Raw genomic sequence first — 72,089 nt, 5'->3', positions numbered from 1 at the left:
TTTTAATTTTTAAAAATTTATTTTACGTACCTTTTATTTAAGAAAACAAGCAATATACTTAGAACCGCCAACAATTGATAAGAACTTTGCTATCCAAGTACGTAGATTTTTTCCCTTGTTGCCTTAATTTTAAATTGGTTTATGAAACTTACTGTGCAAACACGGGCTTTACAATGATTATGTGGATACTTTACTTAAACATGCCTATGGTTAAGCGAACTAAAACATGAGTCTTTTTAACAACTGAAGACACATTACAGCACCTGAAAAGGTAACTGACTGGGTGATGGTCAAAGAGGGGAAGGATGAGAAATGTTCAAAGTTTGAAAGGGAAGAGGAAAGCAGCACACTCACAGAAATCAAATGCCAGGAGAGGGTCCTGAGTAGCTGCAGACACAGCCCACCATGCCCCCAAAGGCTGCAGGCATGCCCTGCTCACCTGGTCAGGTGAGAGAGATCATGGGGGCGTCACCTGGGGCATGCAGGGAGGTAGAGGGATCGTTCATTTTGTTATTTAATCCTTTCAACCCAAATTGAAATTGACTTCTGCTGGCTGTGCGCACGCACGTTCACACCTGGTGTGAGATTTATCTGCCATGCTTTAGTGCACAGCAAGTTTATGGCCGAGTGGTGAGCCCAGGAAACACAGGATTATGAGGCAAATCCCCCTAGACCTGGAACTTCACTGTAAGTGTTATGGCAAATAGTGTCCTTGTAAGAATATATATTTTCCTTTGAGAGTTTGGGGTTTTACCTTGCATTGATTTTCATTTAAGTTTGCAGTGATTTTTACATGATTGTTCTTGGTGTGGTAGTTTTCCCCAAAAAGCCTAGGATATGCTTTATGCATTTGCTGATGGTTATTCTGAGAAAAGTATGGTCTGAAGATCAAAGATTTGAGAGCTGATCTCAGCCCACTCCATCCTCTCCCCATGGAGACACACCAAGGTCTCTAACTTTCCAGGCCCTTCCCGTGCCCTGGATGCACTTCCTAAATTCTTTGTTTTATTAGGGATACCTGTGAGTACTTTAACTGACCCGATTCCCCCTGGTTCCTTTCTAACTTTGCAAATTGAGAAGCCAGTTAATACCTTCTGTAGGATTGTCTATCTAAAAAGTCAATACAACATTTTTATAAAATTGATATATTCCAAACCTTTGAATATGGGATTCTGAAAGAGAATATGCATGTACCTTTCCAAATCTATGCATATTTTCAGAGCTGGGTCCACTATTTTAATTAATTTGATAGAACAGATTATCTTTTAAAAAATAAGTCTCTCCTATGTTCCTGATATTTTCCATGGCATTGGCTAATCATTAATTTTATCAAAACAATCAAAGATTCAAGAATCTTCTCATTAAACTCAATGGGCAATGTTGTCCATATTCTCTGCATATTCAAATATTGCCAAACTTTTCTTTTTATTTTTCTTTCCTGAAGAAAATTTCTGGCAATATTATAGTATGGTATTCTAATAAGAACTTTTCCATAAGCAGATAGGTCATAACGTTTTTGCATTTAAAGGAATCAACAGACCTCATATTCTTCCTTAGATGGTGCTCATGTAAATATGTACATTTAAGAACAGATAAGATATTCTTTGCAGGTGTGTGCTGACACCTGCTATTGGTAGTATCCTCGGAAACCTTAGAGACCCACTCCTAAATACACATCTCAGGGGAACGAGGGGTTGCATTTGGGGTGGGTCTCTAGAGACAACCCCCTCAAACTCTCCTAGAGCACGGTGCAGCCATCACTTTCAGCAGAAAGGAAGATGGAGGTCTGAGCCCTGTCATGTGCAGAGGGAGCACAAATAAACGGAGTGCAGTAGTTGCAAACTTGGGGTGCTGGCAACAAATCTGAAGTAGCCCATTATCAAGAAAACACACAAAAGGAGCTGGAATGATCAAAACCCTTAAGTCCTGGCAACAAAAAGTCAATGCCCATCCACGTCTGCCCAGAGCAGTTGGCAGCTGAGTGGCAATAACAGGGGAATTGGGAAGGAGTCAGGAGTGCTGGTGACCCACACACCCCCGTGCCCCAAGAGAGGCCATCATGCCTTGAAGCGTTGTAGCGGGGCCAGAAGAGGTGAGCCTGGTCCGGGAAAGCTTTCTGTCGGGAAAATCGCAGACTGTTCCACATCTTGTGCCCACTGCAGATGCAGGAGAAAAAAAATGGAAAGGCAACAGCTTGAGTTTACTAAGACCATTTACACATTTGATATCATTGAGGATCAAAGAAGACTGTTTAATTCCCCCATAGATCTGTCCTTCTTTGTCATCAGTGTCAGGGGGGCTGCCTTAATTAACTAATGCCTCAGAGTTTATCCAGATTCCCCATGAATATGAAACTTTTTCTCCAAAACAAGAAACCTAGATGTCACTGGAATCATCTAGACTCTTGGTATTTATATATAGTATTGTTTCAAACTCCCTGTAGTAGGCAGAATAGCTCCTGAGAAATACCTGCACCCAAATCCCTGGAGCCAGTGGGCCTTTGCAGATGCAATTACATAGCAAAAGAGACTTTGAAGATTTAATAAAATTATGACCCTTAAAATAGGGAGATTATCAGGAGTAATCTAATCTCATGAACTCTTAAAAGCTGAGCACTTTCTCTGGCTGGAGGCAGAGGACATGGAGGAGGAGGGGCATCAGAGCAGAGCGGTTGGAGGTGTAAGAAAGCGCCCACCCACTGTGTGGGCTGGAAGAGGGACAGGGTCTTGCGGGAAGGGATGCAGGCAGCTCTAGCTCAGTGCGCAGCCCCAGCTGCCAGCCAGTGAGGAAGCAGGATCTCAGCTCCACTGACCCATCAATGACTTGAGCTTAGAAGCAGATTCTCCCCCAGAGCCTCCAGATAAGAGCCCAGGCTGGCTAGAACCTTCATTTCAGTGCCTGGACTTCTGATCTGGAGAGCTCTGGAATAACAAAATGGGTGTCATTTTAAGCAGCTAAGTTTGTGGTAATTTGTTACAGCAGCCAACAGAAGACTAATACAAGCATTTTTGACAGTGATTTGGAATTTCCATGTAAATGAACCCACCCTACGTGTGGTGGTATGCAAGTCAACCCTATCTGACTCTGCAAAAATCCCAAGCCCAGGTTTTAGGGACAGCATCTGCTGAGTTTTCGCCTGCCTCTCTGTGCCTCCTGCAGCTGGCCACAGGATGCTGGGGGGTTCCGGTATATAAATACTAAGAATTAGCCATATCTAATTACACTTTTTTTCAGTCACATGGGGTGGCAGACTGGAAGATGGTCCCTCATACCAGCCACCCCCTTAGTAGTATTCCAGGTTTGGTGAGAAGGCATTCCCTCACCCCCAAACCACATCCTCATCACTTCCTCTGCCATTCCATCACGTGCACTGGTCAGAGATTTTCCTGTTTTCTTAAGGTAAGTTTCCTGGTAGGCAAGTGATATTTCACATTTCTATTTCAGCATATGTTTAACTAATTTCTTTCCACCAAACATCTAGAATAATCAATTTCAAGGAAATAATGAGGGTTCTTTTGGAGTCTGGAAAAAGACTTAGAGGAAAAGTCGCATTGAAACATGAGATGCTGTGGGATAGGCAGTCTGTTTGTGAAATCGCAGGCCTCAGAGAGCACACAGCAACGCAAAAGCACCAAACCCCAACATGGGAAGAAATTGAAACAATGAAAAGAGAAAGGCACAGAAAGAAGAAAGAGCTGGCAAATGTCAGTCTGCACTAACTGAGAAATTTCATTTAGGGATTCTCCTTCCTCAGGATTTCCTTATCTCTGCAGTTCACCGATGCCTCTGGACTCCTTCTCGAAATAACGCTTATATATCAATGAACTAGAGTGCAGCAGTCTTAAAGAAAACCACTCATACTGAAACCCAATTATCAAAATATTTTTAAAGTACCTGTGATGTAATATGCATTTCTGCATTAGTGTTTTACATAAGCAGAACTAGTTGCAATTCTTTTAACATACCATAATTTCAAAGTAGCAATGAACCTAAATGATATTTCAGTTTATCTGGCAGGTGATATGAAAATACCTGTGATTGCTGTGGTTGGCAAAGTCCCAGGTACTGCTGTACTACCATGGTTTGTGGCCTCCACTCAGCACTGAAAGATATGTTCTTTTCCACTTAGCGACTGGTGAGGAATTAAGATTTATTTTTTCCCACTCAAGGTCACACACTCCTCTGCATTGTCTCTGCGGACCAACCCCTCCAAGGGCAACCCAGCATTTACAGGTTCACAGCCCAGGTCTGCTCGTGGTGATCCAAATGGCCCTAAATGTGGTGGTTTAGAGCTCTATATCCCCCATAAAATCATGCTCTTAAACTTCACCCATTCTTGTGGGTGTGACGCCGTTGCAAATAGGGTCTTTTGAGGAGGCTCCTTCAGTTCAGGCGTGACCCACCTCACTGAGGATAGGAATTAGTGCTCTTACTGGTGAACTTTATCAATGAATGAATACAGAAAGAGAGAGAGAAAACCACGGAAGCAAGAAGCTGAAACCAACAAGAGAAGGACCGACAACGACACCGCCGTGTGCCCTGCCCCATGGCAGAGGAGCCCAGGGTCTCTGATGCCCATCTTCAGGAAGAGAGTGGTGCCCTCATGACGGCTTGTTTGTATATTTTGGTGATCTTAGACTACAAGCTAATAGATTCTCATTGTTTAAGCCAATGAATTTTGTGGTATCTGCTTTTAGCAGCCTAGGAAACTAAAACAGGTGGTTTAGTTTTCAAAGCTTTTAAAACTTCTAGTGTAATGCAAAGTCTTCAAATAAAACTTTACTGAAAAATTTAAAAAAAACAAAAATGAAAACAAATTTAATAAAGGATTTAAAAATCTGAGGAATTCTGAATTTTTCTACGTTACTGAAGTAGATGATTCTGAAGGATATTTTCTGAAGATTGTCACTTTTATTTTCACCTAATGAGTATTTCATGTTGAGAAGGTGAGTCATATCTAATGACACTTTTTTTTTTTCCTATCTTACTCTCAAGGGAGTGCCAGGGATATTGTGCAGAGTCTAAGTAGAAATGTGCCTGTCCAGATAGAAAATGTGTGTACAAGAAAAGCTTCCTTATAAAATCACAAATTCCCATGATTGGGCAATTACTGTTTTTATGGTTCTGAACACACACTAAAAACTGGAATGAGGTTTCCTATCTTCCGATGTCCACGTGAGGATTGGCACCCCTCCACCAGCCTGCTTCCTGGGAATCTCACCAGGGTGGATCATCCGTAATCCTCACAACGAATTAAAATTAAATTGGGCATTCATAAGGATAGCACATTTTCCTGTCCAATCATCCAAACTGCGTAACTATTTAAGACTCTTAAACTTGGTTAAAGCATAATTATATGCACCGAGAATAGTGGCTGATTATAGCACAACCGGGAACTAATCAAGAATTTTTGAATAATGAGTAACGTGTTCTAGTCAAAAACCCAGAGCAGTTCACAGACTTTTCCCTTCAAACTTGTGCAACAAGAAAGCTCTGTGTAGACAGCCACTGAGTCATAACTGGCATATTTTCAGGATTAGAGAGCATTCATTTCCAAATTTTATTCAGATCTGGAGATCATACAGTAGCAAGTGGAAACAGAAATGATTACAATTAAGACTGTAGCGGATGTTAACAAGTACAGTTGTAAACTCTGAGCAGTTTCAGAGAGGAAGAATCTTTGTGTATCCCGAGGTGACCCCCGTGAGATCACCGGGCTGCCCGGAGGCAGGTGGGGTGAGACGGCGGCCGTCGGACAGGACCGGGGGTGGCGCCTCCAGCGTCCTGGTTGAGAGTTGATGCCCGTCTACACCGGCCACCGCGGAGCCCCTGTGCTGTTTTAGATTCTTTTCTATGAATCCCCACCTAGGGCTGCGTAGCCTTTTCACTGTCTGTAAAACTCCAATCATAATAGATTCTTTGGTACCGCCGTGGCCGCCCGCTGGGTGGCTGTGCCCGCGCAGATTTTCGGTGGGGGCCGCGCCCCTCCCCGTCTTCACGAGGCTCCAGGAGGCCCGGCGTGGCGGGGGAGGGAGAGCGGCGCTGCCGTCAGGTCGCAGGGCCCCACCTCCACAGGTGTGACGAGCGTCCCGGCAGTGGGCATGACACCCACACGAGCCCATCAGACTCCTCCTTGGGGGAAAAGGAGAGCGGAGCCCTTGGTTTCCTCTGCGACTGCCAAACTCCACCCCCACCCGCGTTCTGTCCACTGAGCAAGCCCCTTAGCCGCTGGAGGGAATTCTGCCCGCGGGCACCAGAAAGAGACAAATGATGGAGGGAGTGAGGAAGTGAGTGCTTGTGTGTGAGAGGGAGAGATGGGAGAGAGAGAGAGGTGGAGAGTGAGATGAGATAGGGCCGCCCAGAGCTGTCAGCCTGTGTCCACCAGTCCCTTGAATGTGGGCTTATTTCAAAATAGGGTCTTTATAACGTGTGATTAGATCAAATGAAGCCAAGGTGAATTAGGATGGGCCCTCGCCCAATATAACTAGAGTCCTTATAAGAAGGGAGGGAGAAGAGACACATGCAAGGGAAATGACAGCCGTGTAAAGATAAACAGATTGGGCTTGCTGCCACAAGCCAAGTGATGACCAGGGTTGCCGGCCACTACCAGAAACCAGGAAAGAGGCATGGAACAGAACCTTCCTAGAGCTCCCAGAGGGAGCATGGCCTTGGCAACACCTTGATTCTGCACTTCTGGCCTCCAGAATCGTAAGACAATAAATTTCTGTTGTTTTAAGTCACGTAATTTGTGGCACTTTGTTATAGCAACCCTAGGAAACTAAAACAGTAGGTGAACAGCAATCAGAGAAGCCAATACATTTTATGTCTTTGGCTCTACTAGGTCACCATATTTCACCCATCCATATGTGATACTATGTCTTCTCTCTTCAGGTCACCCAGCTGTACAGCTGATGCTGTTAGAACTGACTTACAGGTTACTTTACAGGTTGTCAAGGTAACCTGATAGATGTTCTCAGATATTACAAGCCCAAGGTCTAGAGTTCATGTAATTTCCAAAATCTTTGGCCAAGATAAACAGGAAATTGAGTCTTTTCATGAAAGGCTTTCAAAAGAACTCCAAGCGCCATGCAATGGCCCACGAGTCGCTGGCCCGTGAACCAGGACACAGGAACTGAGATGCCCAAAGCAGAGACCAAGGAGAGCCATGCCTGTGGTTGGAGCTCCCTTCATCCCTGCATCCTTTTCCCCACTAACCACCATAACATGGGCTTGGTGCTCCCAAAGGGTCCTGGGAGCTCAGGGAAGAAACATCTTCCTGGGCCTCGGCAGTATCAAAGTTTTTATCATTCCATAGTTTTGAAAGACTGAGAAGAGGGACCAAGAAAGCGGACCCTGGGCATTTATCCACTGGCAATCCAAGGACCTGATCCACTTGCTCAGCCATGGGTAGTCAGAAGGAGGTGGTGGATCTGTCTACTGGCTGGATGCAGACAGCAAGGGAAGTCTGCACTGGCCATCACTAAAAACACACCGACCGTAACAGGAGGGCATGGACAGCTGAGAGTTAAAACTCAAGTACCTGTAGAATTACAGAAGAGGTCTTAGCAGAGCGTCCTTTGGTAGATCTCTGCTCTGTCTCCTCTACTGAGATATATCCCCCAAAATATCTTGTACACAGATTTGGGCTATTTCACTGACTAAAAATCACACTCTTACAACCCTGTGTTTGCACGCATGCTACATATTTTAAACAGATCCAAAGCAGCCTTATTGGATAACATATAATATCTTTCTTTTGACTCATTGAAATCTTCCTTTTTCTTCCTGCAGTTGTTACAGCACCACTTATTGAAAAGATAAACTTCTTTCTAACAATTTTTATTTCTAACAATTCTATTTTGTTTCTCTAGCACGAAGTACTCTACTTCCAGGCTAATGAGAGAGAATTAAAGTCACATCATAAGACTATTCCTACAAGTTGTAGACTTCTTCTAGAATATACCTTTAAACTGGTGTATCTAGTGCTAATGTGGTACAAAGAAAAGAATTAGCCTGTTTTCAGTGCTGATTATGCATTCTTGATGGTCTTCTTGACAGTTTTGTAAGATAGGAGGTGTCTTTTCCTCATGGAAAAGGCAACTGTGATTTGAGGGTCAGACAGTTTATCTGGGGTCACACAGCTAAATAAGGAGCAAATCAGAATTTGACTTTATCCCAATTCAAACCCCATGCCCTTCTACTGGGACAGAATACCCTCTTCAGTGTGTTCTCCTGGGGAGATTGTCTGCCTCGGAAATTGGGATACTTTTTCATGTAATTGGGAACAAATCTTTTCTCATTTTTTTTAAAGAGGGGAGGAGGTAGAGGAATAGAGAAAAGGCCCATGGAAGAAAGCTTTTCACAGCGTTTTACCCCTTATGTTTTCTTTTTGTCTGAGCAGTTCCATTGACCCTAATACTAACCAAATCGACAATGAACACCCATTATTTAGGAGAAAAGCCCTTGCCTGGACACCCTCTGACTGACAAGGACAGACAGGGGGACGCCTCTGAAGACTTCCATGGCAGTAGACAGCTGCCAAAGCCACTTCCGCTTTTGCAAACGTGAGCTGCAGAGTCAGCACTTCTGGAATAGCAGGGCGCAGGTACAGCTGGGAGGCCGTGCAGTCGCCCAACCTGACCGCCCTCCCTGACCACCCTCCCTGACCGCCCTCCCTGACTGCCCTCCCTGACTGCCAGCTCCTCCACCCGGGCTCAGACACAGCAGGATGACCACGCAGACAGCACCGCCTGTGCCAACCTCAACCAAGACAGACCGCTGGCCGGGCGATCTAAATATGCTAACTCATTCATCAGTTCCTATATTTCCTCCTGCCACTCCCGCTCTGCCCGCGACACCTGGTATGTGGGTGCAGCTGTATCCCCCCAAAAGATCTGCTCAAGCCCTAACCCCTGGCCAGTACTTGTGAATGTGACGTTTTTGGAAATGGGTCTTTGCAGATGGGCTTCACTGAGATGGGATCACACTGGCTGAGGAGAAGGCCTGGAGACACCGAGAGAGCACGGCCATGTGCAGGCAGAGCGGAAATTGCAGTGATGAGACTGCAGGCCAAGCAGCACGGAGGCTCACCAGCTAGGAGAAGCCAGGGAAGGGCCTTCAGAGAGGGCATGGACCTACCGGCCCCTCGGAAAGGACTTCCAGCCTCCAGCACCAGGAGAGCACACGTCGCTGTGGTTCTGAACCAGCCAGCGTGGGCTACTGTGTTACAGCTACCCTGGGAAAGAAATGCACCTGGAGTCACTGAAAATTGTATGGGAGGAAAAAACCAGATCCTGTAGGCATAACTTAAATTTCACATTTCCATCTCAGTCACACCTCGGCTAAAGCCCCAACCACCATTCGGTTTTCACCACTAAACGTTGCAAAGCACGTTTAGGGGAGAGATAGATAAGCAGCTGCACTGAGCTCTGCTGCAGCCAGCCGAGGAGAACTTAATCTATTGTTAAGATGATAACCCGTTTTCTCTTCTAGAATGTTCTAGCAGATTAAGATTCATTGAGGAACACCCATCATAAGCTTTCTCTCAGCTTTAAACACATTCCTTGAAAGGGCCTGGGAATATTAACTATTTGTCATGTGTCCTTTATTTCTCTTTTTGTTTTGCCTGGTCCCTTCTCCTGCATTTAGAATGTGTCTGCATTTTGGAGCGAGTCTCCGTCGCTGGCCTGGCCAAAATCACCTTTGGGGCATGGCATGGACGTTTCATGGCCTTTTACATGGACCAGCCTGAATTGAACCAATACACAAGATGCAAAGCTCAAAATGACAGACTGCAGAGCTGCCATTCTTACCCGGCTTTGAGCTCCTTGCTGGACAAATGCGCCACATGCACCAGCTCTGCCAGGGGAAGAAATGCAGTGATGTTTATGTTAGACAATATGTGAAATATTTATTCCTTGGCTCCAACACAAACCTACCGTCATTTAACCCAAGAGGTCCTGTTCGCCAGAAGCACAAGTGACGTTATCTGAGCCACACTGCAGAGGCAGGAGGGAGCCCAGTACAATAAATGATCAATTTATGTACAGAATATGGTTCTCCCACGTCACTACTTTAAAGAATAACAGTTATGGGAAAGGTTTTTAATGTGCTTGCTTCTTTTAGAACTGTTAAATTACCAAGAAGGGGTAAAATTTATGCTTTTCTGACTATTGCCCTTATCTTTAGAATGGAAAAGTCTTTTCTTTTGACGAACCATTCTTTCATGAATAACCCCTTCAAGAGCATTTAGTTATCATTATTAATAAATTGTTATAGTAATAAATTTTATTTTAAACATTTTATTAAATGCAGTTCTCATGTACTTAAAATAAATTGCAAAGCCGGCTTTTTTCATGGTATTTAATATATATGGTATGACACAATGTGCTTTTAATATATTTAATGTTATATACTTTAAAATGTAAGTGTGTTGTACTTTTATGGAACTTACTTTATATTCCTTTCTATATGAAAAATGTATTACTTTTTAATACGGGTTCATTGTGGAGTGCCATTAGGAAACAGAACACTGTTCTTAAAAGTGGGAACTTTCAGAATTTAAGTACATTAAGTGTGGGGGAGGGGAGACTCTGCATTATGGTAACATCAAGCATCTAATTGAAACTGACAAAAGCAAGGGGAGAAATCTCATACTGACATTGTAATGGCACTCCCATTTGCATTGACATCATAACAGTCCTAATGCAAGCAGATGAGACACTTCCACTGACAAAAAAAGACTCCCCCTGACATTCTGTCGGTTTCCCACTTTCTTTGGACATGCTATCACTGTCATTCAAGATAAAGATAAAAATATTATGAAAAACATCTTCAGTCCATGCTTATTAGATACTTTCCACAGTTGGAATATGGTGGTTGTTTTCAAGAGCTTCTTATTTTGAAGCCTCAGAAAGGCACTGTTTGGCTCTCGGAAGGAATGCATTGCTAAATCCACAATCACTTAAAGCTGGTTTTTAAAAAAGGAAATTTCAAATTGATTTTAGAGGCTTTTTTTTTTTGCACAGATCCCTAAGGTGCGAAAGAATGAGGGTTACTCTCCGGAAGCAGGGATATACCTTTCCTGTCTGTGGGGTGCTGTGGGATGAAATCTCAGACAAAGGGGAAGCATGTGCCCAGATGATACAAAGTCACTGACAAACGTAAAGGAAGCCACTGGATCCCCTGGGTACAATCACCAAGCCAATCAGTTTGGAAACCACATTTCTAGGTTGAAATTCTGGACCCAGCCTTTGCTGGACAGCTCGTCTGCCTTGGACAGCAGACTCAGACCTGGCAGCAGGGCTTCGGAACCCAAACTCCAGCCTTTGAATTCCCCTCGTGACCTCGCCTGCCCAGAGCTGAGGCCTTGTCCCCACGTGCAGGTGCCCGCCCCCGGCAGAGCTCCCTTGCCTCTGAACTCCTGGCTGGGGCCCTGCCAGCTAGTGACTAGCTCCTCTGTGTCCAGGTGTGGCTGCAGGACCAGACTTTTCTGCCAAACTAAGATGGGCCTGACCTCCTAAAGTCTGTCCTTTCCAGAAGGCGCTTCAATCCAGGCTGCTGACCTCTCGCCATCTCACCACTGTGACACAGGCTCCCACGCTCGGCTGGGCCACGTGCTCACAAATGATGTGAGCCTCAGTCACTTTCATGCTAAAAGACTAGATACTTGAAGGAAAAAGGTGACTTTTTCCTCCATTTATTTCCTCAGCATCCATTCAGCAGACATTTGTCCGGCACTGTTTCTGTGTCTAGTTCTGCTGAGGCCTCTGCATCAGAACAGAGTGAGCTGGGCATGCCTTCTGAGGTCCAGGGCTCCGTCCATGCCCAGCTAAACCATCCAACACGTGGCCCCGAGTCGTGCCCCCACGGAAGCCATGGGAATGTGACCTTCTTCGGATATGGAGTGTTTGCAACTGTAGCAGGTTGAGATGAAGTAATTCTGAATTGGGATGGGCCTAACTCAAGTATGACCAGTGTCCTTATAAGAAGAGGAGGGACGAGGAGAGAAGGCCATGTGAAGGTGGAGGCAGACACTGGAGGGTGCATCGACAAGCCGAGGAATGCCAGGGATTTCCGGAAAGTACCAAAAGCTGGAAGAGGCAAGGCAGGGTCCTGCCCTAGGTTTCAAAGGCAGCACGGCCCTGCTGACCCTCCGCGTTGGACTCCTGGCCTGCAGAACCGAGAGAGAGTGCTGTCCTGCTGCTTTAAACTGCCCGGTGCATGGTACTTAGTTAGAGCAGCAGCAGGAAAAGAAGACAAATGGTGATGCTATTTAAGAAATGGGATAAAGAAGTGGAATTATGGTGGAGGGAGGGGGTGGAATTTCTTCACAGAGTCAAGAAAGGTTTATCTCATTTCAGAGACTGAGAGAAAGGTCAGGAGTCACGCAGGGAGTGCAAGACAGGCCTGGGGTGGGAGTGTGGGAGGGCCTAAGAGGAAAGCATGAGGGTGGATGAGGGTGGATGTTGGGGAGAGACCAGATCCCCCAGTCATGTTACAGAGTTTGGAGGTCATGAAGGATTTAAGAGCAAAGTACCATGTTCGAATCTGTGTTTTAAAAGATGCCTGATTGTTGTCCAGAGAGTAGATTGGAAGGAGCCAAGAAAAGGATTTGTAAAAACAATAATGATGTTGAACTAGATCTTTGGATAAAGTGACTTTGATTGTGCTGGGGGAAATTAGATGGATTAAAGAAAAGGATTAGACAAAAATGTCACAACACCACAAATTGGATGTAGATGGTAAACAAGAAGGAGGAATCAGAGACACTCGTCAGGCTCTCTCTCAGCCAGTTAGCAGGCCATTCACTGCGATGAGAGGACCCGAGACAGGTGCGGGCCGAGGAGGCACCATGTGCAAACACCTGCGTTTCTGTGTATTTACATGTGCTAGAGGTGACAGGCGTCAGGCACTCTGTTTTGTAAATGCTAAGCTCCTGCAGCACCCAAGTAGAGATGTCAAGTGGACAGTTGGATAAATAAGTTTGAGATAGAAAAAAATGTGAATAATCATCATAAAGATATTATTTAAAGCCTTAGTAATAAGAACAATTACTCAGGAGAGAGAGAGAGAAAGAGAGAGGGGGGAAGGGATGGAGGGAAGGAGAGGGAGAGAGAAGAGAATGAAATAACAGGAGATCCAGGGACTGAAATCTCAGGAATTCCAAAATTTAGATATAAGGTCACAGGAGAAGAGTTCATTAAAGAAGCAGCCAGAAAAGAGAGAATCAGACAATCTCAAGAAGTGTCTTTCAAAGAGAGAGGTGGAGAACAGAGAATACTAAAGAAATGGCACTTAGAGGAGGCCAGAGATGTGTCTCTTCCACCTGGAACCTGGAATTCTTCAGTGGTCTTGGCGGGAACAGCTTGGGTGGGCTGCACTGAGGGGCTGGGGGGGCAATCCACATTGGAGTGGGTGGAGGGTGGGCAGGAAGTGGAGAGAGCACATGCAGAAAGCTCTTGAGAAATTCAGTCGAGGAGGGGGTGGAGAAAAGGGACTGCGGCTGAAGGGACACATGGGACCTAGAACGTTGGGTCTCGCTTTAAGGACTTGCTTTTCCTTAATGTGAATAGCATCTGAGGTTGCAGTCCTCTCACGTGGTCATCCGAACCCAGTACCATCAACACCTTCTGGGGTACAGAGGGCATTTGTTACTTACATTTTGGAGGAAAGTAAGTGAAGATGGGGAGGTTGAGCCCCTTGTCAGAGGTGTAGAGCTGGCTCATGGGTGCGTACGGGTCAGCTCGTAGTGCCCATCATGCTGTGTCCATGTCCTAGCTCCCGCACCTGTAGCCGTGGCCTTACTTGGAGAAATGGTCTTGCTGAGGTCACTTAGGACAGGCTGTCAGGATGAGGTCATCCTGAGCCATGCGGGTAGGACTGGGAAGCGGCAGGCGGTGGGGACGTCCCCTCCCCTCGAGCCTGCAGAGGCTGTGGGTGCTGCCGGCACCTAGCTGCAGACACCGGGCCCCGGAACTGGGAGGGAAGAAAGCTCGGGGACTCTAAGCCACCCGGTTTGTGGCGCTGCGTTGGGGTCGCTGAAGGTGCCACCCAGGACCCTGCTCGGAGAAGGGCCCTGAGGTTGGGTGAGTGCTGTCCTAGCATCGCCTTGGAAAGCTTAGTACATTTGGAGTAAGGGTCCCACATTTCCACATGGCACTGAGCCCTGAAATTATGTCTCTGGTCTTGCTCGGTCACAGCAAACGGGGCTCAAGCCATGACCAGAAACCCCTGACCCCTAGACCTGCGCTCTTTCCAGTAGCATTTGCACAAGCCTCTGCTGGGCTGGATACAGTGGGCGCAGCTCCAGCAAGGACATGTGTGAACAAGGGGGAGGTGGCGGGACAGCAGGCAGCACATTCCACATGCAGCCACAGCTCAGAATCCAGCCCGGTGGCACCGAAATGAACTGTCCCGTTCAAACGGAAAAAGCCATCCAAGTATAAAGAGATGTTTCATCATCTACCTTAAAACTTAAAAAGAATAGTAATTTTACATATGGTCAATTTTGATGTGTTTCATTCAGTTCTTTTGCATCCACAGTTTATAAATTCGTGGTCTAAGTACCAAGGAAAAGAAACGGGGGCAAGTTAATCCATTTATTTATTCTCTCATTCTCTCACTCAGTAACCACCTATTTAGTACCAAGTACATTAGAGATTTTCTCTTAGACACTAGGAAAGAAGTAAAGAAAAATAAATGGCAATTTCCCTTCTCCAGAAATCTGCATTGAAAAAGAAAGATGCCGAAAGTGGAAGCTTCACTGATACTTTTGAGGTGCATATGTTTTCAGCTTCATGGACAATGGTAACAGTCTTACCAGACAACATTTTATATATTTATGTGTTGCTTTTAGCCAAAGTACAGACTTGTGAGCATGAGGATTCATGGAAAAAGGGCTGGCCATTTGTGTGCATTCGTCATGCTAGTTTAGCTTTCCAGGAATGCTGAGCCGATGTAATTCTAGGGGAGAAAGAAAAAAACTCTCAGTGACAGGGACACGGCCCGAGGAGGGACAGGAATCAAGCTATCATGGGAGAAAGCTTAGGTAGAGGCCAGACCTCCAGCAGAGAGTAAAGGGAGATGCTCATTTCCAGGCTGCTCCGAGGTTTGCCTCCAGTCCCGGGCTCTGCTTTGGCCTGCCTGCTCGAGGGTCGCTCCAGAGAGCCTGGGAGGGCCAAGCCGCCCGGGGTGCAGTCCTCCCGGGTGAGCTGCAATCGAAACCACGTGTTTTCATCATCATCGTCATCATCGTCATCCTTGCCGCCATTCTTTCATATTTCCCCGGCACACATCCTTTCCTAGGCACCGAGAGGCTAAACAAAATCGAGTCTCGCTCGAGCTTTCCCGTGAGCATCTATATTCCGGGAAGCTAAAACCCTCCATGGTGCACATTTCTCTCCAAAGCATGTTTGGCTTCTTGTGACACAAGCCCGTGAGCCTGTTGACTACACACTCACTCCGATGCCTTCTAAGTCCTCACAGCATCCGGTATTATTTCGAGCAAAAACATGTTCCAACATAGTGAACGGAACTCACGATGAGGCAACTCTTGCAAATAGGAAAACTTCATGTGAGTTTAGGGATGTGCAGATGTGCACATGTGCAGATCTTTGATTAGCACATGAAAGGGAGGAGAGGACATCTTCTTCCCAACGATTGGGAAAGGAATTTGCTTTGCAAAAGGAAGATGCAGGCGCATTTCTAAGTTTCAGCAGATGTTCAGTAAGACCTTGAGAAGTCAGCTCACCAGACAATCATCAGGAAGTAATCTTAAATATTCCCGAGATTTGCTATGAAACTTTGCAAAAATTATTGGGAAAAAATAACATTAATTTTGGACTAGAAATTGACATCTAATTTTTCCATCACCCGAATAAATTCTTTGAACTTGTATGGATTATTCAGCCTTTTAACATCAAAACTAAACTTTGTACTATGAAACATATTATCTATCCAATCAATACACTTAAATATTACTTTGCCCCTCTGTAGCTATTCAGTCGTTTGTCCATTGATTCACTCATCAATCATGCATTTGCGCTGATTCAATACACACTTCGTAGTCTATATGTTAAGCTCTGCAGCAGATTACATGACTATGAGATTAATTAAACCAAACTCTCTGAGGTATTCAGGTCCAATAGAGAAAAAATATATAAACAATTAGTGAAAATGGGAGAAATTATGCCATAGTGGTACTTTAAAGGGTCTGAGACTTCCTAAGATAATGTGTGGAAAAGTCTTCATAAAGGCTCAGGGAAATGTTTGGAATTTTTCAGGGGTGGAATGTAGGTAGGGTCTTGTAAAAGGAGAAAGTAGGATGTATGTTAGTGTGGTGGACTAAAAGGCATGACAGAAGTGTCTGCCAGAGCTCAACCGGAGAAGCAGGACCACACGGAGATTGGGTGGATGGATGGACGGATAGAGATGGCAGATGACTGATGAATGATAGAAAGCTGTTTAGATGGATAGATGAAGATAGGGCGATGATAGGAGTAGGGATAGAGACACAAACAGTTCACACATATGTGCATACATACTGTAGTATAATTTTCATAGGAGTTTTATAAGGATTCCGCCTAGCATAATTTCAGAAACTGATAACGCAGTGTCTGTAGACTGTTGTCACACTGACACTGGAGCTTGACATCCACAGGGCAAGCGTTCAGAAGGGAAGATGGGGGTCAACTGGGGAGAACAACAGCAGCCTGGAAACTTCGAGCCGGAACTGGACCCGTGAGCACAGAGTGAAGTCGCTCAGTCCCTGTCGCCTCTGACACCAGTGTGAGTGCTGCAGAGCCAGGGATCTTCAAAGCAGCACTAAACACATGCACATCAGTCACACTAACACACATTCACACACAGACACACACACCATCACACTGACACACATACGCACACACATACAACTCACAGTCACACTAAACACCCCTGCACTCTTTCACACATACCCACATGCACACAATTGCACTAAGGCACACACTCTCTCTCTCTCTCTCTCTCACACACACACACACACCTGGCCCAGGAGCTGGGGAAGCTGAAGGAGGGCCTAGGGAAGTTCAGGACCCAGCTGCTACCTCCCAGGCAGGAGGCGAGTCTCCAGATCTGTGGTAAACCGTGTGAGCGACTCATGAAGTGTGTCCCTCCTGCTTTGTGCTCCCCTCCTCCCCAAGACCGCCCCTTGCGGCAGAGCCCATCCAGAAACACACAGGCCACCAGGAAGAGGAGGCTGGGCAGCGTCGCTCAGCCTGGCACCTTCAGAGCTGCTGCTGTGGGTAAGCAGAGGGTGGGCACCAAGGGAGTGAACGTGGGGCTGCAACACAGCAGAAGGAGGCTAAGGTTGCAAAGAGCTTTGTACCCTGGGCACAGCCTCTGCAGTTTATCTGGGAGCTGCTCGGTGCTCTTCGAAGGGCTTTAGAAAGCCATTGGCCTGATCGTTTCTAAGTTTTAGAAAAACCTAGCTTGGCAGTGCAGAGAAAGGAACAGAGGGGCTGAGGCCGGCATCGGGGGAGACATGGATGTTTAATGGGATGGTCAAGGTGAGCCCCCAAAGGCGAAGTGAGGCCTTGACAAGGCACACAGGCTGGTGCGTTGAGGACCAGCAGTGGGGGGGCAGCGGCAGCAGTGGCTACAGGTCCAGAATTGGGAGCAGCCTCTGGCACCTTTTTGATGACGCTGGGAGAAAAGCAGCACCCACACCTGCAGGGAGCTGCGAGCCCCATCAGGTGTTTCAGCCAGTAGCGGGCAGAGGGCATCTTCTGCAACAAGTCTGCAACAGACGTCTTGCCCTCAAGCCTTTGCCCAGATGCCCCGTCCTGGTCCTGTGTCTTCATCCCCCCAACCCCCAAAGCTTGAGCTTTCAAGACTTACTTGCAAGAAGCAGGACCAGTCTGACCAATGCAAGGGGGGGGGGGGGGATGGGGAAGAGCCAAATGAGAACGTATTTGGGGAGGGGATCTGGCTGAGCTCCACATATTAGCCTGTGGCCCCATGATCTCTGAGATATTGCAGGATGCTAAAATGACTGCTGCATGGTCAAATAAATTGGTTTAACTTATTTTATTTATTTTAATTGGTTCACTTCCAATACCTATTGATGATCCGTATGGCAACCCTATGGTAAGCAACATATTTCATGAATCCTAACTCCCTAAGTATGTCATATGATGATGATTCACCAGGGATGCTGGAAAGCAAAACATTAAAATTTAGAAGCATAAATTACTAAAAGTATTATTAGAACCCATTTATGTGAAATATGCCATAGTACATCTTTTCCTTAGTGAGTGAGATTTTTGGATATTCTGATAGCTGCACTATTTTCAGTTCACTAATTCATTTCAGATAGGTGAATGCAAATCTAAACAATTTGGGGTGTGTCTGTACCAAACACTGTAATTTGGTATAAGTGCGTTTTCTCTTAGGTGATGCGGTGCCAAGGGTACTGGGGTGGTCATCAGGTGAACTGGGCTCCTGCTCGGCCAGGAGGTGACATGGGGCCAGTCACGTGGTCCAGGGCCCTGAACTGAGACGACGCGGTCCGACGCCCCGGGCTTACAGGGACCAGGTTCTGGACAGCTGCAAGTCACTGGGGGAACCCGATTCGATCCCAATCGGCAGTTGGGTTTCCATGTCAGATCTCCACTATTTAGTTAGTTGATCCTCCAAGGTATTTGGTAAAACCCAAACAGGATCTGATGGTAAATTTTGTCCTGTGCTTCCTTAAATGAACCCATTTAGCTCTTTATTCCCTTTTCTCTCCTCTCCTTAACTGAGCCCATTCTTGTCCATTGCTCAAGCGTAGAGTGTGTTTGGAAAGCCTTCCAAGAGGGGAAAAGAAATGCCTTTATGTTTGGGAGGTCCCAGCATCGTTTCAAAGGGCCTCTGGAGGCCTCAGACCACAAAAGGTATGAGGTATCCCTGCTGCAGGGGTGCAGGGAACTCTGCCTCCCGCTGTCACCGCACCCACTCCCGTGCCTGCCTGCTCCCCTGCGCCACCACCCCAGGAGGCCCTCACGCTCGCCCTGGGTTCCGGCACTGTGGGAGCCTCAGAGCGCAGAGCCCCTCAGAACAGATCACAGGTGGGAGGGTGTTACAGTTTCTCTCCAGGCCCCCAAACCTGGGGTGCCATGGAAGTGAGGAGTTTAAGCAAGTAAAGGAGCGCTGGTTTATGAGGAGGAAGGTGATTTTGCCAAACAAAGCTTGAGATGAGTAAAGAAAGAGGAGAAAAGGCACAAAAGAGCAGAAAGAAGCGCATCAAACTCGAATTGTGTTCTCCATTTACCAAAACCAGTGTTGCCAATTTCCAAAAATGATGGCTTTTCACAGGGTCAGCATTAATTATACCCATTTCCAAACACTTCTAAATTATGGGATATATTTTTACTTTATTGAGGAGATATATTAGGATAATAATGTGCTACATTTTTCATTTGCATTGTATGTTGGAAGAAAATATTATTTAGCTGATGAAGAAGTAGATTAAAAAGACCAAATGCTCTAATAAATCATCCCATTCTTAGAAAATATCATCACTCTTTACTTTTTTCCATTTTCAAGCCTCCTCCTGTGGCCACACTATCTCCAGAGCAATTGTGATGGGCACGTAAGGAAAGAGAAAAAGTTATTCCTATTCTTCTGTCCTCTTGATGATTCATGTTTCTTTGTAAACTGAAATGATGAGAATCAAATAGATTGTATCCGAAAGAACAAACTGGTTAAAGAAATAGAGAGATGGAAAGATCTCGAAAAGGCAGCTCTGACAGACTGTTTGTAATGGATGCTATAAAGAGAACACTTCTCTTTAGAAACGTTTCTTTGCTAACACAAAAGAAATAAGAAAAACAGTTTGCAGTGGCCTGCATGACAAGATATAATGTCCCATCACGCCTATTAAGTTCTCAGGGTAATATGGAGGCATTGGCATTTAATAGAAACAGATTCTGGGTCAGGTGGTTTTTTTAAAAATAGTTCTTTCCTTGCTTGGAAAGGAATGTAAGTTACAGAGTAATCCATCAATCTTTTAGAATGGTTTAAAACTTCAACCAGCCTGGAAAACTCCCCCCACACTTACCAGAAGCAAGACAGTGACGTATCTATCTGGTAGCAGCGAGCTTCAGAGTCGTGGGTTTTATTTGGAAATGCTTTCCAAAGTGTGACTTGCCCTGTCTCAATTCTTTAAAACCGTCCTCACTTCATTACGTCTCTCATTCCCAGGCTTGTATCAATTTGCATGTTTTGAATATGTGCAACTGAACTACAATAACACAGATCATTTTTCTCACTTATTTATAGTGTAAAAACACCATGGAATAGCGTGTTCCTTCTTCCAGTTTTTTAGGCCCAAGGATGGTGGAAATACAATGACCAAAGTTGGCATAAAAAATGTCTAACTGATGTTCAGATTAGCTGCTGTGTTGTCATCCATGAAAATCATGAAATCAATGAAGTTGCGACAAATTCGGATACTTTGTTCTACCTTTATTTCAACTTTTTCTACTACATCTGTAACCAGAATGTCAAAGAAGAAACCAAATTAAGAATAACAGTGGTTGCTAAAATATATTGTATTATTCCATAAGAATCAGGAATTGTGTTAAGAATTTGCCCTGCCCTCCCTGACATGTGCTGGGGGCAGGGGACTGGCACAGCAGTAGGAAGTGGGGGGGATGGGTGCTCTGGTTAAAATAGTTAACAATGTTTCTTCTTCAAACCGAGCACCTTCAAGTGCACCTCCATGTGCCCCAAGACCCCCACTCTATCTGTGGCCTTCCTGAAATTCTTCCTACCTCCCCAGTATGGAAGGAACTTGATAGTAATCTGTCCAGCACAGGTGAGGCCAAGAGGGAGGTTACTGTGTCCTAAGTTTTGAATAGCCCATTGGTTCCATGGGGCAAAGAGCCCTCAGTCACTCAAAGACAGTGTATTAGTTTAATGCTGACAGAATGCAATATACCAGAAATGGGTAGGCATTTAAAAAGGGACTTTATCAAGGTACAAGTTTATAGCTCTAAGGCTGTAGAAATGTCCAAACTAAGGCATCCAGGGAAAAATACCTTGCTTCTAAAAAGGCCAATAGGTCCAGAACACCTAACAACTAGGAAGGCACGTGGCTGGCATCTGCTGGTCCTTTGGCTTCTAGTTTCAAACAGCTTCCCCAGGAGTGTTTTCTTTCTGCCTCTCCAAATGTCTCTTGTTGGCTCTGTCGCTTCTGAGGCTTCTCCAAAATGTTTCCCCTTTTAAAGGATTTTGATAAAGTAATCAATATCCACCTCAAATGAGTGGAGTCAAATCCCCAGCAAATCAAAAGGAGACACCCACAATTGACTGGATCAAAATTCATGCAAAAAATCTAATCAAAGTTTTCCGCCTTACAATATTGAATCAGGATTAAAGGACATGGTTTTCTGAGGTATGCAGCACTTTCAAACCAGCGCAGACAGCTTAGCCTTGTTTTTAATGTCACCCTGTCTAGGAAACAGAGGCATTCAGAAATATCTACCAGCTAGGAAGCAAAAAAGGAGGAACACACAAACTTTAAGAATGCAGAAAATGCAGCAGCATGAATAACCCCCAATTTGAATAATCATCTCTTAACAGATTGAAGCTGGCTTCACATACACCATCTGCCCCATACTATGGTTTTGTTTCTGGTTCATGTTGCTCCTCTTTGAAGTGAGTCATGGTGTGAAAACAGGGATTTCTTTCCCTCTCTCTCTCTCCCTTATTGAAAATTTGAAAGAATATCACACATGCCCCCCCCCACCTCCAGAATAACTTGATCAGTTTGCAAATATGGCAAAGTGTGTTTCCGTCATTTATCCATGTTTGGATCTTAACTGTCTATCAAATGTATCTGTGAACAAGCTAAGCAAAGGCTGTGCCTGATCCTTATTTTTGTACAGTCCTCAGAAGACAGATCGTGTGTAGTGAATGAAAGTAATAATTGCTAATGTAAGAAATGATTATGAAGATCCATTGCCATGGCTAAGGCTGAAACTAAAGCCTCCAAAGAAATTGCCTTCTCCTTTGTCCTTTCCTCTTTCCTGTGAGTGATGAGGCAGAGTCCTTCTGGCCTCAGGCCATGGGAGCTCACTGAGAGGGCTGGGAGGTGGCTGAGGCCGGCTCACAGGGACCCTGATTTTTTGGCTCAACCAAGCTACTTGCAGGTTGACCAGATGGCCCACTCTTGCCTAAGCGAGAATATGAACATGTTATAGATATTGACCTTATCCAGTTAAGGAAACGTGTGGCATCTGCTTATATTTGATTAGCTTTAAAAAGGAGCCTAGGTTGATCCCAGCTCTGAAGATCAATTACTGGTAGGATGGTTCCCACTGATGCTGGGGAGGGCCTGCCAGAATCCATTCTACTTCACTTTCTTGACTTTCTACAGATGCAGGCTATGGTAATTGGTGGCAGCTTCCATCTTTAGTGATGATATTTGTACATCTTTATCTGCATCAATTAAGAAATGCACTTGTTATTAAGTGGCAAAGCCAACCACCAACAATGAAGTAGAAAGAACTGTAGCTAAATGAATAGCCTAGAAGTAGATGTGCACACAAAGTGTTTGCAGGGGAAAGAAACCCAGGGAAATTCAGTGCAGTCATAGGACTGGGGAACACAGAAGGGCTGGGATAGGCAGACAGAACGTCTCCCTTTGAGCGAGTTGATCACTTAGTCTATGAGACAAGAAGGCCAAGTTAAAACAGATTGTGGTTTCTCAGGAACTATTTGGGGCTGGGAATCAAAGAACATCCAGCCACACGCGTGCATGCACACACCCCCCACACACACATACACACACATCTGACGGAACTCAGAGTCAGGACACAAAGATTCTCATGAGAACTTTAACATTTTGTACTTCAACCTCTTAACATTAAAATAAGTAACATGGAATCAGATGTTTTCTAAGAGACTTCAAAACTCACTGAGCCTTTGTACAAGGATGCGAAAATTTTCATCAAGGGTCATGTTCTCATAACTGAGATAGGGGAAGAGAAGAACAGGAGAATACTTTACCCGATACAAACAAATTTGTATCAACAAATACAACTAGTGTCATCGTATCTTACAGGATCATTATTTAAAGGATGAATTAATAATTCCTTATGATAGTTTCTTAACTTAATGTGGTTTCATACATTAAAAAAAAGCATTTTTGCCTTTTTAAAAATCAAGCCCAAAAAAGTAATTAATGTGATTTTCATTAATAAGTTCAAACACATCTTATTGCAGTGAACTTACCTTACCATGCCATCTCACTGAAGAAATAGGAAAATATCGCCAATTTACTGCAATAAGGTAATTATTGTAATAAGATAAATGTTAACTTTTTAATGAAAACCACTGTATTTGAGTAATTACCCTTCTGAGGACTGCTCCATATATGATTTCTTTGCAATTATTAAGATTAATTTACTTTTTTAGTAGGAACAGACCAAAATACCAAGCCAAATGATCATTTTTATAAGCACATTTTCCAACGTCTTAGAACAAAAAGGGAGAGAGAGAAATGGATTTAAGCCCTGTTTCCAAATCTATTTTATTAAGTCACAGGCTGTCAAGTTCCTAGGTTCAGTTAAATGCAAATAAAAGCAACAAAAGCCTAGTAAAAATAGATGTGATTAAAAATAGGAGTGTCCATTGACCATCAACTAGCTTGAGGCAAAAGTGAAGATTTAATTAGAACTTTCTTTGTTCTGAAATCCACTAGCTTTCTATAAATAGCTCATTGCATGAACATCCTAAATGCATAAATAGACACGGTGACAGCGCTACACCTTCAGCATTCCCGTGGGTCCTGAACGCCTCCAGGATGCTATTTAGGGAGGATTATAGCTATCTCAGCTTGATGTTAAAAGCAGCACAGTTAATGAAACAGCAAAATCCAACCAAAGTAGTACCTGGAGAGCATAAGTCTCACTTCGAAGTGCTTCATATTTACATTCGCTTTTGCGATTGTGGTTACTTTGCTGGACTTCGCATCTTCAGGTCTCTGTGGCAAGATGCTGGGCTCCTTCTTCAGCTTTCCTTCCCTGCCTGCAGACTTTGCTTCTGTATCTATCAGCAGAAGGGTCGAGAAGATCATCTGAACCTTTCTTGGTTTTTTTGGCTTCATGGGCTTAAGTACTGCTTTCTGGAAGGCACCATCGCAGCACCTCGTGTGCATTTCTAAGTGTGGGCTAATTCCCACCAGGATCAGGTATGCATCTTGGGGTCTCCCACGAGAACAGTGCTTTACAACATGAGCTCTTCGCCTGAGTCTTCTTTGGCACTGGTTGCTCTTAATTTTTAGAATGACTCAGAAAAATATGAGAGAAAAAATATCTATTAACTCTAGTTATTGATCTATCATTGTCTGAGTGACTGTTCTAAGTCTTATCATATTGAAAATGGGCAGGAAGAGAAAGCTGTCTTTTACTTATGGAGTCTGTCCCAGTTTTTACTTCTTTCTGCCAAATGAAATCTAATGATGCAATCAATTTCTAAAATTTCCCTGGATTTTGCTTTCTTCATGGCTTCATTTGGACGGGGGTGGGGAGGGGTTTAGAAGCAGTAGGATTTAGAGGAAAGCTAAAGGAGAGCCCTCCTGCTGATGAAACTCAAAACCAGTTTGGAGCTCAGGAGAGAGGAGCACAGCTGGGAGGCAGTGTCCTCCACTTTGTGATTCTTTCCTCTCTCCAGCCCATCTCAGTGATTAAGGACATCTTGTGTTAAATTGGCAGAATCCTAAGCAGCCTGGACCCCTGAGTCACTGTGTGGAGCATAACTGCTTGCCCTCCCACTGGATGCTTGATGAGTGAGTGAGAAATGAACTTTTGCTGTGTTTTCTCACTATCTGTTACCCCACTGTAACCTAGCTTCCTCTAACCCAGCTATCCAACAGAACCACCATAACAGCACTTTAAAGAATTAGATGGATTAAAATAAGTGGATTTTAAGATAATTTCATTGAAGATCCTTGATTTTCTGACTTACCAAATTGGACCAACTAATCAATGGCAAGAAGATTAATTATAGTCACACTTACTGCTAATGTTAATTGTGGACCTATTGCAAGCAGGTGCCATGCTGGGCACCATAAATACATCACAACATTTCACCGTCACAGCACCCAGTGGAGGAGGCTCTACGCTTATAACCAGTATAGACAGGAGGAAACTGAAGCAAGAGCGTTTAACCCAACTGCCCAGTAGCAGACAGCGGTAACCAGAATAAACGGGAAGGGAAATCTCTGGTCTCACAATCCAGAACTCTTTCCACTGCCTGTTAAGTAAATGGAGCAAACTGCATACAGCTTTCTAAGTGCATCTCTTTGATAACTGTTTAAAAGGGATGGTGGTGTTTTCTGTTTGACTTCTGATATGTTCTCTGCTAAAGCCCCTTCACTGTTCGTATCAGCATTGTGGAGTATGCTGAAAGAGCAGTCACACCTCCATCTCCGGGTCTTAACTAGGCTCTCAGAGTCCATGGCAATAAGATAATAAGAATAACATGTAAAACACACAGTCAATTTTATCCTTAATCCTTGGCTGACCCCGGGAGTTGCTTTGACCAAAATAATGTGGCGGGAATGACATTGGGTGACCTTGAATCTGACCTCAAAGAGGACTTGCAGCTTTTGCCCTTGGGAAGCCTCTACCATGGCCTGAAGAAGCTCTTAAAGCACAGAGAAAGGGACTCAGCCTCCTGGCCCCTCAGCGGAGGCCACACTTGTACTGTCAGCCCTGGCAAGCCACCCAAAGTCACGGGAACCTGGCAGTCAGCCCAAAGAAGCATGAGAAGTAATGCCGCCATTGCTTTAAGCTCTTATTTTGGGCTGATCTTCTACACAGCAACACTGATACAATAAAATTGAGGTCTTTTATTAAACGGAACAAAACCCCGGAAGATTCAGTACAGGGACTGCCCTTTTGAAATAGCCCTGGTGGTCTTAAAGGACTGTTTTCTCCCTTAAATCCCATTTGCAAAATCTAATTATTTCATCATTGATTTTAGAAATAATAAGAGGTAATTTTTCCATCAATTGGTCAAAACTCAATTTCATTTATCACTGGGGGATAAAAAGGAGTCTACTCTTGCACTCAGCTCTATTTGGTTCACGTTCTGAATAGCAGGAGGGCATCGCATGCAAAGCACCTATTGGGAAATCATTCTACTGCTAACGTTAGTGCCTGTTAGACCTCACATGCTCAGGCAGGTCACACTGGGTCAATTACTGGTCATTTCTGAGAACTACCTTCTTATGTGGTGCTGGAAATGTCACAGGAGATTTACTATTGTCATATCGAGCCAATAACCGAGCATGGAGGGACTCTGTCGTTTGGAAGGGATATAAAAAAGTAAAGGACTGAGCACCCGGGGACTGAGAGTCCATGGCACTCGGAGTTGATCCCAGCATCCTGGACACATTCCAGTCACAGCAGCAGCATCTGCTCAGGCTTTGTGATCAGTGGATAAGGCATGGGACACACTTGTTCTGTTTCATTCTCTTCGAAGGAATCTTTTTTGTGTCTAAAGTCAAGTGACCCTGGTATTGCTGAGTGACCAGAGGCTGCTAAGCACAGGAGTCAGTGCCCTCTGCTTGCAAAGGGCTGGTTAGTAAGTATTTTAGGTTTTGAGGACTAAAAGGCAAAATCGAGGCTATTATCTAGATATTTACATCACAAGAGAGAGAATAAATTTTCACAAAATTTTTGACAAAGTTCAAAATATAGCAACAATCATTGAGTAGAGTGTTTTATAATCTATGCCTAGTAATGAAAAGAATGGAAACCTTTGAGGCAATACTATTTCACTTAATTGGGGTTCGATAGTGTCCCCTACCATCAGGTCAGTTGCAGATGTTCACCTGTAGAGCCTTCGGAGCTCGCGGGCAGACCCAAAGTAGCCAAGGGCTGGATCTGAGCCCCGAGGAATGTGCAGATGCCTGGCTCGGCCGTGACTGCCTGGGCCTGGAGGGCTCATAGGTTTGCCAGTCTGCATGAGGGGACTCCCGGAGTGTGGAGCTGACAGGAACTGGGGAGCAGAGTTGGCCCTTGGGAGGAAACAGGGCTGCGATTGATTTCCAAAGGCTGCCAAGGAAAGGGACAGCCTTACACCGTTTCTCTTTAGACTCTGTCTACATGTTGCATCTCCTGTTGTGTAGAGAACTTTCATGGAAGTTCTCTAAGGTTATATGGCACTATGCAAAGGAGAAGATCTTTGCCTATAATGTACTTTTTACTCATGCATAGATGGATTGGGTCTCGCCTGGCCCCATTCAGTCTAGTGCACATGCCTGATGTTGCTGAGCCAGCTGACAAGGCTTCATTTAGGGGTCCCTTCTCTTGCCTTGCTCTTCCTGAGCCTTTTCAAGTTGGTCAGCATGTTAGTGGTAGAGAGCCTTGGGGAAATTGCCTTAAAACAAAGAAACACATTTTTAGAAGTCACCTTTCATTAGAATGAATTATTGAAAATATGAATACTTTAAGTTGATATTTCTGTCTAGTTGAATCAAATTTATGCCATTTTAGATTTTAATACAGGTAGGTTCACTGTACTGCAGTGTATTGAAGCCAGTGCCCCAGGTTGGCACAGCCGCTTGAACCTGGTGCTTTGAATGCTCCATCAGGACACACCCGCCGAAAGCTGGGCTGGTTTCCCTCTGGTAGCGCTGAGCCTGTTCTCACGGACACACTCAGGCTCAGGCCAGCCAGTCCAGACAACCAGCTCCTGCAGACTCTGGACTCTGTGACCTTGGGACTTCTCAGCACTGTGATTACATGAGTTGGGTCAAAGACATAAGTGTGACTGTCACATGACCATAGGTTGTACCACCTTTTGGAGCTAGCTTGTTAAAAATAGGTATTTACGTAGGAAACAAGGGATTCTATACAAACTTGTTTCCACTCCCAGAAAGCACAATGGTCTCTGGATCACTATTAAACCTCTCTAATGAATTTAACTCTTCCCAATCACCTGAATGTCATACGCGCATAGGTATAACTGTCACACATATTTGGTCGCTTATAAGGACAGAGCTTATACCAGGCAGTTACCAATTGTAAAATATTTTTCACCCATCTGACAGATTCAAAATATCACCACATTGTAGATACGTCTAATCCAAGACCTAGCCTTTGGACACATACGAATTTACCAAAAGTAGAGCTCACAGCCTGGAATAGAATTGAGAGCATCTGATGGGCCTCCTTGTTTGTGGAAAATGTTCTTTTGGAACCTACCATCCCTGGGATAATGCCAGAGCCCTCCAGCTGCACCGTGTCGTGCTTGAAAGTCAGGTGGATTCAAAGTCAGATTCTGACGGTCCTTATGTGTTGAAGGAAGCACAAAATACCTCCAGGGAGACGATGGGGAGCGGCCCCGAGCCATACCTGCACCTGCGGGCGAGGCCTGCGGGGATCCCCCGGGCTCAGCCTGGAGGAAGGTGCTGGAAGTCGGTGCAAATGAAGGCTGCTTCCCGGGAGCAGGGAGGCGCCTTCCGAGCCTCCGAGTGGAGGCATGTTTCCGGCCGGCGGCCAGACGAGTGTCGTTGCTGACGTTTCAATCCGCTGACTCGCAGCTTAGACTCCCATTTTTAACTTGTATTCCACAGTATGAAAATAGAAAAACTACGGCCTACACAGACATATATTTAAAACTCCTTTATTTTAGAGTCAAATTCTCTAAGGAAAAAGGTGGAAAAAACAAATCTTGGATCTATGCCGTTCATTTATTTTTAATTGAGGTTTACTTTACGCATAGTAAAATTTACCCCTTTTAATGTATAGGTCTCTGAGTTTGACAGATGCATGCTGTCATGTCACCACTAGCACAATCAAGACATTATAGAACATTTCCCTGGGCCCTGCCAAAAACCAAATCGAGAATGACAGAGCATTTCTCAGCACAACCCCAAAACTCTCTTATGTTCCTTTGCAGTCCCCAATAGTTTTACCTTTTTGAGAATGTTAAATAAATTCATTTCATTTGGTTTCGCTTTGGGTAATTCATTTGACATTCACCCACATGGCTGTGTATCGTGAAGTTTTTCCTTTTTTACTGCTGAGTAGTATTTCATTATGTGACCATATCATAGTTTATTGATCTGTTCACAATTTGGGTTATTCTTACTTTAGGGAATTATTACAAACTACTATAAATATTTGAGTACAGTGTGTGTGTGTGTGTGTGTGTGTGCGCATACATACGTAAGAGAACATCAATTCTCATTTCTCTTCGGTAAATAAATTGGGGGGGGGGGTCCCTGGAGTATGTGGTAAACTTATGTTTAATTCTATAAGAAACCATGCCATTTATTTTCCAGTCAAAACAGACTAGGAACAAATAACAGAAAGTCTTCCGATTAGGAAGTTCCTCTTCATAGAAACAACAAATGGAAACAATGAACGAAAAACCAAAGCCAAGGAACGGTAAAATGGGTGAGTTTCAACCTCAGGCTTCTTTCGAAGAAGAACCGGAAGCCCTGAGAGGCTGAGCTCAGGCCACGAGGGAGGGACAGCTGCACAGGGCCAAGGTCCCCAGGCTCCCAGCCGCCTGCCTGGAGCCGAGTCTCCTAGGGACTTAGAACGCTCAGAGGAAAATCTACATGAGGAAAACGGGCCCTATATCCTAAGGAACATGTATCATGATGGCTTGGAACAGAAAAACATGTTCTCACTCTTAATTCATGTCCGTAGGTGTGTTCCTGCTTACGGAGGCCCTTGGGCGAGGTGACAAGTGTGGCCGACTCAATCAGGATGGGTCTCAAGCCTATTCCTGGAGCCCGTATATGCCAAATGAAATTCTGACAGAGAGGGAGAGAGCCACGGGGAGCAAGAATGAAGGTCAAGGGAACCCAGAAGAGAGGTTGCCAGGTGACAGAGAAGCCCGGGGCCAAGAGTCACCACAGCCAGCCCCAGAGAGCCAGGCTTCGTGAAGAGAAAGAACGTTGCCTGGATGATGTCTTCATTTTGACCTCTCCTAGCCTCAAAACCATGAGCCAATAAACCCCAATGCTTGAGCCAATCCATTCCATGGTATCTGCTTCAGCAATGAAGAAAGTAAAACAGGTAGGACATAGGAGTGGAAGTATCTAGATAAATTGTCTACACACATCACGTACATTGAGAAGTGACTCAACTCCCCATTTCTTTTGGCCCAATTACACATTTATATATCTAAACTGCTGTTATTTTAGACCAGCTCTCTTCACTAGAAAACACAGCAAATATGAGCATTACTATCTTTGTGTTGAACTTAATTATCATTAAATTCCTACATATAAGAATATGACATTTATAGCTAACAAAACGCATTGCAGTTGCCTCTGAAACAGCAGCCGCCACGTCATGTACAGGCATGTTCTTGATTTGGTTAGGAGTCCATTCAATTGATTCAAGTCCCTCTTGTTAGCTAAATTCACAGTTAGTGCCGAGAAATTTTCTAATAAACATCTGAGATTAAAGTACCATGGCTGACAGCAAAATTACAATTTGTAGTCTAAAGATGCATTCAATTATGATCACTCAGAGACAGAAAAAAATAAAAGGGAAAAAAACAAAACACAAAAACCGCACATACACCAAGGAAAAGCAAAGTCTTCAAAAGTAATTTAAATCTTAATCCAATAATCTATCTTTAATTACCCACATTATGATCATTTACAGGGTGATGATTTCAGAGTCTCAAATATCCAATCTTTTGGCCCAAAGCCTTAGGGGTAATTGCTTTATAACTGGGTAAGAATATATCATCTATGTCTGGTCTAGACTCAGCAAGAATATCTGTAACTGATATTTAAAGCTGTGCTTCTGGACTTGATTCAATCTGCCTGAAGACTTTCCAGCCAATATTGCTTATTTTGCCCACTATCTTCACCAAGTGTATAAAATACTTTTATGCCTTGGACAAGGGCTTCTAATTTCTAGCTCTCCAATCAGGTGGTGTGGTGCAGTGAGGTAATCAAGGTAACTGCCAATGTGTCTCTTGCTGCCAACTTCTTAGGGATTCCCCTCGTCAAATGTTACGTAAATATGTGACTCTGGTCTCCAGACTTCACCACATCCTCTCGTTTGTATGCCCTCACATTGCGCCTTCACTCCCCTGCCTGCTGCTAGCACTCTACTGACCCCACTAGTTCCAATTCCTCTGCCACATTCTGCCCTGGGAGCCAGAACCCAAGGTTCGAAAACCTTGGTTCCCTTGGCACAGCTGACACAGAATGGGACTTTCAAAAGAGCATCACTAGATAATAAACCCACCCACAAGGGAGTGATGAGCTATGAGCCTGGATCCCAGGCCGACTGTTCTGTCTCATTGCACATGGCTTCCTAAAGCACAAAGAGGTCGCACCTACGAAATTGCAGTCACCCTCTTCTCTCTTGAGCCAACCGCTTTTTCATTTTTCTTGGTTTGCATTTCCTCTGAGAAACAGACTTGTCTCTGGAACAAGGGAACTGGGTCAGTCCCTCTCCAGTGAGACACCCCTTCCCTTCTCCTCATCGCCCATCACCAGTTCAATTTTCTAACAGTGTCTTAGCCTTACAATAAGAATGAGAGATCTGGAAAACTTCCTCCCACACAGAAGTAGGAGGGTGGGCAGCCAGGGTACGGGGGGGTCCAGTCCAGGAGAAGAGCTTTGTACGTCTCCATCCCACAGGGCAGGCAGGGGACATGGGGGCCTGCCCTCCAGGAGACCACTCTCTAGGAGCCAGAGGCACGGACAGAAGACGTAGGGCTTACCCTGAGCTCCTTCTGGAGCGAGGACCACGCGACCCTTTCCCCTGACCTTTGCCACTCAGCATTACCTCCGAGGGTGGGCATGCTGGGCCTGGAAAGCGCGGGGCGTTCTGCCAGCCGGTGCCCCCTCTTCATCCTGGAAGGCTCTGGAAGCCCCCAGGGACGTGGCAGATGTGCTTGTCAGCTTTTGTCTGTCGTTCAGCCCGTGCCAACCAGTGGGCTGTGACCAGGACCCTCCTTCTATCCTTCTCAGCTCCTCACCACCCAGCTCACGAGCTTACAGGAGCAAACGCATCACCCCAAGAACCAGCCTCTCGGTAGGACGCAGCACTCTGTGGCCACAGGTGCTGGGTTGCCATGTTGATTCTCGGAGGGTCATGGGCAAGCAGAACACCAGGCCCATCTTTTCTGCCTTTGGTGACACCGAGTCCCTGTCTCTATGGATGCCCTGGCCAGCTGCTCTTCCAGGAGTAGCAGGATGGCGGTGCCCGCGTCTGCAAACCAGGGACACCGCGCACCCCTCCCCCAAGGTCAAGGTCGCATCACAAAGCCAGACCCAGAGGGACGGGAGCCCAGCGGCCACGGTGGGCCCATGGGTGGCCGTGGAGGGCCCGCCCTCGTCTTCACGGGGAGGTGCCGCGCTAGGCAGGAGGCTCTCTGCAGTTGCTCTGCCTTGCCCTTGGGAATGTGGTAAGAAATCCCGGGGTGGCATAACTCAGAATATGCTTCAACCACATGTTCTCTGGAATCATTAGGCTGATAATAAGTGGTTTTCAACGCCGGCAAAAACAACACGCTGATACCCGTTGCCTCACATCTGATAATTCAGGCTTGATCGTAACGCGCTACTTTCCAACGGGAAATAATGAAGCGGAACTCTCGGGCTGGAGACGCGCTGCGCCATATGGTTCCGGGTTCCCGGGGTGTGCGGCCCGCTGGGAGCGCCGTCTGCGCAGGCTGTGTGCACGCCCGTGCAGGGGGAGCTCTCAGTGCAAACTCCGCCCGAGGGGGTTCGTTCTGCTGCAGATACATTTAGACAAAATGGCATGCACCGCCTCAATCTTCTCAGCCACTCACACTCACAGCTCACCACCGGGGCTGCCTAGTTTCTGGGTAATGGGCCAATCTTGAGACGGTCCCCATAAGATGCGTCCTTTCGTATCTGCTCATTATGGACCCACCCACCACCAGCGACTTTCTCCACAGACCCGTGTGGTTTCACGTGATAGAATGCTCGATTTTGGCCGCACACTCACGGTGGGCTTGTCTCATCTCACCTCCTGGACTGTAAGGCCAGGGCAGAGAGTCTTCATCTCTGGGTCTCCCTGCGTCTGAGCCGGTGTATTCTGACCCTCAGTGCCAAGCAAGAGATAGGTATCAGCAGAAGAAAATTTATTGAAGGGATCTTAGGCAACACAAGAGGCTGGGGAAAGCCAGGGAATGAGGCGCAAGGCTGCATTTTAAGAAGCCTTAGCCCAAAGCAGATGGAAGGAAAACCACACCCGCTGACCCTGAGCCCCAGATGCTGCCGTTGGCAGTGCCGCCTCTGGAAGTTTTCACCATTAGCTTTGACACCTCTTCCTTGTCCTTGCCCTCTTGTGTCTCTAGTTCTCAAACCAATGTCTGGCAGGAGTGAGTCTGATTAGCAGAAACATGGTTACATACCTGGGTTTTGGATGGAAGGGACGCTGAGAGAAGGAACAGTTGGAATTGCCTGTCCATTCTATCAAAACTCACAAAGTATGGTCCAGACGCTGGACAGCCAAGAGGAACCCCAAATACCCACCACACAGTCCATCGTATATTGCTATTGATGTAGAGAAGCAGAATAAATGGAATAAACACAGAATAATTATAAATGAATATGCCAATGTTTAGGATATTTTTTCCAAAGGTTTCAGTCCATTTGTGTTTTCTCTCCAGATGAAATTACCTCCCTAATTAACCATTTGAAGATCTCTAGAAGCACTGATGGGCTCTCGAGGCTGCAAGACACACACGAGGACTGTAGCTCCTGGTCCCTCAGAAACAGAACAACCTCAAAGTTTCTGGCAAACACTCTTAAAACCATCATCCTGCATAAGCCAGCAGTTGCTATATGATGTGTTTGTGTAGGCTGGTGTAGGCTGTAGTTTTAACAACATGTAGGGCTCTTTAGAGGTATATTAAAAGAATTCTCCTTGGAGTCAGCAGGTCCATGGGGCATACAGACACAAGGAAGGGAAGGCTGATACGTTTGACACTTTCTAGCTGTGTGTGTGTGTGTTGTATGCTATACAAAGAAAGAAGACATCACATCTCCAGTTTAGCACAATTAAGAATCCAATGGTGCCAAGTCAAGGCACACAGAGCTTTAGTTTACTTGAAGATTTTTTAGCTGGATCCAAACTTACAAGACAGTCTATACAATCATCTGCTCAGCTTTCACTGCAGACCTATCCTATAGGGGACCTGACATAAGCCTTCCTCGCTCTTTTTCTCTGTCAGAGCTGAACTGAACATATGCAGTAGCAAATCCCATTTTAAAAGCATAATTTTCTAACGCATACTCTGCACACAGAGCTGAGTTAGAACCTGTGAAAAAGATGAAGACACAAACTCTTCTCTAGAGCCCTGACTCTCTAGAAGTGAGGGGAACAGCGTCTGAGCTGAAGCCCTGCTCATGGAGGGAGCTTTCAATACAATCTCAGTAATATCTGAAAGGGAGCATCAACAATTTTACAAATGACCCAAAGAAAAGCAACTGGAATTTGTGTATCTGAAAACGCAAAAATAATTATATGAGTGTGTTGACGCAAAGAAACAAACTAGCCATGTCTTAAGAGAACTACAAAATCCCTGAAAGATATACGGAAAACAAAAAGAGCGTTTGTTCAACTCTCGAGCTATCCCTCCAGTTCTCATACTTACACATATCTAGTAGCTACTCTATGTGAAGTGAAATGGTCAACAACAACTGTAAGATATTAGCGTAATTGATCACCCTCTGTTAGGGTTTGAGATGATTTCTGTTAATCACTACATTGTTCAGAGAACTCAAAATGAGGGCGAGAACTCTCACTGCTGTTTGTCTGCTCAGGGTTCTGCAGGAATGCATTCAGCATCACATAATCAGGGAGGAGGAAACAAGGGCAAAACCAAAGCTGAAATGGCAAATGCAGGGACTCAATTACCCTTCTAATAGCGTGGTCATTTTATGACAAGTCCCCCCCCCCCGCCAAGTGGGAGTAGGCTCCGTTGGCTGGCAGCAGTGGGAGGAAGTGAAAAGAAAAACAATAAAGTCCAAGTGGAGCAATCTGCTGGCCTCGTCTATTTACAAAGAACGGAGGGTATGTTGAAAGAAGTAGAGAGTTGATGCGGTGGCCGGGTGCGGCAGCCAGGCTAACAGGTGAGCGGAGTGGCGGGTTTGCGGTGGCAGAAGAGTTTCTAGAAGGCCCCAGGCTGAGGGAGGGAGCTCAGGGAAGAGAGGGCCCCAGGGCCCTGCGTCCAGCTGGGTCAGAGCGAGCCCTCCTGGGGATTCTCGCCTGAATGAAGAGTTAGCGTCTCACTGTTTGGATCGTCAGTTTCTGCCCCTCCCCTCCCTCCTTCTCCTGCATGACTCATATGCACTCTTCAGGACCCAGGCCAGAGGGCACCTCCCTGGGGGGCTTCTCAGATGCCGCTGGGCTGGTTACATCATCCGCGGGTGCCCTCGGGGTCCACCTGTGTGCTGAGACTCAGGACCTGCCGTGGCTCTCCGAGCGCCCATTCCTCGCACATGGCAGGCACCACCACACGCTTTCTGAATGAGTGAATTAATGCGTGGGCAGGTGAAGGCAATGGGGCCACAGGGCTGCACCTCCCATGGCCTTTCTTTTTTGGGGACTGAGAGGATACACAGAGACATTTCATTCGAGAAAACCCAAAGGGAAAGAAAACTTACATTGACTGAAACTTACAAATGCCAGGCACATCTCTACAATGTTTTTTTTTCTTTTTTCCCTATGAACTACCCAATGAAATAGATACGATTGGCCCTTTGTTACCGGTGAGTCAGGCCTACCTGAGGTCAGAGTCTCTTACCGCTAAACATGCTTCTCTCTAATTAATTATGTTGCATCTCTCCAGTGCTGTAGCATCTCTCTAATTATACAGTATCTCTCTGATGAATGTTCTGAATAGCTGTTCATTTTAAATGAGGTATTAAATGCACCAATGATAGTTTTCCTATATCAGTACTTTTGCCAAGCACTCTTAGACTTCAGAATAATAATAGTTTTTAATTGACAGTCTAATAAAAGCAGGACTTTCTCCAAACATAAATCATGCAACTTAGGAACTCCAGAGAAGCAGGAATTGATGCATGGTCCTCTGAGAAGACCAGGAGATGGCTGAGCACAGCTGTGTGAACGCTCTGAACGCCTCAGCAATGCAGGAAGTATGGCAGATACAGTATTTGTAATGTTAGTTCCTATGTAAGGCTGGATTTTTAAAACATTTCCTTTGATTTTGCCCCAGAAACAATTTCTATCATTTTTTGGTAGAAAACAGCTATATGTTATCCCTTACCAGGAAGATTTTTCTCTTGAAATTGTTTTCCAATCCAACGCCTCTGTCTTGAACGACTATAATTGTTGGCTTACTGGCATTTCTGGATGGTTCAGTGGAATCGTTATGCACACAGATGTTGAGCTCGCACAGCGCTCGTTCCAGTCCCTGTTCCACCTCTCTAAATGGTGGGCTGGACAAGAGCCCTTGAGTGGCCTCAGCCTCAGCTTCTTCTGTTAGAAATGGAAATGGCAATACCTCCCTTACAGGGTGGGGAAGGCCAACTTCACTGCTGCTTGGCACCAGCGCGGACTCAATAAAAGGTGTCAACTCAGTGCTTTCTCATTCCATTCCATTTTACATGTTAGCTGCCACGTCTGAACTTCTTAGTTCATAAAACTACTCATGTTGTATCTTTGATCAAAAAAAAAACATTATTGGCTTCTTGGTACCTAAAGAATAATTTTCAAATACTTCAGTCTAAAATTTAAGGCCTCTCTCTCTCTCTCTTCTCTCTCTCTCTCTCTCTCTCTCTCTCTCTCTCTCTCTCTCTCTCTCTCTCTCTCTCTCTCTCTCTCTCTTTCTCTCTCTCTGTATATAGCAATCATCTGCTTAGTTTTGACTTCATAAACCAACCCTATAGAGACCCTGACATTACCCTGCCTAGTTCTTTTTTCTGCCAGAGCTGAACTGAATATTCTTTAGTAAAATTCATTAAACTGAATTATAAGATTTCAGTTAACATGAACAATGCATTAACTCCCCTACACAATTTAACTTTCTGCATCCGTACCTTTGTTCTTATTTCCTTGCTACCTGAAATATTCCAAACTTCACTTCTCAAAGTCTAGTTCTAATGCAATTTGAAATTATCTTCATATATATGAATACCTTACTTGTCCTTTGGGGAATGAGCCACTCTTTCTCAGAGACAGAAGAGATTGAGAATGCTTGAAATGTCATAGGATTCCACCATCTTCCATCTCTAGGGCAAGACTGAAGAATTGCCCTCTAAGGAAAGCCACCAAGCTGCTTCCAAGAGCAACTCATGGGAATTGATTTTCTCTGGGTCTTGGCAAAGGTCTATTAGCACAGAGTTTCTGGGGACCCACCCATGTTCATCATGAAAAGATACAGAACTCTTCAGTCTAAGGGTCTTAAGTCAAGTCACATTAAATCCTTCCAGGAGTTTTTTTTCAAAATACACCTACTTGATCCTTCGCAGACAGGTGTCTCTGGTCTTGGGGACTGGCCTGAACAGCTGGAAAACCTCCCAGGTCATTTGGAAGCCACCTCTGCGACCCTGGAGCCAGATGACTCCCCAACATTCTCCAGGCTGGGAATGGCACAAGACTGCCAACAAAGGCAATTTATCCGATCCACTAGTTGACACCTCTTCCTGTATGTATTTCCTGACAATGTCGGACAAGTATTAGACTAGTTTGTATGGGTCAGGGGCTGAAGAGAGAACAAGAACCATCTCACTTTATTTCCTTCCACTGCAGATTCTTAGCCTAGTCTTTGAGTAGCAACAATTTTGGCTTCAGTTAAAGTCTGAGAATCTTAATAATTGTCATGGTTTCTGAACACATCAGAACATTTACAAGTTGTATGAATGATCCTGCATTCAAATTTGTAGAAAAATTGTGCATACAGATTTCTCTACAAAACTGACAACTTTAGATGTGGTGAATTGGCATCCTTGCCGATCTGTGATCCTCTTTTTTTCCTTTCTTTGACCAACGCTTTATTTGTCTTTTCTGAGTCGTCCTATATATTAGCCAAAGGATGAAGCCCAATGAATGAATAGAATGCACATACAGTCACATATGCATTTTTTGCCTTTACAAAGTTGCTCGGGGGTAAAAAGAAGTGTGTTTTTGGAAAGAGGGAGAGGCTTATTAGAATTGCTAGCAATTCTTCATCGTTTTTCCCCCACATCACCGTGATCCCAGCAGAGAGCATGCTCAGCGGACTTTGAGACGTCTTGTGCCACCTGGTGGAATTTTCTTGAAAGAGAATTATCTGGGTCTGAATTACCTCTCAGCTTGAGCATCAGTTGAGGTCTTTTCTCAGTACTTAATATTACCAGTCTAAGTATAGATTCCCTACTGTGCCAGCCAATTTGACTGCACTAGACCCATAATAAAGATTTTTTTTTAATGTGAAAATTAGTCTTTAGTGAAAGAGACCATTTTGCTGGCTGCTGGGTAAATTCAGGTAAAGCCTTGGTTCCCCAGAACATAGGGCCATTCTATTCTACTCCTGTTAATACATAGATGTGATTGCCAGGCTGCCAGCAGTCAGCACACAGATGTTGACACTGCTTTCCATTAGTTAGAGACAAAAGCCATTGTAATTAGCCTCCTTTTCTTACTATAACCCCCAGGAAGTCAAAACAATCTGATAATGTCATATTTAGCAATTAGTGATGCAATTGTTTACTCAAACAGATTTTTACCAAACATAAAAGAGATTTTTAAGGCACATGTACTGATGTGATAACTGATTTGGGCAGTTGAAAGTCTTCTTCCACAGAGACTCCAGCCATGTCCCAGCTGGGCCAAGGTGATCACCACTGCGGCATTCCAAAGAGACCTGTCACAAAGCTTGGACTAGGTACCCCATTGCTTCCCTAAGATGTTAGCTTTGGTTCTGTCCATCACAATGATTAATCCACCTGCTATGTTCTAGAAGGCAAGCCAAAAGTGGCTCAGCACCGGCAGATTTCAACACCCATTTATTTATGAGGTTTCCTTATATAAGATGAGATTACCATGAAGAGACGAAACTTTGTCTCCAAAGACAGACGGCATAAAGGCAAGGACGTTGTTCATTTGGTATGGAGCCAAAGGGTCAAACGAAACAAAGAATGCAATAATCTAAAGAAATTCCCAACCTTCGACTCAGGACTAGAGAAACTTTCATTGAGACTGGAAGTGGATGCAGAGGCAGATGTACAAGGGAAAACTTCTCTTTCTGGAAGTAATTACACCACATTCTAAGGAGCTCAGGGGTACACGCTGCATCCTGAACTAGATGATCAGTCTTTCGGAGACAAGGATCTGTCTGATAACACTTAAGAACACAAGGGCGTAGCTAACGCTGTGTCCTCCATATTCCGTAACGATGCATCGGAAAGTGCTCTTCCGTAGCTGTTATTGTTCTCTTTTGTTTTAATTGGTTTGGTTTAATCCATGTTGGCCTATTTGTTGCCAGGAATCCCTTCTGCATTTACTCAAGTAGAGACTTTTCCTTTGGCCTCCAACTAGAACCACTATTTGCACTGCTTGTAACTTTTGACATTTCTATCTCCTAGATTCATGTGTGCTGGCTTCTTCCACACTAAAAGAACCACCCAGTTCTGATTGCTCTGTGCCAGGCAGGTCCCAGCAGTGCCCAATCATCCTGCAAACCATCAGAGGTTGTCCTTTCACTGTCCCATGAGGACTTCGTTCCCTCCACCCCGTTTGCAGGGCCCCTTGCATGCTCGCCATGCAGCAGCTGCTTAGATGTCCTTTTGTCATCAAATATCTGTTTACCATAAATATCCCAAGCAGCAGCCTCACCTTGATATTTGTAGATAGGCTCTATTCCAAGGTTCATTGAGATGAGAGACAAAAATAAGGAACAGCAGCCAAGGATCTTAGCTCAGAATCACAACTCTCACCTCACCTGAAAAATAAGGTGTGGTGGTGTCACTGACATACTGTAGAAGTTGGCAGTTAGATTGAGAATCTTTGAACAATGCGACTCAAAAGATGTGTGATTTGGACAATTCTCTGAATGCCAAAAAAAAAAAAAAAGAAACTAATTGCGTTTACTTTGCAAAACCATTTTAAGAATCAGAAACAGGTTGTTCAGGTAGGCTGGCACAAAGTCTGACGCACAATAGGCGCCCAGCACTATGGTAGTAGCTGTTGGCATTATTAAACATTTATTGTCAATGTCAGTCAGCGAGGAAGATCCCCACTCCCTTCAAAACCTGGAAAATGGGAAGAAGTCGTTGCACCAGAATAATAAATGGAAAAGAATGAGAGAAAGAGCAGGAGTTATAACAAAAGTTAGAATAATTAGATGCTTCTCAGTCACTCCTGGAAGTCCTTGTAAAAAGGGGCAACACAGCAGAGTGGGCAGACCACGGAGCTAAGAGAGTTGCTCCTTGCAACTGGACGCCCGCTCTGCTGCTCTAGCTCATCTCTCCATGGGTAACTAACTCACTGAACTTCTCCGGCACTCAGGTAGGTCACTCATAAAATATTGAAGTTAGATCTATTTTAATGTTTTCTGATTCTGTAACCCTCAATAAGCAGGGTGGGTGGAGGGGAATACCTTCTCTGGCCATCCATTCGCACCAGGTCTTGAGAGAATGGAGAGTTTAATCATAATCTATAACAGGGATCGGCAAACTATGGGACTGTGCGTCAAATCTGACCCACCACGTGCTTGTGCAAATAAAGTTTTATTGAGACACAGACACATTCATTTGCATATTGTCCATGGTTACTTTGCACTCTGAGGCAGTTTTGAGTAGTTACCACATACACCGTATGGCCCAGAACCCTGAAAATATGTATTATCTCACCCCTTTTAGAAAAGTTGCTCTCCTATGGGCTAGAATAAAAATAAAATCACACAACAAAAGCAAAAAGCAAAGTAGTAAACCCCAGCTTGTCAATCAATTTCTTGAAGCATTGTGGGGGAACAGTTTCTTGTTATGAACAACAGCAAGCTCTGGATTTGATCTTTTGTCTATTTATTTTTCCACAAACAGCTGACAGTGTGCAAGTGAGTCAAATTGCTTCAGAAGTGATCATGAGATAATTACATTCAGGATTTAAAAGTAAGAACTTATTAAAGAAAAGGAAAGTGCATTTCAGGAAAATACATTTCACCAAGTTTAATAAGCATTTAATTGGAATAAAATTTCAGAGACGTGGGACTAGAGTTGGATTGTTTCATGCAGTTCTACAAAGAGAAGAAAGCACTTAACTAAAGCATCAGGAGCAAATGAAGAATTTTGCACTTCCCAAAGTTTGCACTTCCAAAGAAAATGGAGCCCTGAAATACCTGTAAGACTTTAACTAGCCACCGAGGCTCAGGGAGACCAGAAATAGCCAAAGAAAGGGCAAAGTTGCTGGGAAAGAAGGAAATAAATGATTTTAACTGAAAAAGAAAAAAAAAATCTTAGCCAACAAATTCAAAAGAAGTCATGATACCCCCAAAAAGGGTAAAAAAGACCTAAATGGTTAAGAACAAGAGGAAGTATTTTATGGATTTGTTTCCATAGGAAAAGTGTTTTTTAAGCATCTCGTCCTCTCGAGACATGCTGGTAATTCCTAAGCTTCAACCAGGCTGGCCCCAGGAGGCTGCCTTGCTCTTGACCCTTTGACCCAGAGGGGTGAGTGGGGGGTGAGTGAGGTGGCCCCCTGCCATCCCGGGCGCCCCATTAATGCATCTAGAAAAGAGCCTGGCCTGAAGGACTTGGCACAGCCATCGCGGTGGGGGGTTGGGGGGTGCGGGGCTGGCAGGTCCGCAATCGGCAGGGTCGCTGCTGGCTGGAAATGGCGCCAAGGTGGACGTCGCAGTCTTGAGCCCCAAATCCAGGGCAGGGGCTGGAGAGGCAGGCAGGGTTTTATGCTGCCGTCTGAGGCAGAATTTCTCCTCCCTCAACCTCAGTGTGCTGCTCCTCAGGCCTCAGGGACCGGATTTCGGAGGATCATCTCCCTTCCCGCAGCTGATGGGCAGCGCTGAGCCTTCTGCAAAGCGGCTGCGCAGCAACCCTTAGGCAGGTGCTGGGCCTCAGGACCGGACCTTAGCATCCAGCTGAGTGGCACATGACATTAGGCACCCCGGCACTGGCTACCGGCTCACACGGGAGCACCTGAGAGCCCAGGCCATGCGGCTGGAGGGCCCTGTCCCCAGCAAAGGGTAAAGTCATGGGCTTCCTGCAGCAGGCTTCCAGACGCCCCAAAAGCCTGCCCCAGGAAACCCCAAGAGAGCAGAGGGCACTGAAGGCTGCAGGGACAGGTCCGCTCACTGCTTTCAAACTGCAAACCATGCTTGTTGATTTTCCTTTCTTTGAATAAATCACTGGGATACAGTGTAGTCATTGAAAATCAAACAGGCTTAAGAGTTTAGATGCTCACGATAGGCTCTTTACAAAAAACACAGCGTGTACATGAAATGTTACATTAAAATGTTAACTGTTCTTATTTCTGATTAGTGGGGTTTAGTTTAGTTTTTCCCATAATTTCCATATTTTCTATAATGAATTTATGCTACTAGAAAAAAATGCAATCAATATCAGTGCTGAATATTTCCTCCAGATTCCCCGGACATGGGGAGGAGGTGAGATGGGGCCAACCTGGGGGTCCGTCCAGGTGGGGGTGGTGGTGGTTTTTTTCTGTGTTTTGGGTCAGGCTGTGATTTGGGAGAAAACCTGACAACCCTACAAAATATCCAGGATTCTTCCCGCCCTGTGCATCCCATGGACAGATGGGGCTTCACTTAAGCTGTGTTCCCTGGAACTTCCTGGGTTCAGTTCCCGTGGCTGCCCCAACGTCGCTCCAACCAGTAAGCCTCAAAACAACAAAAAAGCTGTGTTTCACAGATTTGAGGCCGGAAGTCTGAATTCAAGGTGTGGGCAGAGCTGTGCTCCTGCTTCCGCTAGAGTACAACGACCCCACACTGGTCTCCTGGCTTCTGGCGGGAGCAGCCATGCAGGAAGCCTGGGCTGTGGGTGGCCCCACCCCACCCCCATCTTCACATGCCAAGTCCCTGCTCTGTGTCTCCTCTGCTTATAGGGCTCCCAGTCCTGCGGGAGTGAGTCATCCTGTGACCTCATCCTAGCTTATACTGACTTTGCGAAGACCCTACTTCCAAGTAGGTCGTGGTGGGGGGCACATTGCAGCTCCCGACACCCAACATTCAGCATTCCTCATAGCCGGTGACTCTAATGACTCAAAAATAATTGCCATACCAAGCACTTCCGAAGACTGTGCCTGCCATTCTCAGGAGCTGAGAATGTGTTCCAGCATTTGTACGATTGTAGGAGGTCACCTCCTCCAGGGAGCAGTGCTTGCATTTCACTTAGCTGAATGCTAGCAGATCATGCAAATCAAGTTTCAGAGATCCTGTAAACAAGGAGGAGAGGGGCAAAATTGCAGAGTACTAGTTTATTTCCTGAAAGCATTTAATGTTTGAGCAGGAAAACTGAAACCAGGGCTATAGTCCCCAATGGACAGGCATTTGGGCAAAGTGGTTTTGGAGAAATAACATTGGAAGGATGGATACCTTTGAATACATGTGCTGGTGAGTAATTTATTTGGTCATCATGTCAAGTTCTACCCATACTTTCCTTGGTTGCCATAACCTCCCTGACTTGTGCTTTTTCCCACACTCTTCCCAAAGTTCCTCAGAGCAGCAACCCAAGTTTTTATGTGCTACATGTATACTATGGTCCAGTAAATCTTCCTTAAACATTTCTTCCAGCAGTGTCATCTTCCAGTCTTCTCCACACCAGCAGTATCTGCACAAATGGAATTTTTATGGCAGCCTGCCGTTTGCTTTATCCTGAGCTGGGCTGTAAACTTCTCTGCAGAGGTGAGTGCCCACCACAGCAGGCTATAAAGCTAAATAGCATGAAAGCTTGGGCTCTTCTCTACCCAGCCAACTCTACCCCAGAAATGAAACCATCTCGGTCAGGGGTGCCGAACCCTAAGTCGGAGACAGCATTTGCAGCAACAAGGAGTTCTCCCTTTCCATAGGCTGTTGGGAACTTTTGTTTGCGTGACTTTGAAGGGAAGGCACCAACAACAACGGGAACTTGGAGGAGACCTATTAGTGAGAAACAGACCTCACACAAAGTTTAATTGAAGGAATTGACCAACAACTCACTAGATGGAAACTAGTTTTGATCACTGCTGACCTGAAATGTGACAGTCTACTTTTGCATTGAATGTCTAATTAGATGTAGAAAGCCTGGATAATAAGGTTTGAAAGGGGAAAGCTTTAGAAGAAAATTAACCCAGAGAATTAACAGGAGGATTGAAAAAGCTACAGAGAGAAATAAAGAAGGAATAAGTTTTTTAAAGCTATAGAATGAGATACTAAGGAGTGGCATGTATTGGAAACGCATTTGCTTGTTGACTGTTGAGGTGTTATCGGTGCTTCGTTGGGGGAGTGTTTTAGTTTCCTCGGCTGCTGAAAGCAGCTACCATGAAATGGGTTAGAGTAACATTGGGAATTTATTAGCTTACAGCTCTAAGGCTGAGAAAATAGCCACATCAGGGCATCCTCAAGGCAATGCTTTCTTACCAAAAACCACTTGCCAGCCATCCCTGGCTCTTCTGCCCCATGCCAGGGCACCTGGTGGCATCTGCTGGTCTCTCCCTTCTCTTCCAGGTTTCACTGCTGTCATCTTACTGCTCCTGTAACTTTCCCTCTTCCTCTAAACTTCATTCTTTTCTAAAGGACTCCAATAGATTAAGACCCATCCTGACTGAGGTGGGACACACCTTAACTGAAGTCACCTCGTCAAAAGGTCCTAATTGCAACAGATCCACACCCACAGGAGTGGAGTAACTTGAGGAACACGCTTTTCTGGGGTACGCACAGCTCCAGACCACCACAGAAGGACCCCCCATGTGAAGATTAGTCCCTCAGGGGTTTGTCCTCTTGGACATCTGTCCACATGTACACCGGGTTGTGGGTATTTATCCTAATTGAGGCTAAAAGCCAGGCTTTGATTCCCAGCTCCTTTGCTCTTACCTGGGGCAGTGGGCAGAGAAGCCCTGGTGCCTGTAAGGGCCCCCTGTGAACATGCAGCAGGTGCCCCTGCTTCTGGTGAAAGAGCAGCCTGCTGTCTAGAATTGAATCGTAGGAGCCTCTAATGCACACACACATGCACTATATACACACACACGCTCATGCATATATGTGTTATCTCACCATCACAAACATGTTTTACCTTCCCAATAGCACTTTAAGACTCTTGCAGCTGGATAGTCTAATACTACTATTTTTTGATTGATCTAACATATTTGAAATAGCTCTTTTCCCCTATTCTTTGACTTAATAACAGCATTCTTTGATGTATAAATTGGGCTGCTATGTATCTGAAAATGATATTCTTTCAGCTTTGTCAGTTATGATAGTTTATTTTGCAATCCATCAAGTGTTTTTGAATATAAACTTGGGTGTTATAATCTACCACACAAGAGGGAGGGAGAAACCTGTGACAAGAGAGCTGGCAGAGGGGTCCCCAGAGAAAACCCCGTACCTGCCCAGAGAACACCGCTCTCCTCGCCACAGCCCAGAGCCCTCCACTTCTCCTGCCCTCTCCTACCACTTGCAGTAGAAGAAGGAAATGTGGATTTTTTATTTCTATGATGCAGTTTCATAGAGGAAGAGATGCTCCTGGTAGCCCATGTGGGAAGTCAAAATGAGACTCGTAAACCTTCACAGCCTGTGGGGCAAGCTCGTGGGCACAGCCAGGGAAAATGGGCGGAGACCCCCTCAACCTGAGCGACAGAGCCGACGGCACAGGCGGGGCTCCTGTGGGAGCGGGGTCCCCATGGAGGAGGGTGGGGGCAAGGCCAAACAGCCTCAGGCTCAGTGAAGGTCAAAGTCTGGGCTATCAGAGGGGAGAGGCAGGGTTCCGACTTGAGGAAGTTGACCAGAGTCTGTGTAGAGTGATAAAGAGGACAGGCTCAGAGGATCAGGGTCAAAAGACAGGTCCGAGGGACCCATGTGAGGATGGAAAGGGACATGGTGTAGAGACCCCGGGAGTGGGCACGACGTGGCCAGTAGTTCTCACTGTTACATGTAAATACCACTCATCCTTCTTGGTCTTAGTTGAACCAAGGACCTCAGGTCCTTCCCACCTCTAAAACCCTGTGTCTCTGTGACTCTACAAAGGATGTCAGTTTGTGAAGGTGTCATTGACAGGAAGGCATAGGCAGAAGCCACTGATTGCATGTCAGGAAACTCGCGATTCAACCGAGGAAGGAATCAGGCAGGGAGAGAAATCAGACAGAACACCTGGGCCAACCCTTCCGCTGAGGGCGAGGTGCCGGGTGCACGCTGCACCCACGTGGCACCAACCTCACATCCTGCTTTCACAGCGCTGCCCCGGCAGCTGAGGGTGTGCAGCCTCTACATGTAAAATTGACGTCTTAGCGGAAACAAGCCTCAGGTAAGAACCATTGCTAGGTCTAGAGAGGACTGCAGGGCGGCACGCAGACCACAGAGGAGTTCAGACTTCCAACGAGGGAAAACTCACCTATCCATACTTCAGAGGTCCTCAGATGAAACGTCAAAGGAAGCTAATGAATTTAGCACTCAGAAGCTTGGCGGTGTCTGAGAAGGCATAAATCCTTCCTGGAGTACAACCTGGAAACAAATATCAACATGTAAGCCATAGAAACTCTTGACCCAATAATCCCATTCTAGGAATTAATAGCAGGGCACGACTTGTGGAAGAAGGAAAATATTTAGATTACAAGAAGTACAGCACGGAATTCTATATATCAGCATTCAACACCGGGGCTGATTAAATACATACGATGAAATTTTGTGCCGCAATTAAAAACTACATGTGATGCAATTATTCGAAATGACATCCTAAGCCTGTAGTTGACAGTAAATAACAATGTTCATAAAAGATTGCACAGGTAAAAAATGGGATGTATGGGGTGCTGCATTTTTTCAAATATGCATAGGAAAAAATGGAATGGTTTTCTGTCTGAATTCGAGTCCCAGCACTACCACTAATCTTGTGTGACCTTCTATAAGTCATTTGTCCACTTGTGCCTCAATTTCTTCTACTGCCACATGGGAACCAAGTAATTGTACCTACTTCAGTGTGTTGGAAAGCTTCAATTAGCTGACACAGGTAAACAAATTAGAGAGTACTTTGGCTTATGGCAAGGACTGTCAATATGTTTGCCATTATTATTTTTTAATGTTTCTTCTTTTTTCCTGTTTACATTTTCTGATTTTCCTTAAACAAAAAATATTGACATTAATATATCATAATTGATTGATGATATCCAAGAAAATAAATTCTGGAATGGGAGCTAAAGAAACTCTTTCTTGGGGTCTCTCCATTCAGAGTGAAATCTTCAGAGGATTTTGGTGAACGTGAGGACATTTGAGCCTAACCTTTGTGAAACACTGATTTGAGTATGACCACTCTGACATTTGCCGCGTGTAACAGTTTTCCTGAATGATACATAAATATTAGCAATTGAATTTTAGACATTCTGCTTCATTAGAGTTGGACTCTACTTACTCAAAAACACCAATATGATTTCTAAATCTTTAGAAGCCTCTGTCACATGGTTTTAGATTCTGACTTAAAAACAGAAGGTAATCTGGAATGGATTGATTAATTTTAGTTAATTTTTGAACTATATCTTAGCTCCACTGAGGATGCTTTTCCCATTAAAAGACCCATGTTTTCATTTATTTCAAATTCACGTATAGTCCTGTTGCATTTTGATTCAATAGATATGCAGTGCTTGATATCACATACCCTGTGGAAGATTTTCCTATATTAATAAGTAATGTGCTTCTAAATGTACCTGTGCCATTTGACATGGAATATTTGATAGATTTTTTAATCATACTGTTTTCTTTTATTAGTACTTTTATATAAAATACACCTTTTTTAAAGATGTCTATCATTTGATAGGAAGAAATGAATATAAATAAGAATTTCAAAAGCTCAAGAAATGAATACAAACTAAACAAATTAGCATACAATTGATACAGTGCAGTAAGGGGAAAAAATACTGTTAACTATGAGAAGATTTGTTTTCAACACAAATTAGCCTTTCATTTTTCACCCAAGGAAGCAGAGATAGAATAATTCCTAGATGAATGCTTTCTTTTCAAACTCGAACCTGCTGCATCCAAACACATCAGCCAATTTCATTTAGAAATTCAGTGTGTTTTGTGCAGTTCACGTCGCGTCTCTCAGCCCACAGTTCTTGAGATCTGGACTAGAAGATACTGAAGGCGTTTTCTGTGGTCATGGTTGAATCTATCTGAAACGAATGGATACTGACATTGAGCTGTGAAGAAGAGACAGAATATGCAGTTGCATTAGGAGGGTCTTCTTGGTGGAAACCTTTCAGGACCTCTCAGGAGGTAGCCAGGTGTTTGGTGGCTGCTTCCAAGGCATGAAATGCCCACATCATGGGGAATGCCATTACTCTACTTCCCGCCAACAGCTAGAGCAAAGAGTGTCTTCTGTTTGGAGCTTTACATCATTAGTGCCCATTGTGGTACCTAATAAGCAAGCAATGAATATTTCCTCCTTGACTCTGAGTTCCCAAGATCTTTGGGTGGCCTCTTCGGAGTAGGCAAGGTGCTCTTTGGGGGGCTTTGGTGGCATCATTTCAATTGGCCTGGCAGCGAGACCTCCTTTCCCCAGACAGCTCCCAAGGCTCGGCGGGTGATGCTGGGAAGACACGTGCCGAAGAAGATAGCAGTGACACGGGCTGGAAGCTCGCACTTTCCATGGAATTCCACCCAAAAACTGGGTTGGGGTGAACCAGCGAGTGAAGAGGGAAAAAGGCCAGAAGATTAGTTTTCTTTTCCATTCTATTTTCAGCATGTAGCTCTTTCAGAATTGAAGTAGGAGGAAATCGTTAAAACATTCCCATTCATAATTAAATTTCTCCTAGGTAGAAAGCAAAGACAGTGGTCAAAGGCCACCATCTCAGGGTTTCAACGGCACCATTTTTTTTCATCTTTCTGTACTGACTTTATTTTATAATTTTCAATATCTATTTAAGTAATTCGACTCACTCAATTATTCTTTAACAAATTTTTATTGATGACCTCTCTCAAGTACAGTCTGTGAGTTGCTGGCTATTGGCTAATGCTGTACAATTAATATCTTCTCGGTATCCCTTCTTGATTCACCAAGTAGAACTGATAAAGGCCAGCCAGCTCTTAAGGTAAACCTTTCCCAGCTTAACGCAAGAAGGAAATCACTATAGATCTATTATTTCTCGGAACAGAATATTTCCATTTGCATAAGATACTCTTCGCTTGGCAAGGTGCCAGGAAGCCTGCCTTGTGCTGGTTCCACACGGAGCTTTCTGTGGAGCTGAAAACCGGCGAAATTACCACGCTGGCCTCGAAACAATTGTCCTCCCCCCGGGCCCGGTCTCACTGACCCTTCCTGAATGACAGCATCCTGGCTCTCCCGGACCCGTGTCCCTGAGGTGCCCAGCATAATGGACTAAAGGGGGACTCTTCCGTGACGTCATTTCCCACGCAGGAGAACGGGACACAGGTTGCAATATTAAGGGCAAATGCAGAGACTCTGACCCTCGGGTCGGTTGAGAAATAATGGCTGGGGTCAAGATTAAAATAAAATTGAAATCCAAATCAAGTGATCTTGTAGTAGACCCATGACATATTACATACAGAGACAAAATAGTCGCGACTTTCAGGGACGGCGGTGAAGTACGGGAAGTAACACAGCTGGTGAGGGACCAGATGTCTTTCTTTAGAATATAAATGTGCAATATAATGTCTCTGAATATTGTAGTCTTGAACCATTAGAGAAATGGGAGAGCTGAGCATTTAGGAATGAGGGTGGCGTCCACCATGGCAGGCTGGGGGACGACGCTCTGCCGATCTTGCATCCGTGGAGAAGCGCCTTCCCGTGTGCTCCATGTGCTCCGTGGGCTCCGTGCGCCGTGCAGGCTCCGTGGGCTCCGTGGGCTCCATGGGCTCCGTGCACCATGCGGGCTCCGTGGGCTCCGTGCGCCATGCAGGCTCCGTGGGCTCCGTGGGCTCCGTGGACTCTGAGCTCCATGCCAGACGCTGCCCGCTGGGAACCCAGGGGAGAGGGAGGCCACGGTGCAGAGGGGAATGAGCGAAAGCCGCTGCCCCTCCGCCTGCACGGGGAGGCAGTTTTCGTCTCCACCAGGAGCTGTGACCCTGCCCCGCTCGGGCAGCTCTAGGTTGTCGCCTTTCGCTTCAGACCGGACGTGCGACAGGGTGATATCGCCAGGAGAGCACTCACCCAGGCCACCCTATTAGAGAAGCCTTTAGGGACAAATAAAATCGTGTCCCCTTGTCCAGGACCCTCTCTCCTTACCCAGCTTTCTGTTTTCCTTCTTAGCACTTGCTACCACCCGCTGGGCTGTGTGTGCATTTCTAATAGTCTGTGGTTTTTCCTCCCACAGAGAATATAAGCCCCACAAGCTTCTATACCTTTTAATCTGCTGACCACCACTGTACCCCTAGCACCCAGGATGACTAAGAACGGAGAGGGACGTGAGGCTATGCAGGCGCACAGCTCCGTGGCTGGAGCAGAGCGGATCTCCAGCCAAATCCAGGTTCTCCCGACCCGGCAGCGTCGGGCTGGCCACCAGAGTCGCCTTCTGCTGGGATCCCGTCAGCCGCCACCAAGGCCAGTCTTAGAGGGGGATTACGCCAAGCTGTTCCCAGAATGGGTGGGCCTGGGGCTCTGCCCCTCCCTCGACCCCCCTTCCCGGGGCCCCACCTGCTGTTCACTTTTCTAGAACCCAAGTTTCTCTGAAAAAAATCCGGCTTTATTGTCTGTGACAGCTGATATCTTTTGTCCAAATGCTTTGTGAAATGTCAGAAAGCATTCGTACACTCTAATGTCAGGGTTGGAAAAGATCTGAAAGATTATTTTAGTCCCAAATCTTCCTTTAACGAAACAAGCTCAGCCCTTCCTTCTTGCAAGCTGAAACACGGATGGGCATTTTATGAACACCTTATTTTATATTTTCCTTTTCTCCAATTCATGTGATTTTTTTTTGTCTTCTTAAAGAATTAGGAAACTCCTTCACATTAGAGATAAGTCTATACTTCTTTTGCATTTCTCACACTTATTATTAAAATAAAGTGCTAAATTATTTCTTACTCATTTATTGTCCATGGAAATCTAATTCAAGCAGCTCAATTTCCTTTCAGCCTTTTCAGGTTCAGGAAATATGGAATCTTGTTACACTGCTTTCTGACAAATCATTTGCTTTGCAATTGCAATATTACAAACAATTCCACAACAGCATCTATCTTTACCAGAGAAGAAGCGTACTTTAATTAAGTATGATGGGTCGGTAGCCGGCAACTCTGCGGCAAAGGTTCAGGATTGCCAGGCTAGGCGAGAAACAGGTTTATAGTTGCGTAGGGTTTCCAAGGAATTGACTGGAAACTGTCTCTTTGAAGGAAGGGATGTCAGCTACTCAGAAAAGTGTCAGTGGATGGATGCTTGAGGTCAAGTCCTCCTCTCGAGCCCAGCGTCCTGTCCTGGTCACAAGGCAGAAGGAAGTCAGCGCAGCCTGCACTGAACGCTGCCTTCACCCTGGCTTGGGGGTGGATGAAGACAAACCTATACACAGACCTTTTAGTGCAGACACAGTGAGTGCAAATTCACAGCACACGCACTGCTGACGTGCCTGAATCTCATCCTACAAACTGCCCTATGGCGCTTATGGAATGCGAGTTAAGAAAAGCACCTCCTGGACTCCTCACGGGTCAGAAGCCACCCCGCCGCTCCTCAGCTGCTCTCAGCCAGACCTCCAGCAACCACCAACGGGGGCGGGATTCTGGATGAGCTCCTGGCTTGTCAGCATAAGTCTGAGAAGGACAGTTAGACCGTGAGGCTTTGCCAGATTTGTGGTTAGAAAAATTTAGAGTCTATATTTAATATCTGAAGAAGCTTGCCATCCAGGCCATCACATGCCAGGCTGCAAAGAGAGAGAGGCACGTAGAAAATTAGAGATTCCAACAGACGGAAGGGTGGGCCAGTCCCTTTAAAAAATCTGGACGGTTTGGCTAGAAATGCCTGGCAAGCCGGTGCCATCCCTGCGAGCCAGGCTCCCGTCCAGCACTACATCACGTCCACCGAGGCTGCCTGCCAGGGAGTCAGAGGCCCGCCTGAGCGGCCAGGAAAATAAGTGGAGTCTGTCTGGCCACAATGAGTTCTGGACCCTTGCTGCAGCGCTAGATGGTCTTTCTCTGAGAATCAAATTATCTGCTAAATATCTAAAGCAGTCCTGTGAGAATGGAGGTCCCCTGTTTAATTTGAAGGGGACAAGAAGGGACTGTGGCGAAGGCAGAGGGCAGGAGATAGAAATGAAGGGCACCGAGCTTTTGGAAAGAAAGGTCTGTTGGCATCAACCCTCGTCCCCGCGTTTCCCAGCAGCTGGCTCCATCCTGGCAAGAGCTAGTGTTTTGTGCTTTCCCTTCTCGTTGGGCGGAGTAAACCTGTTCTAAGTTACTATAGCAACTAGTTTCCCTGGTTACCTCTGGGGGACGAGTCCTCAGAGAGGAGGAGAGCTGCTGCAGACACATGTGATTGTGAGGATTTTTGTTCGGAGAGAAGCAGGCTCAGATGGGAGACACCTATTCCCGGGGGCGTCTCGGTTTTGAAATACAGAAAGGGAGAGGCAGTGTTTGCAACTGGAAACGTCAGCATGCCACAGCCCAGAGCTGCCCAACTCCAACTTTTCCAGTGTGCTCTCCTCTCACACCTCTAATGCAGAAAAGAAAAGGGTTGAGGCCACGTTTCCAAATCAAACAGACTTCTACCTCAGGTGCTCCTCCTTGTTCCCAATTCTAAAGGAAGGAAGCTCATTTTCAGGGAAAAATTCCAAGATTTTTCCTCAGTTAGAAATCCAGGCCCTACAATCCCAGGACTAGGCCACAGCAAAGACGATTCTGAAAGTTTTGGATGAAGCAGGAGACCATGCAATGGCAGAGCCCTCTCCCCACTAGAAAATGTCTGAATTCCTCGGAGAGAGGATGGTCATCACAGGAAGCATTCAACCCTGCAGAGTGCGCAGCTTCTGCTGCACTCTTCTGCCCTCAGTCCCTGTCTCTTTCTCTCTCGGTCCCTCCTCAGGCCACAGGATGTGCCCGCGGTGCCTGGCCTCAGGGCAGGTCAGTTTCCCCTTGTGGTAACTGCTGGTGGACCCACAGGCCTGCACCCAGAGGGTCTCAGAAAGGCCACGCAACCATTTCCAAGCTTTGCAAATTTACTTCCTGCTACTAGCAAAGCAAACAGCAAACAGATAAATGAAATAAGTGGAAACAGCCAGAAACGTGGGGTCGCCGTCCTCTCGGCTGAGCAGTGCCTGATCCCTCAGATGTGGGGCGCTGCTGCCTGAACTGTGAAAATGTGGTTCTATAGCAGATCGAGAGAAGGTGAGCTATGGAGTCCAAATTCTTGTACATCTCTGTTCACGTTACCTTGCTTCTTGCTGTAGCAAGAATTGTTCTTTTCTTTTGGTAAATTCCAGGGCATCTGAGGTAACCGCCCATTTCCAGAGGCAGGAATACCTTCCTGCTGGAGCTTCCAGTCACGAAGCCTGGGGGTAGCACTTTCTTGTCTGAGGTCCTTCCCCAGAGAGACTCATCTCCAACCTTTTCCAGCTGCTGACCTCCTCCAGCCCAGGGCACTTTCTCTGCACCCCCACCACCCCATCCAACTGCCGATCGCCCAGAAGACAGCCTGTGATCCAGGTGGCTCCCAAGTCGCAGAGCATGACGCAGCCCTGGCACCTCTGCCGTGGCTCCCAGGGAGCCTTGATGTCCCCACGGTCAGGTGCATAGAGCCTCCCGCCGAGGGTCTTACTGGAAATTCGGACAACCTGGCTGATCCTGCAACAATGTCCAGTGGGTCTCCGTTGTCAGAGATAGGTCAGAAGCAGAGATGGGCAGGAAACGGAAGAACAATGTTGACTTTGTACGCCTTCTCTTCTTACAGTCATTAAAGACCTGGAAGAAACCTGAATGTGCATTATGGGGCCAAAACCTCTGGCTTAGCAAAGTCAAAATAGTGAAAATGAGTCTGCTTCTATAGATAACTCACATCCCCTATGCAGCCTCTCACAGAAATGCAGTGGGCATTAATTAGTTAAGGTTTTAAAAAAGATTTTGGGAAAAAAGTCATTACTCATAAATGCGAAATATTATTAAGAATTTGGATAATAACGTCATGAAGAACATGAAATGAAATATGTCATGTATCTGCTACATGTATAGATAATAACAACCCAGTCTGCATGTCTGCTAACACAGTGAAAGTATCCAAGTTACTGAATGGACTCTCGAGCAGTTTGAGACAACCCGACACGATGAGTCTAGAAATCAATCAAGACTCCTTGTTATCCATGGCTTTGTCTTATACAGGTCTGAGTGACTTCCATGAAGTTTCTTTATAGGTAACTTGGAGGTGGTCATCACGAGAACAGCTTGTTCCTTGCTGCTTCAACTAAGTGTCTCTACTAGGGCCATTAATAACAGAATTGAATTTGAATTTTCTATGCTTTAGCTTCCACATCAGGAAGCCTGATTTTCTCTGCACTCTTAGTGCTTTTCACATGCTAAGGTCTCTAATCAACACACGTGGATTTAGTTCAAATAACCAACTACTCATTTTCATTATTTACGTATAAGCAGATGGACAATTCATGAATTCCCTGACTGTTCTTCTCTTTTTGTAAAACAGCTCTGATATTTTGCCAAGTTTCAGGGCAATTTTAATCAAACAAAGGGTAATAAATAAATACATAGGTATCACCATAAAATTTATTAGAGGCAATACTGGAGACTTTATGAAATACAAACAGTTCACCCCCAAATTATAGTGTGTTTTAAGATTTGCAAATGTCTTTGAGTCATTTACCAATGGGAAGCCATTCCCATAAACCCTAGGAGTAGGTAGGTAAGTGTATTAGTTAGGGTTCTCTAGAAAAACAGAACCAATAGGAGATATCTACAAACATGAGATTTATAAAAGTGTCTCATGCAACCATGGGAATGCAAGAGTCCAAAATTCTTAGGGCAGGCTCCCAGGCTGGCAACTCCAATGAAGGGTCTTGATAAAATCTATAGAAGAGGCCCGCTGGCTGAAGAAAAAGTGAAAATTCTCTCTTCTCCCTTAAAAGTCTTCAACTGATTGGCTTCTCTTGTTTATGGATGATACACCCTTAGTTGATAGTAGATGTAGTCAGTCACAGAAGCAATCAACCGACTGATGACTCAGTAAACCAGCCTTCTGTATTGTCAACCAGCCAAGAAATATCCTTGCAGTAATGGTTGGGCTGGTGCTGGCCTGACCAGACAACTGGACACCATCACCTGGCCAAGATGACACCAGAACCCGACCACGGCAAGGGCTATGGCTCCTGCTTTACTGATGAAGAAGCTGAGTGTTCAGAATAACAAGTCACTTGTCAAAGCCTCCCAGCTCCACCCCTGAAGTTCTGAGGCCTCCATGTGTAAAAGTTAGGGGCTCGCTGGGAACAAATTCCAATTGCAAAGTCAAAAGCAAAAAATGAAAGGTGAAGAAAAATAAAGTTGTAGCCTTACGTTCATGCACACCAAACAATTTCTAGTTCAAATGAGAAAGTTGTTTTGTTTTTTTTGAATGGTGCTCACAGGCACAAAAAAGAAAACCCAGCCATAAAATGCCACTTGTGAATGGAGCCGAGATAGAGAAGTTCTCTCCCTATATGGGGCAAAACTTGCCTGTCGACCCTAACTTGCCACCCCCAGGAACCCATTGCTAGTATGCCCTTGGTTGCCTGGCATGGATTTAGGATCAGGCTCACTCTAAAGTCACAAAACAAAGGGAAACAAACCAGAAAGAGAAGACAGATGGTCCTGGAGAAGAGAGCAGATCCACCATGAGTTCCCAGACCTAGTCAAAGTGTTTGTGTGTGTGTGTGTGTGTGTGTGTGTTTTAACCTGATCAAAATGTTAACTATTTCGCACAGACTGAGCAAACACACAAATGTCACATCTTATGAATGTTTCTTTCCGTTGTCATCCTAGGAAGACAGAAATTAAAGTAGCACATCATTGGGGAGCTGGCACATCTCTCTCCTCCCTGTCCTCATGGGTATTCAATCTTGACTAACCATTTCATTTTTCTTCATAGTCAGTCAGTTATGATATTACAGTACAAATTAGTGGTATTTATTGAGTATCTACTCTTGGCAAGCAGTTCACTTATCCTCCTCTCTTTAATCTGCCAATAAAACTATAAGATAGATTTCAATATTTGCATTTTATTTACTTTTGTCCACAGAGAAGCCAATAATTTGTTCTAAGTTACACAGCGAATAAACAGTAATCATGAATCCGATCCAAATCTGCAGACTTCTGGCTTTCCCCCGCTTTCCCCAGCACCCTCTGCCTTGCTAATGGAGGGCAAATCAGGAAAAGCCACCACATCAATACCTGCCTTGGAATACACTGGAGGCCTGGCTTACTTACCTGTGAAAACAGAGAATTCCATTTGTTTCCATCCAACTTAACATTGCTGTACTGGTTTCAATCTACTTTTTTTGACCCTTGGGTTTATGTGTGTGTGAGTGGGGTTCTTAATGTTTTTACATAATATCCTTTCTGAGCCCTGGAAATGTACACAAAGGTGTTCACAGAAATTGTACTTGATTCATTTGAAATGAGTTTCAATGCATATAAATCCACCTCCATATACAATACTTCTGTGACCCAAAGAGCACATGGGCTTTTGTCTTGTGTACATATCTGTATGCCTTCCTTTCCTTTTCATAGACGACATCCTCTCCCCATCCTTTCAAGTTGCTTTGAAGGACATTATCCTTTTCCCTACTGCATTAAGGGCCAATTGTAAAACTTTAATAGAATCCAGGATTTGCTATAAGGGGGACCATGGAATGCTCCAAAGAGAAGCCTGTCAAGAAACCAGTTGTGTAACAGAAGAAAGCTGAAAGTCCATGAGGGGCTTCCCTGAGAACAGTAGCTAGCTTCCTTAACTCATTTATTCAGCCAGTTATGCAAGCAGTGGGTATGTGTTGAATTAATAAATAAAAACTTCCTGCGCAACTGAATAGGCATCACAAAATGCACACATCAAAGTTTCACATGTTATGTTTGTTGGCCCCCTCGGGCACATACTTCTAGTTTCACACACAGCCCTAGCAAACCTTAGAATTTGGTTTTCTCACCCCTAACATCTGAAAAATCAAGAGAATTGGCAGGGAAGGGGCTGCTTTTTCATTGTCAAGCATCGAGTCAGTGGCGAGAAGGGAATCTGAAAGTGCAATAACAGAAAAGTGTAAAGAGAAGGGAGGAACATTCCACAAGCACACGGGAAGGACCAGCCTGACGCTCTCCCAGTCTCCAAGGGAACAAGACATTCCATGCCCAGAAAAAGCAAGGTCCATGAGGATGACACCGAGTCACACAAGAGGATGACACTGGCTCCCTGATCTTTGTTTTAGGAGGAGGAAAAGGTGTGCTATTTGGGGGAAAATGCAAAAAAATTTCAACCTGCCAGTCTCTGTGATTCAAAAAGCGACTTATGGGGAACCCCTCATTACTGCACCATTTTTAACTCACCTAAAGAAATGACTTTGAAGTTTCCCCTGCTCTGGCAGCTGGGCAGGACATCAGAGAGGCAGCTCCAATGGCCCGTCCTGCTTCCCTTGGCTGCCCTTTCTCAGTGGACACTCATTAGGACAGTGAAAATGATCACCACTGGGGACTTCAAAAATATCTGCTCACAGTGGTTGGGATTTCATTATGTCCTGCAGGCATTTTCTCTAACCTTCAGTATAAATTATTTATGCAGCAAAAAGGATCACTTCTTTCTCAGAAGGAAATAATAAAAGGGAGCATAAAATTAGTACTTCCATTAGGTAACACTTCCATCATTTATTTAGAGTTACTCATGTCTAATAATTACATGGAAAATAATAATAGTCATAGCCAGCAATTACTAATCTTTCATGAGCTTTTCAGCATGCCAAGCTGCCAAGCGTTTACATCCATTATCCCAGTTGAAGCACATAACAGCTCTATGATGGCCAGATAATCATTATTCCCATTTTACAGATATGGAACTGAGGCCAGAGGTTCAGATAAGTTGCCTAAAATCACATCTAGTAAAGGGCACTTTCCCTCACAGCTCCATCGCTATGTGACAATGAGCCTTTACGTAGATTGTGCAGTTTTCAAAGAGCCTTTGTGGACTCTATCGTGGGTGTCGTGGCATGGGCTAGAAAACTACACCTGTTGGAGCAGTGGATTCACCTGATCTCACCTGGTTTGGAAGGAAGTTCCTCCAAACTTCTCATCAACTTCTCAGTCTACAGCAGATCAATTTTTATTTTTTTTTCACTTTCAACACTATACCAGACGCTGTACTATACTTTAGAGATATAAAAAGAGACGGTCCTTGAATTTGAGAAGTTCGCAAGATAGTTGATGGAGACAAGGAGACACAAAGATGCTCTCGCTGTGGTGAGCATGGAAATAGAGTCCTCACGGTGCTGTATAAGCCTGGAGAGGAGCACCTAACCCAGCCAGGGGGGCCAGGGTGGGCCTACTGAAGAGATGGGACAAGTGTCTATGGAGTTGGAAAGTCCAGAGAAGAGAAGCGGGAAGAGGTGACCCACAGCATGGAGGAGTCACAGGCCTAGGGAGGATGAGGCACCGGAGAGAGAACAAGACACACACCTGGAACATGAAGGTCAGATCATGGTAGGTCTCGCAAGCTTGGCACAGAACTTGGGTTTCACTCTGCAGCCCAGGCTTGCTCAACTTCGGCCCTATGGACATTGAGGACCAGATAATTTCTGTGGTAGGGGCTGTATGTTGTGGGTTGTTGACAGCATCCTCGGCTTCCACCCACTAAATGCCAGAACCACACCCTCCACCACAGCCTGACAACCAAAACCATCTCCAGGCATTGCCACATGACCCTTGGCGAGCAGATGCCATCGCTTCCAACAATGCCTGCTGTAGGCAATGGGTTGTCTTGACAGATTGCTCAGCAGTGGAGGTGCAAGGTAAATCTGGTATTTTTGTTATACCACAGTTGTTTAAGGAGAAAGAATTTGAGAGCAGACTTGAGGCAGAGAAATGACACAGAGGCCATTACAATAAACCATAGCAGAGGTGATAATGGAGTTACAAGAGGGGTTAGATACGAGCAATTTTAAGAAGGTTAAAAAATGGCAGCGCCTGTTGATGGATTGTGTATGAATGGGGAATGGGGAGTGATGTCGGTTAAGAGAAAAAGAAGGAGGACAGGATAATGTTGAGATGTCTTGCTTAGGTGGTTATGTAGTTAACTGAGACAAAGAATATATGAGGAGGAGCAAGTTTGGAGGAAAAGTTAGTAAAATCTGACCTAGAAATTGGAGGTGAGGAGTAAAATACCTGCAGCTTCTTTAGAGGGTGGAAGATGCTTCCCTAATTTTAAAAGTGTTAACACCCATGAATGATCCCTGGCGAGTACATAGGATGGATACATTTTTATCCCCAGAAAATCTGCTTTAAACATTTACTGTCATAAAAATGACTGTGCATCCCACAAAATCAGTACTTCCCACCGAATCAATGTTTCCCACACCATACTTTGGAAAACCATGTACTAGCTTTTAAAACAGAGGTATAAGAACTCCTGGGATTCACCAGGACCTGGCATCAAGGGGTTGAGAAAACATTCTTGACCAATAGGGGAGAGAGAGAAATGAGACAAAATGAAGTTTCAGCTGAGAGATTTCAAACAAAATCAAGAGGTTATCTTGGAGGTTATTCTTACACATTACATAGATATCCCTTTTTAGTTTATAGTGTATTGGAGCAGCTGGAGGGAAGTACCTGAAACTGCTGAGCTGTGTTCCAGTAGCCTTGATAATTGATGATAATTGTATAATAATATAACTTTTACAAGGTGACTATGTGATTGTGAGAACCTTGTGTCTGTTGCTCCTTTTATCCAGGGTATGGACAGAGGAGTAAAAAAAAAATAAGGATAAAAATAAATAAATGATGGGATAAAGGGAAAATAAATTTGGTAGATTGAAATGCTAGTCGTTAGGAGGGAGGGGTAAGGGGTATGGGATGTATGAGTTTTTTCTTATTTCTTTTTATTTCTCTTTCTGGAGTGATGCAAATTTCTAAAAATGATCATGGTGATGAATGCACAGCTAAGAGGTGATATTGTAAGCCATTGATTGTGCACCATGTATGCACTGTATGTGTGTGAAGATTTCTTAATAAAAATATTTAAAAAAAAATAAAGGTATAAAGCAAAGTATAATAGTATCCCAGAGAAGAAGCTTGAATTCCAGAAGTAGTATTTGCTTAAAGGAATATCAGAGCTCCAAAAGCAGAGATGCGGGCACGGCCTGGCCCTCCTCTGTGTCTCCACTTCCACTACGTGGACTCCCACCCTGGATCATCTCACAGCGTTCAGGTGCCAAGCTGTCTCCAACCTCAGGAGCCAGGAAAAAGCCTCTCCTTCCTCTGACCAGCATATTGGGGCCTCTCAATATTCCTCTCTTATTCTCTCTTATGGAAATTTCCTCTTAATGCCCTCATCACAATTTGTGACTGTCCATTGATGTGTCATCAGCCTCAGTCTACAGTTCCCACGAGGGTATAGGTAGTGGCTTTTATTTTTAAACTACATCCTCAGTGCCTAAAATAGGGGGGCATCCATTAAATATTTGTTCAATAGCTATTTTTTAAATAACTGTTTATTGAATAAATGAAGGAACAATGATATGAGAAAGGACATGAGTCAGAAATACAGAGGGAGAAATTGCAGGTATTTCATTAAATGGCAATAGCCTTCCATGACTGAAAGTTTCACTTTGTGCATCAGGAGGAGGGAAGGATTTGCCAAAAAGATATTTGGAGTCAACTATAAGAAATTGCTCAAATATCACCCTGAGAAATTGGGACTTTCATCCATGGGTGGCAAGTGTACAGTCATCCATGGGTTTAAACCGAGGAACAATGAGCAAGAGGCAGCCTGTGATGGCTAATGCTATGTCACCTTGATAACTTGTTATCCAGTTGTTTAGCCAAACACTGGCCTAGAGGTTGCTATGAATGTACTTTGTAGATGGAATTAGCATCATAACTGGGTGACTTTAAGTAAGAGATGACCCTTGGTGAAGCGGTTGGGCTTCATCCCATCTGGTGGCAGTCTTAACAGAAAGCTACAGAACCCCTCTTCCCACATTTATTTTTGCTGCCTGATCATAAGAATGGCTACATTTAAGTCTTCTTCAGTTTGCCCAAGGACTTCTTTTGGGTCATCATTTAATGGTTGTGTAATTCTCTATAGAAGAACCTATCAGATCATCTCACGAACGCTCACACACATCCACCCCTGGAGATTCTCCAGGGTTAAGTTGACAATTAACTGTTGTCAACAATTAACTGATAGACCCTCTTTGTAAATGTCTTTGTGTGAAATTTAAGAAATTCTCCAATATCTCTTTCATTGATCTCAGGAAGTTCTATGTATGTTAAATTTTTGCAATTTCTTTTTAGAACTAGTTGTATTTTCTTTGCATTTTATTGCCTGAGCATCTACCAGTCACTGAGTGGTTCATCATTTACTCAATGGAGATAAATAAGCCACTGAGTTTTAAATGATGACCAATTTACAACTGGTCATTCATTAGTGCTTATTTTCCCACTTTGGCAAAGCTTGCTCTCTATTCCACTCCGAGGTGTGAGGACTGGATTGATTGCATGTGCGCCCACTCTAACCAGACTCTTCATTTTCCTTAACAAGTTTCTCCATCTTCCTCTCTTAACCCTCCCTCTGTCTGTCCACGGCAAATGTCCTAACCTACTTCTCAGAGGGATTTCCTAATCCACCTAATCTGATTTAGGCTCACTTTCTTGCACCCTTTTTTTTCATTCTTATTCTCTTTTTAACTTCTATGGTGCAGAATCAAGTATAAATGCTCTGTTGTGGAGTAAAATCTCCCAGTGTTCCACATGGCTGCCTTGGCTCAATCCCTGTCTTATACTTAATACTCAACTAAGAAAATAAAGCTGCATCTTGATCTTCCAGAAAGTGCTACCACTTATCTATGGGTCTTGTCCATGCTTAACTAGCACAGTGTGTCTAGTCACAAATTGACACAGACACACACATATGCACACAAACACACACACCATGCACCACTTTTTCTTGACTAATCCACAGTATCCTTCATGGATCACCTCTCTTGAAGAGTGTTCTCCGTCCATCTCCTGGCTGAGTGCTCGAACCCCACACCTGCTCATCATCATTATCTGTGCCTGCCACTTTACCACCAGGTACTGAAATGTTTCATAATTATCTTCTATGTGGGGCATCTCCAACCACACTAAAATTTCCTTGGAGGCAAACATTGGGTAATACTTTTCTTTTAATCCCAAACATCTGGTAGAGTATGTTATATAGCAGGTTCTTGCTAAGTATAAGTTTAATGAATGAATGAATTATTGTGTTTGGGCTTTTATTAAAATTATGCTGATATGATTATACTTAACCACAAACTTCTAAACGGCAGAGATACACCCAATAAAGCTATAGCTCAGTGATCAATATGTCCTGGCTGCGAAAGGTCAGTGCTGGGAGGCAGGTAATCTCCACTTCTTCTGGTCTGCAGCTGCCTCTGCTAGCTGCATCACCTTGGGCAAATTAGTCAGACCAGGTGCCTCCATCACCTAGGAAGTGAAAGGGTTAGGGTAGATGCTCTGTCAGCTCTCCCAGCTCAAAGAGTCTATGAATCACTGAATAATGCATAAGATACTGAACAGGGGAGCTCCTTTTTTTTTTTTAATTTTTTTTATTAATCAAAAAAAAAGAAAAGAAATTAACACAACATTTAGAAATCATTCCATTCTACACATGCACTCAATAATTCTTAGCATCATCACATAGATGTATGATCATCATTTCTTAGTACATTTGCATCGATTTAGGAAAAGAACTAGCAAAACAGCAGAAAAAGATATAGAATGTTAATATAGAGAAGAGAATTAAAATAATAATACTAATAAAAATATATATATATAAAAAGGAAAAAGAAAAAAAACAAAAACAAAAGATACAAAGAAACAAACAAACAAAAAACCATATTTCAGGTGCAGCTTCATTCAGTGTTCCAACATAGTTACATTACACTTAGGTATTATTGTGCTGTCCATTTTTGAGTTTTTGTATCTAGTCCTGTTGCACAGTCTGTATCCCTTCAGCTCCAATTACCCATTATCTTACCCTGTTTCTAACTCCTGCTGGTCTCTGTTACCAATGATATATTCCAAGCTGATTCTCGAATGTCGGTTCACATCAGTGGGACCATACAGTATTTGTCCTTTAGTTTTGGGCTAGACTCACTCAGCATAATGTTCTCTAGGTCCATCCATGTTATTACATGCTTCATAAGTTTAGTCTGTCTTAAAGCTGCATAATATTCCATCGTAGGTATACGCCACAGTTTGTTTAGCCACTCGTCTGTTGATGGACATTTTGGCTGTTTCCATCTCTTTGCAATTGTAGATAATGCTGCTATAAACACTGGTGTGCAAATGTCCGTCTGTGTCTTTGCCCTTAAGTCCTTTGAGTAGATACCTAGCAGTGGTATTGCTGGGTCGTAATCCATTCTGCCATTCTATGTCTTTTGATTGGGAAATTCAGTCCATTAACTTTTAGTGTTATTACTGTTTGGATAATATTTTCCTCTACCATTTTGGCTTTTGTATTATATATATCATATCTGATTTTCCTTCTTTCTACACTTTACTCCATACCTCTCTCTTCTGTCTTTTCGTATCTGACTCTAGTACTCCCTTTAGTATTTCTTGCAGAGCTGGTCTCTTGGTCACAAATTCTCTCAGTGACTTTTTGTCTATAAATGTTTTAATTTCTCCTTCATTTTTGAAGGACAATTTTGCTGGATATAGGAGTCTTGGTTGGCAGTTTTTCTCTTTTAGTAATTTAAATATATCATCCCACTGTCTTCTAGCTTCCATGGTTTCTGCTGAGAAATCTACACATAGTCTTATTGGGTTTCCCTTGTATGTGATGGATTGTTTTTCTCTTGCTGCTTTCAAGATCCTCTCTTTCTCTTTGACCTCTGACATTCTAACTAGTAAATGTCTTGGAGAACGCCTATTTGGGTCTATTCTCTTTGGGATGCGCTGCACTTCTTGGATCTGTAAATTTAGGTCTTTCATAAGAGTTGGGAAATTTTTAGTGATAATTTCTTCCATTAGTTTTTCTCCTCCTTTTCCCTTCTCTTCTCCTTCTGGGACACCCACAACACGTATATTTGTGCGCTTCATATTGTCATTCAGTTCCCTGATCCCCTGCTCAAGCTTTTCCATTCTTTTCCCTATAGTTTCTGTTTCTTTTTGGAATTCAGATGTTCCATCCTCCAGTTCACTAATTGTAGCTTCTGTCTCTTTAGATCTACCATTGTAGGTATCCATTGTTTTTTCCATTTTTTCTTCTTTGTCCTTCACTCCCATAAGTTCTGTGATTTGTTTTTTCAGATTTTCTATTTCTTCTTTTTGTTCAGCCCATGTCTTCTTCATGTCCTCCCTCAATTTATTGATTTGGTTTTTGAAGTTTTTCCATTTCTGTTCGTATATTCAGCATTAGTTGTCTCAGTTCCTGTATCTCATTTGAACTATTGGTTTGTTCCTTTGACTGGGCCATATCTTCAATTTTCCGAGCGTGATCCATTATTTTCTGCTGGTGTCTGGGCATTTGATCAGATTTCCCTGGGTGTAGGACCCGGCTGGTTGAAAGGTTTTTCTGTGAAATCTCTGGGCTCTGTTTTTCTTTTCCTGCCCAGTAGGTGGCGCTCATGGCGCTCGTCTGTCTGCGGGGCCCACCAGTAAAATATGCTGTGGCTCCTTTAACTCGCCAATCCAAATCTCGCAGTCGGCCCGGGAAACCGTGCGTGGAGGGGGGTCGCCGGCCGCCGCGGCTTGGGGGAGTGCTGGTCCAAATTGCCCAGCTGGCCCGAGACGCCAAGCGTGACGGGAGGGCCCCGCTATCCAACGTTCCCAGTCAGACCGGGGAGCCACGTGCATGGAGGGGACCCCAGTCGCCAGCCGCCCCGGCCGGGAAAACGCGCGCCCCTCGGGTATCTCACCGCAGCGGATTCTCCCTGCCCGTTCAGCCGTTCCAGAATGGGGTACGCTGTCTTTTTGGTCTCTGTCGTGACTCCGGGAGCTGTTTCGTATTGTTTTTGTTTCTTTAGTTGCTTTTCTGGAGGAGGAACTAAGACCCGCGCGTCTTACTAAGCCGCCATCTTCTCCGGAAGCCGGGAGCTCCTTTTTTACCATTTTACAAATTTATTGCTGACCCATAAATTGAATGTAGTTTTTACCAGAAGTAATCTTCTGGAGTAATCTACTAATACGTCAACTTCTTTCTATTCTAATTTTAATTCAGTAGCGATTTTATCTCACTGCTGAACTGGATTCACAGTCAAGTGAAGAAAACTGTGAGAGCTTCGAGGGCCACATTTTATTTTGGGCAAACTGGGCACTGGATAAGTATATTTTCAATTAGAACTCTTAACCTATTTCTGTCAAATTAACTTCTGAAAATGCTCAAATGCCACTAAAACATAGAAAATGGCCATGGGCCCTTACTATGTAGATGGAGAAACTAAAACACAAGAATAAAAGTCTCAAAATTAAGGTAAGAGATTAAAGAATCCATTATGAAGCCATCAGGAAAGCTGTTTCTTCCCGTTGTTGATAGTTACCATGACAGCAAGTTCTTCCTTCTGTGTGTGAGTGTGTGTGTGTGTGTGTATGTGTGTAACCATCAAGGATGAAGACACTTAACCTTGTATAGGCATAACTTTGAATTACATTGCAAAAATTTTTAACTTAAAACGTCAGAACTTAAAAATATTGAAATAACTATTTTGTGCCATCTGGGAAAAATAAGTATATGGATTTTTATGCTGATGTGAAAATTCATGGTCATTATTTGGCACAGAGAATATTTTTAGGAAGTTAAACAAATCCACAGGTGAGAAACTTGGCCTTGTAAAAAGAAGCAATATCAAGAGCAAGAAACGTTGACTACTGTGGGAGATTTTAGAGCAGGCAAGAAGATGTCCTGGGTGATGTACAGTCATCCCATTACGTGTGGGACGAAAGAAAATGTGGAAAAGGTCAGAGATTTGGCTGACTCGGACACATGATTAACTGTAGGGATGATGGCTGAAGAACTGAATTTAGACCAAGAGCCAGATGCTCGCATTCTGATAGAAAGCTTAAACAGGGAAAGTTTTGTGAAGAGTGTGCCAAGTGCCATGAGTGATGAACAGAAACAGCAAAGTCTTGACATTTGTTCTGATCTTTCAGAGGTTGCTGGGTAAAATACTGCTTTGTGAAGAAAAGAGCAACTAAGAGTGATCCAAAGAGCAAGCAAACTTAGGTTGGAGAGCTGATAGGTTGCAAAGGTAACCTCAGCATTCTCAATGCCTCCCAAGAACCTTTATTAATAAATATTGTCTTTAATCAATACATATATATTGCATACCCACTAGTGTATATAATTAAGTTAAGCATTGTGAAAGTTATAAATATGAAGAAGACATGGGCCCTGCTCTCCAACTGTTTATAATCTGATGGGTGAAAGTAAGGGAAGCAAAAGAATCATCATCATCACACATCTTAATAAGAGGCAATAAATGGTGAGTGCTTAAGAGGGAGCCACTAGGGCAATTTTATGATATACTTACAGCTCCTTTTAGAGAAAACATCAGTGAGTCTCTTTAATATTGATGATATGCTCAATTTATATTTCAAATTCAGATAATATTATTGTGAGGAAATCCTGATGTGAACTTCTCTATTATGCAAAGGAGAACTATAATAAGAATCCTCACTCTCAAATTTGGTTCAGAGTAAAATTTCTAGGAAACTGGTTTTCTTTTTTACCTGTTTTGCTTTGTTGACAGTGGGGGTTCATCCAGACTTAAAACAGAATTTCAAATATACTTTTAAAGGGCTGAGACTTCTGACTACTGAGAAGAGTTATGAAAATATGATGGAAACACTGTAGGGACTCCTGGGAGAGAATCCACCCAAACTTCTCAGATTGCCACCTTCACTGAGAGCCTGCCCATTTCATCATTTTAGGTTTGGGCATGTTTACTATAAAAATTGGTCTCATTATTTAATGTCATGTTCTATAGGCATTTATTCCATTCCAAATACATCGGTTGAGTTCCTCCAATGAGCCTGTCGTTAGGGTAGAGCTAGATTTATACATCATGCCCAAAGTTTACAGAATGCTTAATTGTTATCAACAATCAGCAAATTAGGGGATTCTGTGTTGACACTTATATTTGAACCTAAAGTTTATTTATTTTACCATCCACATTAAGGAAACATTATAGAGAGCTTTTAAAAGAAAAACAAATAGCTTTGAGGACAAGGGATCAGAAAGAATTGCAATTTATCATTTGGCCGGGTTCAACAAACATTGAGCCATCAACCAATAGCTCCTGATGGGGACAGCTGCAGGCACTAAATAAATACACCATTATACTCAATTAACTTAGATAAAAATCTTCTAATTTCCTGATTGTTCATGGACTTTAGCCCCTCCGTGAAAGGGGATGCTTGTCTATGTGTGTGTTTATGACAAACTTGAAATGGTACCATAGACATTAAAGGCAAAATGAATAAATTCTACCATATGAAACAAAGTAGGAGCAAATAACCATTTTGAGACTGCTTTTACACTCACTCTAATTCAGACCAGAACAATATCGAGAGCGATATTCTTGTGTATATGCATCCTGTATGTATTTAGGGATTTTTATCAATATAGAATCTACCAAGTATATGATGATAAGAATAAAAAACACCTGGATGTAGCCAAGAGGAAAGTAAAAGGGAAAAAATAGAAGAGCAGCCATGTAATTTATAATGTTAGATACTTTCAAATAAACTGATGTTAAAGTTATCATAGTGGCAATGAGAATTGACTATTGGAGCATTTGATTAATGATTTGTTAAAGGACTACTTGAAGGGCCAATGCTTTTGGAAGTAAAAACAGCACTTAAATGTAAAAATCTCATCAAGTCAGAAACTTCTCTGGTATTCTGGACAAACAACTTCTATTCTTTTGGGCCTTACCCTGAATTATAATACCAACAAACTGGGAGGTTTAACAATCTTCATTGAATTTGTTTCTACACATTTAGCCATGATCGCTTTAACACAATAAAAATAATTGTCCTGCTTGGAATTGTGTTACAATGTAGCTAAAGCCTACAAAGAAGTACATTCATAAAATCTAGACCCTAAGGCTGCAGAGGAGGTCATTTTTGTTCATTGTTGTACATTCCAGGTTGCCTGAGATATTTGAGCCTCAGTTTTTTTTCAAAGTGAAACGAAGAAAATTGACCTAAAATAATGGTCATCCATAATAAATAGTGCTAAAGATCCCAAAATGCTGAACTTCAGCAAAATGATCCTTGGGAGTTATTTATCAAACATGTATTTGCTTAAGGCAGTGATAGGGTTGTTTTCCTGCTGGAAACCACTATTTCACAGTTGTAGTAAGCTGTTTGAGCAAAATTGCCAACCAAAATACCCATACATTGGTCATAGAAATTTGTGTGTTGTCTTAAATTATTAATACCCTTGTTGAATCCAAATGGAAAAGAAATTTTTGTAAATAAGGTGTTAAATATATGCAATGTCTTTATCTTCCCCTCACCCCCAGCTAATTTATTAGTGGTGTTTATGGAGAGCAAAGAAGTGGGTTATGATTATACCTGAACTATTTTAAGCCATCCATTTCAGATGAGTGGAAGAAATGATAAATAGAGGGAAAATGTATAAAAGGAGGTATAAAGAGAAAATGCTTGCATCAAAATGGTAATTTAATGTAACAGCCACATACAACTTAAATTAGGCCCATTTACTACGTCTTGGAGACTATGGCACCCAAATATACCTAATACATAGGGTCTAGATAAAAAATTTTCCCCCAGCTAGCGAAAAGAAATATTTTGATCTAAAAGAAAATAAAGCCAGTGTTCCCCCAATTCCCAGTATATATATATATATTCTGCCCTTGAGATTGTTCACATCTTTAGGGGACAGTGGGGCTGTAGTTTGCATCTTACCAAATCTCACAACCATTATCATTTTGGGAGAAAAGTGACACATACCCATGGTCCCATCTGTTCTGATTTCTCTAAGCTCAATTCTGCCCACTGTCTATAGGAAATATGTCTTTACAGCATAGAGAGGGAAATGCTCCTCCTGTTAGGTCTTGAAAGATTGGCTGAATGGACACATAGCCCTAGTGATTATATGAAGCTAAGGAAGTCATGTCTCAACAGACTTTGGAGAAACATAATCACTTTTATTCATCTATTATTAACTCCAACTAAATAAACTCTTGATCACGATGTACCACAAAGGTGCCTGGAGATATTGCATGTTTCCAGTTAAAGGGATGTGAGGTAGGGGTATCAGGTTGTAGTAAGTAGAACTTTTTCTTGTTTGCTCAATAAACAATTCTACTGGCACCTCCATATTTTTACCTGCAACATAGTGACTCTTTAGTACAGCTGCCTTCCATTTAGGAGGAGAGGTTTTTACACAATGCCTGAGGTGCTGCTGGGTGATTTTCTTAAGGCTTGCATCTTGCAGCTAAGAGGCAGCCACCTGTGAAGCCAGCTCCCCCTTCCACTGGTAAAACTACACAATGAAGTTTAGAATAAGTTACAACTGTCTTCATGGCAGTAATTCATGTGCAGATATAAGAATTCAATGATATACATAGAAAGCCGGCACCATGATTAGCATTCAGAAGCAGAATCAGCAAATTTCAAAAACGAGATAAGCCAATGTCTGTAATTTAATGACTGTTTAGTTTCATCTCAGGGTAATTTGTTGGACATTTGATATTTGAGTCTCTGGGAGAATATTTAAATAAATACTGTAAAACAGGATCAACAGAAATCAACAATGATATATTCATAGCAAGCCCAAGTATATGCATGCTTTTAAAATACCTTTAAGTTCATTGAGCAGACAAGTTTTTATTTTAATATGTTATGTTCATTTGAGTAGGACTACAAGATAAGAATGATACCCAGTCTAATTGTTCTAAATCATATTAAGTTGAAATGCATACATGTAATGAAAAGATATTAATTATTTTACCTTTGTGAATTATTCCCATTGACTAAGAACATCTTTAAAAAGTAACCTAAATGTAATAGGTTTCCCAAGTTCCTAACTTTGTCATCAGGAAAATATCCTGTGGCTCTGGAGTACCACCCTGCCCTTTTTGTGAAAGAAGGGATTTGAGTAATTGGATCTAGCCAAGGAATCTGACCTCTCCTCCTGGGTGTCTCGCAGATGTCGCTACCCTAGAGGATGACTAACAGTGCTTCTTGGTTTCAGCAGTTGTAAGATTCCAAAGATGAAAAGAACTGAGAGATTATTAAATATAGCTAAAGGTATGCATGGGAGAGGATTGCATAATTGTATTTAGGATCTTTTATCTTCATCTCACTCTCCAGACAAGGAGAAAATTGCTCTTAAAGTCACATCGACTGCCTTTCTCTTACATCATTCAAGAACTGCTGAAGAGTAGCATGGAAGCAACATCGGACTGGTCAGAAGAGACAGATGCCCCAGCCACTCCATTAAGCCGAGGGAGGCCTTTCTTCTCCATTCAATAACACCATGCTTACCCCTTAAACTCAGGAATTAAGTGGAACACAGTAACAACGCCTTTTGTTTTTAATTTTAAAGTCAATGCCCAACAGAGAGGAGAGCAAATGCTTTTGAAGACCTATGAGCTGCCAGTCAAAGAAGGAGACATTTTTCTGACATCATTTCATGTAATACAGCAATTCCATCAAGCAGTTACTCATTTTATAGAGAAAGAAACTGAGGCTCCAAGAAGTTAGATGACTTGGCCAAATTACAGTAGTTAATTCTTTTTTTGAGGGGGGGGCCTTATTAAAAAATTTATTCCGGTAACATATGTACAACCTAATAGTTCTCATTTTATGCACTTTCAACTGTACACTGCATCATGTTAATTGTATTGATAATGTTGTGCCACCGTGACCACCATTCATTACCAATATTTTCCATCATGACAAATAGGAATTTTGTATCAATTGAACATTACCACTCCCTACCTTCACCACAGCCCCTGCTGATCTGCATTCCATTTTCTGATATTATACATTTGCATACTATAATTATTTCATTTAACCAAGCTCATGCAATATTTTTCCTTTGGGGTCCGGCTTATTGTACTCAACCTGATGTCTTCAAGGTACATCCATGTTACCAATGCATAAGACCTTCATACACTTTCATGGTTGAATAATATTCCCTTGATGTATATACCATGGTAGGTTTATTCATTCATCTATGCCTAGGCAAAAATCCAACAAAAATTCAAGGACCTTCCAACTCATAAAATTTTGAAGGACCAGTGGTGTTGGTCATTTAGAGATATGTCTTCTATGGCAAAGAATAAGTCTTTGTTTTTAATCACTCCAACTAATAAAAAAAGAGTTCAACACTTAGTGGGCCTCTCTGATTTTATTTTATTTATTTTTAATTTTATTTATTTTATTAATTTTAAAATTTTTTAAAAATATAACAAACACAAACATTCTTAACATACGATCATTCCATTCTACATATATAATCAGTAATTCACAATATCATCACATAGTTGCATATTCATCATTATGATCATTTCTCACAACATTTGCATCAATTTAGAAAAAGAGATGAAAGACAACAGGAAAAAGTTCATACATATCATACCCCTTACCCCTTCCTCTCATTGATTACCAGCATCTCAATCTAATAAGTCTATTTTATCATTTGTTCCCCTATTATTTATTTATTTTTATTCCATGTATTTTACTCATCTGTTGATAAGGCAGATAAAATGAGCATCAGACACAAGGTTTTCACAATCACACAGTCACAT

At 43.9% G+C, this 72,089-nt stretch overlaps 1 long non-coding RNA gene across 2 annotated transcripts; it reads right to left on the bottom strand.

Annotated features, from left to right (window-relative positions):
- Window positions 1-27,251: 27,251 nt before the first annotated feature.
- Window positions 27,252-52,515, bottom strand: LOC143662501 (uncharacterized). 2 transcript variants are annotated; one of them, XR_013165360.1, is made up of 3 exons: window positions 52,445-52,515; window positions 46,550-46,659; window positions 27,252-27,414 (listed from the first exon to the last, which is right to left on the bottom strand). It is a non-coding gene; the product is annotated as an uncharacterized LOC143662501 (long non-coding RNA). The 2 variants fall into 2 exon arrangements; XR_013165361.1 differs by lacking the exon at window positions 52,445-52,515 and adding an exon at window positions 51,359-51,437.
- Window positions 52,516-72,089: the final 19,574 nt, after the last annotated feature.

Source organism: Tamandua tetradactyla, chromosome 18, assembly GCF_023851605.1.
Source record: "Tamandua tetradactyla isolate mTamTet1 chromosome 18, mTamTet1.pri, whole genome shotgun sequence".
NCBI classification, from domain to species: Eukaryota; Metazoa; Chordata; class Mammalia; order Pilosa; family Myrmecophagidae; genus Tamandua; species Tamandua tetradactyla.
Note: the sequence above shows the minus strand (reverse complement) of the source record. Positions and strands in the feature narration are given on the sequence as shown.